The sequence below is a fragment of the Mytilus galloprovincialis genome, chromosome 8 (assembly GCF_965363235.1).
Source record: "Mytilus galloprovincialis chromosome 8, xbMytGall1.hap1.1, whole genome shotgun sequence".
NCBI lineage: Eukaryota > Metazoa > Mollusca > Bivalvia > Mytilida > Mytilidae > Mytilus > Mytilus galloprovincialis.
This window is the reverse complement of record NC_134845.1, coordinates 89,013,820-89,085,908: the sequence shown is the minus strand read 5'-3', so window position 1 is coordinate 89,085,908 and position 72,089 is coordinate 89,013,820. Positions and strand designations below refer to the sequence as shown.

General features: G+C 31.7%; 1 protein-coding gene across 3 annotated transcripts; it reads left to right on the top strand.

Moving 5' to 3' along the window:
• Positions 1 to 28,300: 28,300 nt before the first annotated feature.
• LOC143042790 (RING finger protein 150-like) lies at positions 28,301 to 69,777 on the top strand. 3 transcript variants are annotated; one of them, XR_012968130.1, is made up of 8 exons: positions 28,301 to 28,977; positions 30,755 to 30,784; positions 37,853 to 38,133; positions 51,488 to 51,559; positions 56,456 to 56,538; positions 59,065 to 59,167; positions 65,802 to 67,917; positions 68,196 to 69,777. XR_012968130.1 is itself a non-coding variant. In XM_076215248.1 (7 exons), the coding sequence occupies exons 1-7, from the start codon at positions 28,476 to 28,478 to the stop codon at positions 66,132 to 66,134; spliced, it is 1,404 nt and encodes a 467-aa protein (XP_076071363.1). In that variant the 5' UTR covers positions 28,301 to 28,475; the 3' UTR covers positions 66,135 to 69,777. The 3 variants fall into 3 exon arrangements, 2 of the variants coding, with proteins under 2 accessions (XP_076071363.1, XP_076071364.1); XM_076215248.1 differs by having other exon boundaries at positions 65,802 to 69,777; XM_076215249.1 differs by lacking the exon at positions 30,755 to 30,784 and having other exon boundaries at positions 28,303 to 28,977; positions 65,802 to 69,777.
• Positions 69,778 to 72,089: the final 2,312 nt, after the last annotated feature.

Below are 72,089 nucleotides of genomic sequence, written 5' to 3'. Positions count from 1 at the left end.
AAAAGTATCCTAATTGTTCAAATGATCAGCTTTAAAAGTCATTAGTTTAATTCATTTTAAAAGTATTCCGAACTCAATGTCTAACCAAAAAACTACTGCAGACAAAATAGTTTTCATGTGAAAAAGAAGTTGCTCTTTAGAAAGAGAAAATCTAATGTTAAAACGGAGAGCAGAGTTCGACAGAAAAAAAGAGTTCTTTTGGCGATGGGTAAAATTTGATGAAAAAGTGTTGTATCATTTGATCAGTGACCATTCTCTTTTAAAGTACCATTTTGATGTCAATTTTTAGCTTTTGCAAACCGTAAGCATAGTTCATATGTGGTTAATTACAAAGCAAACCTTTTTGTGTCTATTTAACCCACCCTTTTAATGATATTTTAATTTAAACACCAATCAATCAAACATTTATTTCTCATCTTCTAACAATGTAAATGTTGCTCAATACCTGAGCCAAGATTGTGTTTTTTTGGGTTTTTTTTTTTTTATTTATTTTTTAACTATTCATTTAGTCATTATTGTTATCCAAAAGTAAAGTTGGTGGAAGCATGAAAACACATACATGTTTTTTTTTAATACATTTTACAAAAGACCATACGCGCATGCTCAAACAGATAACGTGTCAAATGCCGAAGGGAAACCATATTGTAATAAAACAAATAGATAATTCTAAATTTCTAACAATGCAGATAGGTCAAGTGTAATCAATTTGTTATTCCGTTTCGATTTGAAACTATTAATTCAATTTGGTATAGGATATGTCTGGTCAATCGGCATTTTTTATTACTTACTATCAGACATAATTTCTGGTAAAGTGCAGATAATCACAATTATACTTTATTTGTGACGTACCGATTAGTAAACAGTATTTACGGAATAAAAGTTTAGAAGCATACAATATAATGCTGAATTGATTTTTATTAACGATGTCAAATCGTCACAAGTTTTTTTTAAAGCCAAACATAATGAGCTTTGGATGGTACACTTATCAAGAAAACTTTAAATTAATTGTTTTTTAACGTTTTGTCTAAATTCGTGACGCTTTTCCCGTCCACATATAAAAATCTGTAAATAACAACAGAAATATATGTAAAAGGTTGTAAGATTTGTTTGGTTTTCGTTCCAATCTTGAAATATCACGCATTGAACAAATCACAAAAAGTAAGCGATTGTATATTGTTACATTTCGTCTGAATGTTTCACAAGAATCCGTACTTTTGATTGGGTTGCAACAATCAAAAGGCATTCTAAAATTAGATCTTATTTCCCTATGATAAATTTTCAAAAACAATATTAAATTAATGCATCCAGAAAACAAACGGGAAGCTTGATATATTCGTTATATCATGGTAGAAGTATAAGAATTGATCATTGCTTTGTGTAAATGTTATGTGTTTGTGTGAAAGTTGACCGGTGACACTTGTTAAGTATGGCATGTATGATGTCCCTCGGTAAATCCTCTTTTTAGTTAATCCTGTCTGTTTAAGATGAAAGTTTTTTTTGTGTTGATTCTTTGTTTCTATTTTTGAATATATTTATATGTGTGTGACTAGTATTCGTCTATAATACTTAAGCATCTCTAACATCGTCCTTATTCTTATATACATAGAGATAAAAAGATGTGGTATGAGTGTCAATGAGACAACTCTCCATCCAAGTGACAATTTATAAAATTTATATGCATTTGTAATCGATACGAAACAGTAGCCACGATAAACGTAGTCTTTCTTTGTTTCTATAATTCCTTTTTTTTTAATATTTTTCGACTATGTTCCTTGGTCACATATTTCGTTGTTAAAACGTTCAAAATCAGGACAAAATGTATAAAAAAAACGTTAATTGCAGCAAATATTTCAATTAAGAAACATTCAATGTCGTAAAGTACACATCATTTACATTATAAAGACTTGTCAAATATATCAGGGTCTCGTAAAATACCGCAGCAGCTGTAAAGACGCTATGTCCTAGATATCATTCTATGTTGAACGATGGCTAAATATCTAGGCTATCCATTTAAGGTAGCACAATAGATTTTTTAACTTCAATCTCCAACCTTTAAAAATGCTGTTACTTTGTTAAAACTGCATATAAATTAATAAAAGAGGTATACATAGATAGATAAAAATAATCTTTTAAATGTATACAATATTTTTTTATATGCAATCATTATGTAATCAATTACTATGCAATTAATGGCAAAATCGTGGTCACTTCACTTGAATGAATTAAGATCTTTCATTTCTTAAACTATATAGGAAATTTTAACAAAATCTTAATCAATACAGCAGGAGCTGCAAAAGAGTGTCTCAAATTATCGCTATTGTATTCAATTCTCTCATTAACCTGTAATTAGTGTAAAAATCCTTATCACATAAAAGTAGATAATGTTTGATAAGGGTTAATTTGAAAGAGTAATATGTTAGCTATCCATAAATACTTTTTTTGTAAATTTTCAAGCATAATAAAGAAAGTTACAGCATTTAAAAACTGGGGAATTGGGATAAAAAAAATCTGTGTATTTGCTACCTTAATAACCATTAATTATAACCTTTTTTTATTCTCTATATCATTAATATGTTAGGCTATCCAGATATTTTAAGCGGATATGCTATCATTACGTTAAGTGGTCGAAATCTCTGTAGCCTTACATAGAAGATATGGCATTGAACGTATTGGATCATCTTTAAATCATATCAAATCTATCATGAACCTTTATTATATATAGTGGGTTATTTAAATGTGTTTTTATTCAATCAATTCTTATATATTTGATGACACAGCGACTTCCAATTCAAAGGTGTAGTGACCTATTAAATTTTTTTTTAAATTGGCATTTTGCATATCGTCAATTGTCGTTTGTAAATAGACGTATTTTTTATTATGGTAATAAACAAAAGAGCTCTATGATCAAAAGAAACAATAAAATAAAAACTACCTTAATCTTTGATTAATTGGCCCAATTAGTTGTGTGCATCATAGTTACTTAATCATTTCTAAGTAAAATACTATATAGGTCACAAAATGAGGTTGAAAGAGTGGTGGTTAAGGTAATAACCACTCGTTCAACCTAATTGTGTGACCTATTTACCTTAATGTACATGGGTAAATATATAGTGCATGTTCAGGTTCGAGTTGAGAATTTTATCTACAAGAAAAAGTTGGATCGATATTTAAAGAGAATGGTACATTGCCAAATAAAGCATGAATTGTTCCTTATCAGTATAAGTTTTACAATGACCTTTTTCGTAAGGTTGCTTATCTGTCATTTCTTTTATTTTCGTGAATTCCAATTTTCAAGGATTGAAGATGACATGCATTTCTTTGGACATTTTTTCTTATCATATTGTAATTTAATGGTTGACGTTTGTTGCTGTCTATGTTACAGGCATTTTCTAAATTTAGGCATTTTCTAAAATGCCTACAAGTTTCAGTCATTTTACATAATAACTAAATTTTCTTGGCATTTTACAAAATGTCTGGAAAAATTGAAAGGTATTTTACAAAAAGCCTGAAATCATTTTATAGAATGCAATGATAAAGAAAACAAGTGATAGCTCTGAACATCGGAGCAGTTTTATTTATGATAATTACTGAATTAAAAAAAATTTAAAATAATCAAAAAATAATTTTTACTGAATTATTCAAAATTCACACAATCACAGGACTCAATTATTTTTTTATTATTTCTTAAAATGTTTGAATGGCAGAACTGCTACACACAATTTTTCCTGATTTTTTGCAAATACATTGTTTTGCGAAAAGTCAGGTTTTAGCACTTCGACCACATTTGGACTGAAAAACCTGGATCCTCATCAGCTCTTTCATTACCATTTCAGGTAAAACAATTAACGTTTGACCACTTTTGGTTGCTCTATAAGCACAAACGTCACATATGAATAACTTCTTTTTCAATTGTTACTAAATTTTCTGTCCCTATCAAAATACCTTCATTTGAATTACAAACTGCAGTCGAAATTCCTGTCCTTTAACCAGGTCAATTCACTGCAGACATAGCCCATATGAATTACAAATAGTTCACGTCTTAAAAATGCATGACATATTGGCGACTAAAAGGAAACAAATATCAAATAATTAATTGCAAACAAACTTCTTTTTTCTCTGCTTCATATGTTTTTCTTCACTGTTTTGAATGAAAAATTTCTAAAAAGTCGTTTGTAAATTTTGTTCTATTGACAGAACAATTTGCCCGTATGATATTTTGACAAAAAATCACATGTTTACTTCTAGTATCTGAAATACAGATTAAGAAGCAAGCTTAACGTAATTTCACTTAAAAGAACATATTATTTGAAATACAAACCTTGCTGGTTTGATTTAGAAGAAAACATTAATTCTACTGAATCATTAGTTATTTTCTTTGAAAGATATTGTGTTTTTGTCCACTGTTGTCATATGAATCTCAATGATAGCCTTCTTCTACAGATTGCCTGAAACTGAATAGGCAATTTGTTGAATTTGGTTTCAAAATTTCAGGCATTTTACAAAATGACTAGGTATTTTTAGTCATTTTGTATAATACCTGTCACGGTTAGGCATTTTATAAATTGCCTGAAAATGCCTGTAAGATATATAAACAAAAGGAAAATCACAAATTTCTGAACTACAAGAAAAACTCAAAAAGGATTTTATTCAATGAATTTATACAATTAGTTTTCTCGTTGGAAATTTTTATTGTTGTCATTTCGGGACCTTTTATAGCTGACTTTGTTTAAGGTTGTATAGAGGATTATGTTTTGATAAAATTAAGAAAAACTGCTAATGTGGATGAAGATATACATTATCAATGAGAGAAGCACCGCAGGTTTGGTATTCTTTATCATATTTAAACTTTCATTTTTTTAAATTTATTTAGAAAAGATCAACATTTTGGAAAGGTTGCAAATATTCTAGTAGGTGAACCGCTACCTTGATATAATTTTAGAGCCGGTATATAAATAGTGGCTCCATGGGGCGGTAGAGAATCCAAATTAGCAACACCTTCAAGAGCTATGACAGAATCCCTAAATATTCTTCTGTGTACTGGCAGTGTTTTGCCAGTGAAAAAATCAACGGATGGAGTATCAACCCCTATGGCTATTACTCGTCTATTCGTTAAAAGCCAATCAGCAGCCTGGAATGTCCAGCTCGGAACTCGATACGTATTTATATCCGATATGTTACGTGTATTAAAGACTGCATACGGATGAGGATATCGTCGATCCCACCCAGAGTTCATTATTACAGCTGCACCATTCGGTATTCTCCCAAATTGGCGCTCCCAATCAAATAAATCTTTTATGGAAACGCCATATTCTTGGACCATCGCTACTTTTCTTTTTACGTCTAAGACAACTACAGGCCCTATCAGCTTTTCTAATGGTATTTCGTGTATGTGTTCCTTTCCCATCGACATGTGTGCAGGTGCATCAATATGAGTAAGTGTGTGTTCTGACATTCCAAACCAATTCCCCTCTATCCTACAATTAAGAAATTATTGTTTTGACATCAACTAGTTATGATACAAAAGTGGCAAAATGTCAGGAACATGACAGTTGTTATCCATTCGTATCATTTGTTTGGGCTTTTGATTTTGCCACTGAAAAAAGGACTTTTAATTTTCACTGGAGAGTTTAGCTACCTATAAAACCAGGTTTAATCCATCATTGTGTCCATAAGAATCTGACTTTACCAATTCAGAAATATGACAATTGTTATCTTTGTTTGGTGTGTTTGAGATTTTGATTTTGCCATTTGATTAGGGACTTTCCCTTTTGAATTTTTCTCGCAGTACAGTACTTTTGTGATTTAACTTTCTATATTTTGTGTGAAGTTTCTTGTTAATAATTGAGAAAACACATGGGTAAACTGACATGTATACGAAATTAACCTTTTGGTTTTGCTCATTATTGAAGAATAGTTTTGAACAGCGGTATACTACTGTTGCCTTTATTTAAAACTTAGAATAATCTGCTGAATCGTAAAACGTTCAACGTGATGCATGTGAACATATCAGTACTCGTATTAAGATGACGACAGAACATTCTGATATTTAAAACAAATAATTTCTTGCAAAACTTATAAAGAAATTATTCTTTAATGTCAATGGTTATGCTTATTCTAAATCAGGTAGGTCATTGATTTTTTTTCATACAGAGCGCTAATGAGGATTAAACAATTTATACATATTGTGACATATCATAATTATTTCGACTTATATAGGGAAATAAAGAAGTTGTTTCTACTAATCAAACCTTTGGTCCGGTAGAGCTAATAAACATAGGGTATACAGCAATTATACAGCAATCCAACATAAAAACAAAAACATCACTTAGTACATCGATTTCTTACGTGGCACTTAACAAAATGAAAATAAAAACACTCTGCAAATCATATGTGTCCGAAGCACTTTCCAAGATTAACCTTATTTAGGAAGGTCCATGCCATTTTTTTTAAAAGCAAATGATGATTGAACAACTTTCAGTTCTAAAGGAAAAATAGTGACCAAACAAAATTGGCTAAATTTATCTAACTTAATTTTGATCAAGGTTGTTGGAACCTTTGTATTGGTTTTACAAGTAAAAGTACATATCATAAATGTAACAAAATGCGTAAATCAATTAGTTATTAAACTTACCATATTTTATATCTTTCATTAAAATTTCTCTCGAGAACAGTGAAGTTAAAAGCCGGATTGATCGGTAGAGATATAGTTGTTGGTCCAATTGTGTGACTCAAGTCGATAACTTCAAAATCCAATTGTAAAGAACAAACAAACAAACAAACAAATAACAAAACTAGATACACCATCCTCACAAAGTTGTCAAAATAGATTTGTAGCCAAATAATTTCAGAGTTATCAGATTAACATTTGTACGTTAGAACAAGGTATGTTAAAGTCAATGTAATACATGTTTGATTTCAGATGTATGTATACATCGATCAAAACAAAAAACACGGATATAAATAGATGACTAAGGAGAGTTGAATTCCTTTAGAGGACTTGTAACAAAATAAACAATTTTCTTACAAAAGACAATTTAAACATGTAGCTTTGTTTGTTTATGGGCAATAAACAAGAAACTATCTAAGCGTAATGGATTCTTTATTTCGACCCTGAAATTTAGACTTCGTATAGTTTAATGATGCAATAATATAATAACAAAGGTAGATTAAAATATAGATATACTCAAACTTATATACAGCATATAATATAGAAAAAATACCACTTTACCACAGGACTACTTCCAAATAAATTACGTTGACTGTCCTGTATATTGTAATTGTGTACCCTTAATTTTTCTTTTTGTATATTTTGTCTGTTTCTCAGAAAGATCTGACGGAACACTTAACATCGTAACGTCCGGTACCTCGTGTTCACTTTTTTCTATGGGGCGAGAAACTCGGAAATGAAATTTTTTGGGGGATAATATAGAATATAATTATATTGACGTAAAACTTTTATTACAACTTTATTATTAAATATTCGAAAGAAACCAACAGAAGAGATATACTTTACTTAGATTGAGTCCCCCCTAAAATTGCAACAGCAAGAAGAAGCTCAAATATAAAAAATAAAGAGGCACATTTATACTCTGTATGATTTATTAATTTTTCCCTGCTATATAATTATAACAGTATGAATAAGTTTGATGGTGAAGTTGAAATCATCCCTTCGTAAATTTTACGGACGCCATCACGAGTTGGTTGACCGTTATGGAATGACTGTTTCACAAATGATATCGAATATGTTCCTTACGTCGTAACTACAATCCCCTTCCCTTTCATGAATGTGACCTACCGAATTAGACTATTTACCGGATTTGTTTTCACATAAGCAACACGACGGGTGCCACATGTGGAGCAGGATCTGCTTACCCTTCTGGAGTACCTGAGATCACCCCTAGTTTTTTGGTAGGGCTCGTGTTGTTTATTCTTTAGTTTTCTACGTTGTGTCATGTGTGCTGTTGTTTGTTTGTCTTTTTCATTTTTAGCTATGGCGTTGTCAGTTTGTTATAGATTTATGAGTTTGGTATCTTTCGTCCCTCTTTTGAATTATTAGGGTAAGCGTTTATAAAACATTATGGAATAAGGAGTAGGCGATTTCAGTCAATTAATGTTTTAGTATGACATGTCTTGTTGTTCATTTTTCTGTTGAATATTCTTGTCTTACTATTCGAGTTTTAAAGATCAAAGGCAACCACGCTTAAAAGTTGTCGTCTTCCCGTTTAGATGTCACACACAATATGCTGATCTTATTATTCGAACATTTTTTCTTTTTCATACTTTTTTCTATTTTTGAAATTATAGTTCAAATTTGCATTTGACCACTTTTTTATCGTCATACATGTCGACCTGCGGGGTCATTGGACAAATCTCAAAACTTGATCTCCATTTGTGATTATGGTCAAGTATGGTTAAATTTGGTCGAATAGTTTCAGAGAAGATAATATTTGAAAATTTCAAGGGACGACAGAAGACAAGAGACAACTCCAAATGAACTGATATGTAATTTTGTTGTTCAACATATATGAAAGGACATGTCTTTTTGTTAAACATATATATGAAAGGACATGTGTTTTTTTTTATTAAATATATTTCATTTCAAATAGGTGGGTCCTAACCCTACCACAAATAATCGAATTGACAACCTCTAGACTCCATCTTAAATTGTCTATACTAAAAGGGCATTCGATCTGTTTACCTTTAAAGGGGGGCTAGCTACGAGATATATAAATAATCAAAAGTATATTTTTTTTTAATTCATTAATGAAATGGAAATATTGAAATTATAATTTGCTTTTATTAGCTAAAACGGTTCAATTTTGTCAAATTAAGCTAATAAACATTGAAAATGAATTATTCGGTTGCAAGTGAATAATTCGACCTCCTTAAATCCTTATTCATGTGAACTCTGATTTAACTCCGTAGAAAGAGTTAGAATAACACATGCATTTTCTGTGTACGGGTATTTAAAGGAAAAGAATGTCAACATTGAAAATGAAACAAAGGTAAATAATTTGATTAACTAATTCGATCCACAAAAACTATTCTTTTTAAAGGTAAAAACGACTATAAACATAAATTTTTTAATCAATATTATAAAATTTAATAGACCTATAAAATCCAATTCCACGAGTTGCGTAATCATTTATATCTATGTTTATGTTTACATCGCTTATATGGTCATAGAAGGTTAACTCGATAGTTAATCAGATGGCGTCGTAGCCAGAATTCAAACAAAACGAACCTACATCTTATTGAGACCATGTCCTGTAAATTGATTATTTTATACTTTTGATAGTTTGGATAAATGTTTTACATTGTTATAAATAAAATATGAGAATTTGAGTCAAATCGGTGAATATGAATTTGGCAGTTAGTGCCCTTTTAACGGTCTTAAACTATTACAATTGCTGATTATACCAAGCTTCCAATATTTGTAGCCTGGTATGTGTTTTCTCTCAATTGATTCATGACTTTGGTGTACTACTGTTGCCTTTATTTAGATGGTTTACAGTTGACACATTAAAATAAGTTGTCACTTTTTCATTCGATGTCAATACATCATATTGCCTATTTATTTAATACTATAATCCCTTTGTCCGACTAGACCTACAATTACCTTAGTTCAAAGGTTATTAGAATGTTTAGTTCTATTTTTATCAAGCATGCCTTAAGTGATGCATCTTGATAATCGTTAAATGCATTCGTGCACTCGTAAAGCGTTAAAAGAAAACAAATGTAAGGAGACATGCATTTGCATAGCGTCCCTTTAACATTTGTCATAATGACAATACTCACTTTGTTGTTGTACTGTTGGTTGAGCTGAAGAAAAAAGTTAAGTGAAACAATTCACTTTTCAAACTAAATGTATTTTTTTAAATTGTTTCAAAATACCGGTTTTCTAGTTATTTGTTTAATATAAACAAAAGTCAGTTCAACATCCAAATTCTCCCTTTTCATTGATTTTTTTTTACTAAAATGTACATGCATATGCAGGTGCACAAATTGTTATATGTTAGTTATAAGCCAACCTTTTCATAAAAAATGTTGGTTTTTGCATCACTTGGCGTGCTTTGTCGTCTGTCGTCGTCGTCCGTTTGGTGTAAACTATTTCAAACACCATCTCCTCTAAACCTGCTGAATCAATTCCATCAAAACTGAAGCTCAATGATCCTTAGGGTATTTAAAATTAACTAATTTATTATCTGTTTTGTGAATAAAAAACATAGCCGGCCATGGCTAAAAAAAACTTAGGAATAAAATGCATTTTTTTGGGGTTTATACATAACTTGTGCGACTAAATGTGAAACCCTGATCAAGTCTTGGCAAAACATGTTTACTTGTGTAACAATCAGAATTAAATGTAAAACGCATGAATTGTGAACTCTTATGTTTGTTTGATCTTGTGGAATGTCTTGTTTGTGGAACATATAGTTACGTAACCAACCTATAACCACAATTTGAGCAAAGATGATCCGTTCAAAATGGTAGATTCATAAAAATTATATAATTATTTGAACAGGTTATATACAAGCTTAAGTTACGTTAAAATACAACCGACAAACCAACATATCTTGTTTATTTTTTTTCATTTGAAGCAAAAGGAAATGTTGAAGGGTCTTTACATACAGACGTTTACTTTAAAACATAGAATAAGAAGACGAAAAAAGTCGAGGAAATATAACGCGATGTATACAAAGCGTCATCAAATAAAAAATCATGAAATTGAGTTACTTTCTTCTTAACTTGTATTTTTTCAAACATTCTCCATTTCCATTCTCAATTCTCTCTCTCTCTCTCTCTCTCTCTCTCTCTCTCTCTCTCTCTCTCTCTCTCTCTCTCTCTCTCTTGTTTTGTGTGTCTTGTCCTCGTTTTCCAGTTTCGTCATGTCGTTTTCCAGTTTCGTCATGACCTTAGCTCACCTCACTTACCCTCTTTGAGTCAGTCGGCAACTAAAGCCCTGATACTTTCTCCATTTGATATGGTCTTCAGTTGCTGTTCTTGCTATAGCCTAGCTGTTCCGAGTGATGTTCGTTCAGTCCGTTCCATTGAACATATACTGTTGGTATCCATTCTTAGTATATGGCCAATCCATCTTCAACGCCATTGTATTATGTCACCACTTAACTTCTGTGGTGTGACATTCTCTAATTATTAGTTTGAATACTACTTTATTGTCATCCTTGGCCTCTCTTGTATATACATAGATACTGAATTTTAATATCAACGTCAGCTGTAAGAAATTTCTTAATAAATCTGACAATTCAAGTATGAATAGCTATATTACATATGGTTAAGCATTATATTGTTTTCATTGGATATGACGATCACGTGTTTCAAATGTAGTTTTATTTATCTGACGCCATGTTTCTACGTTTACGTATATTGACGCTATGTTTCTATTTATACGTATACTGGTGGTCAATATGAAAATGTTACTAACTTTAGATTCATGACGTCATAACTATAATATAACAATGGCCGAATTGAATGCTTCTTTTTGTAAATTCATTGGGGTGTAAACTCGTTGACTGTAGTGCATTTTGTTTAACATATTCAAAGTACGGAAGCGCTTCATTCTAAAAGTGTACGCACAGTCAACGCTTTTACATCCCTATGAAATCACTATACTTAGAATAACATTTGTTTTTGCTATGATCATGAGAACACCATTGTCAACGTATATTTGTTCCACCTAACAGAAGTTCCACTGGAAACTTTGTTATAAACAATGTCATAATACCTATTCCTGTTGGAACAAATATTCTATACCATTTATTCCGTTAGGAACATTTACTGTAATATTTATTCCTGTGGAAATAATGTTCCAGAATATTTCTTCCTTTTGGAACTTTTATTATGAAGGAACTTCTATTCCGTGACACCATTATAATCACGGTTTTCTTTTATTTATCTGTGTACTTAAGTGTGGAAACGTGTGTCATTAATTTATGAATGTTACTATTCATTTTGAAATCAATATTAATTTCAGAATGACAACAGAGTTTGGAATAAACAGCACAACTAATTATCCTACATATTCTTTAACACCATTTACAAAGGATGAAATTTTACAAAATCACAAATGTGTTCTTTCTTTTGGTCATTTTGTCCGAACAATGTGGCCATTGTTCAAAGGTCCATTTAAATAATCTGCACAACTAACTGAATGATTATTTGAAATGTTTTTCAGAATTTGAAACACTGTCGTCATACTTCGAGCCATTAAGAAAAGTTTTCACATTTGTAGATCATCTCGAATTCTGATAAACATTGCCTTTTTAATGTGGATCAGCGGTATATATTTCCTCAGACCAAATTTTCTTGTACTTTGCCATAATAAAGATTTACCATGATTTAATCAAAAATATGATTACAAGTATGAGATTACCGTGCTATTTGTTCAAGCTTGAATTCTTGCAAAATTGATATTTGCAAGGATTGTAACAGAAATCTATGAAATAGAATTTTGACATAAATTACGAGAATATAGGTTTTGTAATATGCTTTAAGAAAAGAAAACAAATAAAGGGTGTCACCGAATTTGTTTTCTTGTTACAAGTATAAAAATTTAACTATAACAGTTGTCTCTCCTTTAAAAATGGCTTAGTTGAATAAATAAATCTTAAAACACAAACATTTGTCATTTGTTTAAATATGCAAAGTATCACTTATTTTTCTTTATAAAAATAAACATTCTTACACATAAATTGCAAATCTGTCTAAGAAATTGCAGATTTAGGCAACGAACTAGTCCGATTATGTATTGCTATTGTACAATCCAAGATGACGGTTCATAGTGAATCTAGGAGTATTTTTTTCGTCTGGAATTTTTACTTTTATATCATCTGAATCAATTATCATACAGATATATATCATCTTGTTTAGTGCATATCACTACGTTTACTATTTGTCTTTTCATCAACTGTCCTATTTTTTCCCACCTTTTGTTACCCCTTCTTTTTTTTTTTGGCAAAAGAGTTTTATGTTCCGCCCCTGCAGGTAGAAAATGCCTGGTTTAAAGTCGAGAATAATCTGCGCAGAATTTCAAAGCCAAAAAAAAAACATGGTCATTTGACTCTTATTGTCTCAGAGTATAAATTGATCATGATAGTCCAATAAAACTAAGTTTGAACCTAAAATTAATTTCAACAGAAAATATTTTAGTTCTAATCTACAGCATTAAGCCCCAAATATACACAGAAAAAATTCTCATAAAATCTAACTAATTTTGCATTTTTAATTTCTTATGGAAATTAACATTGGAAAGGGAGATAACTTCACAAAAATGAGTCCTTTTTTGTCAATTTTTGGTTGATTTTCTTAAAATTTAGGTAAATTATGATACTTTGATTTCGTTATAAGTTCGTATTTGACTACATTATGTAATTTTCTGCTCATGAAATGTACAAAACTGAAGTTTTATGGGTGTTATTTTTTTGTGCACATTTTTCATTAAAGAAATTTCAAAATGGCTTTGTGACCATTTTGAAAAAATAATGTGAATATTTGGTATTGTTTATATCTGTAAATTATATTTGTTCAGCATCTACCTTGTTTAAAAAAAAACTTTAAACCACAAAAAAAAAAGAATATATGCTTAATTAGTATTATTCATTTTGAGATTATTTACCTTGACATGCTAAAAAATCTAATAAATGGTCAACTAATGAATTATGAAATCTAGGTTTTAGCTTTACAAAAAGATATGAAAAAAAACTTTAGAGTTGTTTTTATACTCTAAAGACGGCTAAAATATCAAGAATCAATACAATCTGCTAAAAAGAAGCGATAAAGTTATAACATGTATAATTTTGTATGATCAATTTATATTGATGTTTCTGACATTTTGCAGAGTTATCTCCCATATCAATGCAATCTCCATAGGAATTTTAAAACCATTATTTTTTAGTTTTCCTCAAGTTAGATTTTATGGGACTTTTTTCTGTGTATATTTGGGGTATAATGCTAAAGATTAAAACTCAAATATCTTCTGCTGCAATTACTTCAAGGTTAGGGTCAAATTTATGCTAGATTGACTGGACTATGAGGATTTCGTGTGCATTCTAAAAAATATAATTAATAAAACATTGAACTGAACAATTTCACGTTTGATTTATTTATTCAGCCAAAAAGAATTAATGTAAGGTAATTCCTGAACTTAATTTGCTTTATGAATAACAAAATAATATAGTAAAGTCCGATATTGCTTCTACGTCTAGACGTTATAGCAAAAACCGCAAAACGGACATCGGACCCACATACCGTGTAGTCGGCTATACCTATTAAAGGTCCCGAAATGACAAATGTAAAACAATTCAATCGATAAAACTATGTACAAAATAACAAAAGAAAAACAAATATGGTACTGGAATACAGGAATAATCACTGAATTACAGGCTTCTAACATGGGACAGGCACAAACAGAATGTGGCGGGGTTAAACTATTTTGAAGGCAACAACTCTCCCCCTAACCTGGCACAGTGGTGTAAAGTACAACATAAACAAAACCTATAAAAATCAGCTGAAAAGAGCTTAACTAATCCCATGTATACAAAGCAGAAAATTTTCTAACAATAACAAAGAGTGGATGTGGCAGGGTACTTATACATCCAAACAAAAAAAAACATTTGGCACTGATCTGTGAGTACAACTAATAAGGAAAATCATGCTTCAAAGACTATCAGAAATTCGCTGCAGACAAAGTACGACCATCAACACGTAGCCTTGGTTAACAGCAAATATAAAGCTATAAAGGGTCCCACAATGACCAGTGTAAAACAGTTCAAACAGAAAAAAACAACGCTCTTATCTTAATAAAAGCGAGAAACGAAAAACAGGTATGAACTACCTGAAACGACAACCAATGAACAACAGGCAGGCTGTATATTGAAGAAGCCTGCGCCAGAGAGGGTATATGACATCAATTAAAGTATATGTTTTCAATAAAGCTGAATCATCCCGACGTATTAATTAGGGTCGTGACCCATACAACTATCGTCAACAGGTGCAGATCTCAGATTTTGAAAATGCATGGGAGATCGCAAGCCAACGCTTGAAGTGATAATTGGAAGATGTCTTTTCTTTAAAAAAAATTGAAACTGCGGAAACTCTTTTAGGCCTCAATGATTGGTTGGCATAGATTTTTATATTGAAACAACAAGAATGGAATATATTGCATGATATTATTGGGTGTGTTTTGAAGAATAGAGAATAATGGACTAAAACATAAAGAATAGGGAAAAACAGGCTGAAAAATAAAAGTAAAGAACAATGGGTTTCTACAGAGACATTTATAATACAGAAGTATATGTCTCTGGTTTCTACAGAGACATTTATAATACAGAAGTATATGTCTCTGGTTTCTACAGAGACATTTATAATACAGAAGTATATGTCTCTGGTTTCTGCAGAGATATTATAATACAGAAGTATATGTCTCTGGTTTCTACAGAGACATTTATAATACAGAAGTATATGTCTCTGGTTTCTGCAGAGATATTATAATACAGAAGTAAATGTCTCTGGTTTCTGAAGAGATATTATAATACAGAAGTATATGTCTCTGGTTTCTGCAGAGATATTATAATACAGAAGTATATGTCTCTGGTTTCTGCAGAGACATTAATAATACAGAAGTAAATGTCTCTGCAGAGACATTTCTAATTTTTATTATTGACGGACCGAGTTGAATTTATAGACGGTCCCATTTGACCTTTTTATACGGTCCGAATTGACTTATAAGACGGTCCGAGTTGACGATCCGAATTGACTTATTAGACGGCCCGATTCAATTCGATGAGAGCTGTCTCGCAATTGATAAGTACCAACAAGAAGACATGACAGAAAAAGATGTGGTATTATTGGCAATGAGATTACAGAGCTTGTTCAAATGGTGTTCTTATATTTTCCGACAATGTACATATATTGTATATTCATATACCAAAACAACATACAGTGGCGGATCCAGGGGGTTCCGGGGGTTAGAACCCCCTTTTTATGGCCGATCAATGCATTTGAATGGGGACATATAGTTGGAACACCCCCCTTTTATCCTGGGTTGGGAACCCCCCTTTTTAAAATGGCTGGGCCCGCCACTGGACATACTTTACTACCTGTCATGGACCCACAAGTGGTAACAAGGGTATATATTACGGACGAACTTTTCGGCCTCTAGGAATACTTACCAAAGAAATTCTATACCCTCACATTGAAGAACCATGCAATAGCTACAAGTAAGGGAAGCATTTATAATCCCTAGCTATTAAGAACTATCGAGACAATTGGTAAAAAAAAATGCGTATTCCCAATGCGTATACTATTGAATTTGTCTTGATTTCCATGTTTCAGAATTCATTTTTGGCCTATAAGAATACTGAGCCCAAAATTTATTTACCTTCCCGCTATAGCACTTTCCAATAGCTATCTAGTGAAGCAGTGTCTGTAATACATAGTAATAAAGAACAATCTAGACAATGGGTCGGAAAGTGGGTGTCCCAAATGCGTATTATGTTTAATTTGGCTTGATTTCCAGGTTTCGGATGACATTTTTGGCCTTTTAGAATACTTTCCTTTTAAGATCTTTCCCCTCCCCCCCCCCCCCCCCCCCCCCCCAATGTTGTTCTTATGAATAGCCATGCATTACAGCAGTGTCTATAATCCCTTACCAAACAGAACTGACAAGGCAATTGGCTGAAAGTTAATGCCCCCAATGCGTGTTATATCGAGTTTGGTTTAATTGATTTCCATTTTTCGGACGACATTTTCGGCCTTTAAGAATGCTTACCCCAGAAATTATTCACCCTCACATTGCAGTAATATGCAACTTTTATTAGTAAGGGCAGTGTCTATAATCTCTAGTCATAAAGAACTACCGAAACAATAGGTCGGAAAGTGGGTGTCCCAAATGCGTATTTTATTGAATTTTGCTTCATTTCCATGTTTCGGACGACGTTTTCGGCCTTTAAGAATACTTACCCCAAAAATTTTTTACCCTCACATTGTAGTTCTCTCCAATAGCTATTTTAAGAGTAGTGTATATAATCCATAGCCATACAGAACTGCCGGAAGCAATAGGTCGGAAAGTGGGTGACCTAGGATCAAGTAAAAGTTATATCATCGGAATTGTAATCATTATTATCATGCATTACAAAACCGTTAATATAAGTATGGTGTAGCATTCTACTGTTTTCAATGGATATGACGATCGCGTGTTTCAAAGTTTATTTTACCGTATCTGACGCCTTCTTTCTATTTTTACGTATATTGACGCTATGTTGTTACTTATATACATGTAAATTAGAGCGGTCAATATATATATATAAAAAAGATTTATGAGGTCATAACGTCACACATGATAACCACAGAAGAAGCGCCGTATCAGAAAAGAAAATGAATTTGCAAGTTTATTAAGAGATTTTAAGAATATAGTGTTGAATGCAGACGATAAGAATACAAGAGTGCTAATACAAAAAGCTAAAGTTTAAAAGAAAGGATATACACATTAACATGTTATTAGAGTTCTTGCAAAATACAATTAAAAATACATTGAAAGAACACTGGACGTCGTTATCCTAATATATTATTTACATATGTAATATAGATAAATATATTAAACATATGGACATGTTCTCATTATATTGACTCTCGGACTTCGTCCTCGGTCGATATAATCTGAACATGTTACATATTGACCTCGTCAAAAGTCCATAATTGATACATCACGTATGGTCGTCACTCGGCTAACCGAGAGATTGGTCGGTTAATCTATATTGAGTATGCGGCTATACGGGCTGTTGATCTGTTAATCGGGTTGGCTAATGTCTGTATATCAGGCGTTATCAAGAAAGGTCAGTATCTTTTATTGTATAACTTTTTAAAAATCTTTCTATCCTAAAAATTATTCATGTTTGGCAAATTAATTCATTGTACTAAATGCAGCAGTGTAATTATTTTTTTTTCTTTTAAAGGAACGATAAGCTATCTGAAAAAGCGGGTTACACCTTAATAGATTTATACACACTGTACTGACGCACTAAAAATATACACAAAATTACAAGTTGGTTCATTGAATTTACTTGCATGCAATATTTTGAACATAAAAAAGACATGAATTATGTTTGTAAAACCATATTAAATATCATTATGTAAAAAATCTGCACGAAAATCTGTATTTTGGTGACATGAATCATTTTGGTCTGTTACAATGTAATGGGTCTGATGTGTATAAAACCCGGTCTGTTAAGAGTTATGAATGGCGATAAAAGTGTGATATGAATGCTATATCATGGGGTGCTATAGGAACAAATGGATATTAGGCTCAATCATGATCGCACCACGCTCACCGCCATCTAAATTAAATTCAAATCGTGGTGAGGTCGCGGTATAAAACTGTTAATTTTCGTTTCTCTAATTTTTGTGCTATTTTCACATTTCCTGACCGGTGTGAGAAAAATATTTCTCCTCACTAGTGAAAAATCTGTTCTCGGCAAACTTGACTACGTCTTCATTACGCTTCTTCAACGATCCCACAACGATAATACCACGTTATCACCACGCTTATTCTGCGACCTCACTACGATTATCACGATCTTTCTATGCTCATCACGTCCTCACAACGACCATACTACGATTTATCCGATTGCAACACGATCTTACCACTCGTCTACTGCGCTTATAGCACGTTCTTACCACGAACATAATACAATCATACCACGTTCATATCTCGATCTCACTACGCTCGCAGCAATAAAGTCAGCATCATGTTCCATGTAAATACTATTTCAATCATTCTATTTCTGGTTAATACGTAGATTTCTTGGAAACAATACAGTCATGCCACCAAAATCTACTAGAACACGTGGGCGTAGTGGTAGGGGAAGATGTAGAAGCTGAAGTAACGAATCCTGATCCAGCAGACATGTCGGACCGAATAATCCAACCTGAATCACAACCTTATGTTGGTCCATCAAACTTAAAACAACGATGTTAAGTGAACGATAGCAGGGATGACACAGATGTGTCAAACATGGTTAGACAGTTAGAGAAAAAGAATAAGAAGTTCAAACTACATACAGACAAACAAAACCTGGTTAGCTTTTATACATTTCATGTGAAAATGACGATGAGCATAATGGTCGTAGTATGAGCGTGACGTGAAGAGCACGACATGGACGGGCTAGGGTCGTACTATGGTTTTGAACAGCGCGGTGTAAACGTGGTATAGTCGCAGTGGAAGCGTAGTTGGGTCGCGGTGAGAACGTGATGGTCGTAGTAAGGTCGTTATAACGTCGCTGTAAAATCGTAGCGAAGTCTCTACGAATGGAATTACGCTTTCGGTACGCTCTCGCTCCGTTGGTACAGCGACCTTTTCGATTTTACCACGACCTTACTGCGCTCTCACTACGACTTGATTTCGCCACGACCGCACCACGATTGGTTTGAACATGTTCAAAGTTGGCCACGCTCATCACGATCATGAAGACCTCATAACGACCGTACGACCACCTTACTGCAATATGCACGATCGCAGTACGATCTCAGTACGATCGTTAAAATTTTCATTTTTTTCACAGATTGTAGTGCGATCGTGGCCTAGTAGGACTGCAGTCTGGAAGCTAGGTTCACACTGCCGATCAGATCAACTCGATGATCCCGATTGTCCAAATTTCCACGACCAAGCGTGACCAAATTCTTGATCGGGCCTGTTTACGACTTCTGCTCTATGCTTTCCGACAGATTATTTAAGCCTCCTATTGGATAAAAAGAGGCCACATGACATTCATTATTCTTTAGTAATACATTCAATCGGTCATTTAACAGAACAAAACGGACCAGAAAACCGGTCGTTAACGAACTTTTGACATGATAATGACCGTTGGGGCGTGGTTTCCCTGTTGAATGACCGGTGGGGCGTGGCGTCTCTGTTTAGTGAGATGTCCCTCTTATAAAACATTTTCCTGTTTTCAATATTATATTTAAGTTGTTGAATTGTTTACTATATATTTTCGTTAATTATAAAATTATAGAGAACTTGATTAAGTATTTATATTGGAAGTACTTGATAAATTGCATGCTTATATTGGTGATTTTGAATCTGTTCAAAGTTTTGATTTTTCTACCCTATATACCACATTGCCTCACATTCTCATTAAGAAGAAATTCACACACCTAATTAAATGGGCATTTAAAAAGTCAGAATGTGAATATATATGTTCAAACTCTTTTAGGTCATTTTTTAGTAGCAATAAACAAAAAAACTATGTCAATTGGACATGCTTTGATACTATATATGCCCTTGAATTTTTACTAGATAACATTTTTGTTCGCTTTGGTAATTCCGTATATCGTCAGATTATCGGAATTCCAATGGGGACTAACTGTGCACCACTTTTTGCGGACCTGTTTTTGTATTGCTATGAGTTACAATTTATGACAAAAATAAGCAAAGACCCATCGAAACAACATCTGATAAACAAATTTAATAATACTTTTAGATATTTGAATGATATTTTGGCTCTCAATAATGACGACTTCAGTATGTATATTAAAGAAATTTATCCTGCTGAACTTACTTTAAATAAAGCTGATACTAACAATGACCACTGTCCTTTCCTCGATCTTGATATATCACTAACAGGAAGCTGAAAACTAAAATTTATGATAAAAGAGATGATTTTTCATTTCCTATCGTTAATTATCCATTTTTAGATGATGACGTTCCCTTGTCACCATCTTACGGTGTTTATATATCTCAACTTGTACGATTCGCTCGTGTATGTTACAATGTTTTAGATTTTAACGAGAGAAATTTATGTATTACTGAAAAATTATTACACCAGGGTTTTCGATATCACAAACTAGTCAATTCAAAACATTTACTAAATTTTATCATCGGTATAAGGACATCATTCGTAAATATTAAATATTAAATATTAAACCATTCGTAAATATAGCTCACCATGCAGACTTCTTATACGTTCAGGTATTTCACATCCAATTTTTTATGGAAACATTCTTTATAAAGCACAAAGGTGTCAGTATTCACCTCAAAAACTAACAAAACCTTTGAATAGACTTATAAAGAAGGGATATAGTTACGATACTGTTGCCAGGTCATTAAAGATTGCATATTTTGGCGTTAATATTGATTCACTTATAGGGTATTTGCATCGGAACTAAACACATTTATTAAAAAAACAGTTGTTGGCATGACACGGATTATGTTCTTCTCATATATGTTATGATGGTATGATACTAAACCCCTAACAGGACGGATTGTGCCTGATGTTAATATGATGAAATCCTAATTTTTCAGTCAGTTTAATTGAAGTCTGGAGCTGGCATGTCAGTTAACTGCTAGTGTTCTGTTGTTATTTATGTATTATTGTCATTTTGTTTATTTTCTTTGGTTACATCTTCTGACATTCTTTGGACTGAATTTTAATGTGCGTATTGTTATGCGTTTACTATTCTACATTGGCTAGAGGTATAGGGGGAGGGTTGAGATCTCACAAACATGTTTAACCCCGCCGCATTTTTGCGCCTGTCCCAAGTCAGGAGCTTCTGGCCTTTGTTAGTCTTGTATTATTTTAATTTTAGTTTCTTGTGTACAATTTGGAAATTAGTATGACGTTCATTATACACTGAACTGGTATATATTAAATTAGGGGCCAGCTGAAGGACGCCTCCGGGTGCGGGAATTTCTCGCTACATTGAAGACCTGTTGGTGACTTTCTGCTGTTGTTTTTTTTCTTTCTATGGTCGGGTTGTTGTCTCTTTGGCACATTCCCCATTTCCATTCTCAATTTTATTTCATTTCTATTTCTATAATTTTCCAATTATTATTATATTTTTGTACCCGAGTTTTTTCTAATCTTCAGTTTAGTTTGCCTTTTTTATTATTTATTCTTGGTCACGGCTTTTCAGTGACATATATACGTCTTTGTTTTTTCTCCTTTATTCTGAACAATTTTTCTTGTTATTTTCTTTTCTGTTTAACAGGACCCCGAAATCCTCTTTTAGGACCATCAACCTGCTTAATAAATAATTGTGTTAATGTAGTAATTATACAGTGAACTTCTCAGTAATATTTCAAGATATTTCATATATCTAGTACCTCACCGTGACGGGGTAACTTTGATACAAAAAAAATGGTACGGGTGTGCCATTTTCTCCTTAAAAAAGTAGCCATTTAGTGGCGGATTTAGAAATGTTCATAACGAGGTCCAACTCTAACTAAGGGGACGACCATTTGATATTCTGGGGGAGGGCCAGGAGGATTTGTTTTTGATCGGTTATTTATTTTTGTAAACTAAGAGGACAGGTTATTTATTTTCTGCACTATTGAAGCAAGATTTTTCATTTTCATTAAAGCAAGGGACTGATTATTTATTTTCACAACTATATTTTTGATATTCGAAAACATACAATTTTTAAATGATTTGTTTATTATACAGATAATACATATAGTATAGTCAAGTCATTATGTACCATTTAATTAAATGAACCATCACCCTCCGCATATACATGTATTGCATACATACAGAGTATTAAAGTTGTGTTATAACTAGGTACTTTTAAATGTATTGGCAAACATAATACGCCGAGCGAAGCAAGGAAATTTTTTTTTAGAGGGTTTTGGAGCCACTGAAGGCCCAAGAAGCTACACTATAGATCAAATGATGCAAAATCATGTTTTCGTGGTGTTCCGAAGACCCTTTCGATAATCTGAAAATGAAGTTTTGTTATAATAATTTTTTGACAATATTTATTTTGGTCTCAAAGCAAAATGTATAAATTCAGTTTAAGACTGAAGTTTCTAGAGACATCAAAAGACCAATGTGAATGATAAAGCAAAAATTAATTCACATAGTTAAGTCTGTACATGGCTGCTGTTTTTTTTTAAACTCATGATCAAGTTCATAACAAAATTACTAGATTACAAAAGGAATGCAACACTAACAGAATACAGAAGGGCAATCAATGAACAAAAGACAAATAAATAAGAAACATTGATCCCGAAAAATCAGGACTATAAGTCTGAGGGAAAACAGAACTTTCTTCTTGCAGGGCCGTGAACACAATTTGATATGGAGACGTTTTGAAATTTCCTACATGTAGTTACGGCCCTGTTAACATGGTTAAAATAAAAGTGAGGTAAGGTTTCCTGAGAAAATATACCTCAAGTTAAATGAAACCAATTTTCAGACATTTCAAGTGTATTTAAATAATATTTATTATACTTTTGTTATTAAAAAATTTGGGAAGTGTTTCACGATTTTTTTTGGGTAAAAAGATGAATATTTTATGAAGAATCTGGTGCCATTTCATACTTTAGATTAGACCTGCTGAGTTATTTATTTTCAATACATTGCAAGTCAGGTAATCTATTTTCAAACTACCACAGAACAAACCATTTATTTTTGTGATTATCAAGGCTGAGTTATTTATTTTCAAAATCCTCCTGCCCCCCCCCCCCCACCACAGAATATCAAATGGTCGTCCCCTAATAGGTTTAATTGAAGGTCTCATGCATACGGATTTAATACATCATTCACGTCTCAGTCCTTACAGCTGAACGGACGTGCTGGGCCAGCTCTCCTTTACCCGCTATCTTCGATGAGGGTTTACAGTTAGATGATCAACGACTTATAGGCGAGTGACTTTAATATTAAAAATAAATTTTTAATGCACCTACCTAACACACGGCTAAATTATATATCATTTGAAAGCTACACATCTGTACTATCTGTTTTGCCCGGTCGTAAAGAAATCGTACGGTGCAATTTCCGTCAAATCAAGATCAAAGGCCAAGGACGAATAAGTGCATATTTTCTAAGATTTCAGCCTGATTGCATAATATATAATTTTATATAGTAAATGCACATATGCAAACAATTTAAACTTTTAGCAGAGAGATTAACAATCATTATTCAAATGCATTTTTTAATATTTTAAGCGTGTTTTTGACAGATACCACATGTTTCCTGAAATTCGAGTAAAAGTTAACAAAATGTGTGAAAACCCAAATTTTTCTTTCTGATGCAAACGCTAATCAATTAAAACTAAGTAAAACCCTGTAATGACTATCAAAGAAGTTTTTGACATCATAAAATTTCCTAAAATTATGCTTACTTCTAATCAAACAGCAAATCATAACAACTCATTAAGTTGCCCAAAATACCGCCATCTGCGAAAAAAACAGCTTTTAAGCATTTCTTCCTATTTAAACATTGTACGTGGTCAATAGAAGATTTTATAAACAAATTCTCAAGAATCTGAAAAATTTAGAGTAGAAAAAATATGTGCGCGAATCATCTTATTGCTTGAAATAAAGGGGGTGAAACTAAGAGATTGCAATCTGCATTGTAACTACCAGACTGAAATAAACATATTTCGACTTTTCTAATTGTTTGATTTGTAGCTTCATTATAAATATTGATGTAGTGAAAAGACCTTTTATTTATTTAATTTGAATAGAAAATTTAGACCAAAATAAATAGAAAATAAATTGATGAAAATTGAAATTTCAAAGAATTTCAAAAACTAGTAAACACATTATAAAACTTGATTGCTTAAATTGCGTTGTTCATTGTTTACATGCATTGATTCGTCAAATAAGAATAATTTTGAAGAAAAAATATCCATTAATACGCCATCATTCTAGTTACAACTAGACTTCCTGAATAGCTTGAATGACTAGTTCATTTTTCATACGAGGATGACGACTGATCAGTTCCATCGACGTAACCAAATTGCCGTCATTTCTGCCGTGAATGTCACCAACCGAATAAGGCTTGGTACCGAGTTAGGAAATACATGAGCCACAAGACGGGTAAAAGAGAGTCGTGGTGTAGTGGTTAGTGCATCGGTTTACTAACACAAAGGTTCCTGGTTCGTTTCCGTTCCGTGATGAAAATTTCAGGGACTGAATTTTCGGCTCTTCCTTGACACCATTTGTGAGTATGGTCTTCAGGAAACGATGAAAGTCCGTCGGAAGGGGACGATAAATGGCTGACCCGTGTTAAGAGAGAGCCATATCTCTTGCACGTTAAACACACCTTTGTAGATTACGAAAAAGAGCAGGCTAATACTGCTACAAGGCAGCACTCGCACCCGCAAAGTGGAAAGCGATTAATTTAAGTTGCAAAACTTGTTTCCCAATCCACTATAAATAAATATGTTTAAACTAAGACGGGTGTCACTTGTGGAACATGATCTGCCTACCCTTCGGGAGCCCTTGAGTTCACTCAAAAAATGTTTTGGGGGTTTGTGTTACTCAATCTGTAGTTTTATATGTTGTGTTTTGTATACTGTTGCTTGTCTTGTTCGTTTTTTGCCTGGCTTTGTCAGTTCGTTTTTAATTATGAGTTTGATGTCCCTTTGATATATTTCGTCACTATTCAAGTAGTAAAAGGTTTAAAAATTGTAGATCAGTGTAGCTAAATGTATCATGATAACGATTTGGTTCTATATATATATCATCGTGAGCAAATTAAGTTATTTTCGCAGATATTTGTCTTATTGCGTTAATCTTCTTCACTTTACTTTGAGGTGATTTTTTGGCTGATTTTCATTACTGCAAGTTAATGTGTTTAAAGTAAAATAATACCAAAGGGACAATCAACATCTCAAACCATGAATCAAGTAAAGTTAATTAAAACCCTGAACAAAATAAAATTAAAGTCCAAGAGATGAACAACAGTCCAAAAAAACACAGCATACCATGAAAACGAACACTCCTAAAACAGCGAATGATCTTATGAGGTCAGGAAGGGTATTTAACTTTTTCATTTTGTTATTTCACAACTGCTTATAGTGTTTTACATACACAATGACATGCATTTGTATTTTTAAAGCTTATGTAGAAAATACTCAAAGCATATTTTATTCAAATAATTAAAGCGATTAAACTTCTAAACACATTTAATATGACTTACTATAACACGATTTTAACCTAAATAAGAAGCAGCCGCATTTTAATTAGTTCGTTTACATCCCGCTTTAGACAACCAAGTGTTTCTAAACAAGGTTACTTATTTCAATGTTGCCTACGATTTAGTCGCAAAGTAATGTTTGCATTTAAACAAGATTACAAAAAGTAAAACAGTTTGACTTCGCAAAAAACATATTTTAACCTCAATTACCTCGCATATATTCTTTTCTTACTTTAAATACCCCTTCTTTTATTATGGAAAATCATTCTCCTCCCTGATATTCACAATTAGCGATGTGCTATTTTAACATAGATTAACAAAATGATCGCTATTTGCAGATGGCAGATTTTTGGGCAACTGCAAACACTTCAATAGAAGGCTGTTCCATGAACAATAATTAATAATTGCATCTTAAAATTACAAAACAAATATTCCTTGACCTAAAACATATTTATTTATCTATTTTTTTAGCATTCAAATATCGATTCCCCAAGATATATTTTGCTTTTTAAATAATTTTTCATTTTTTTTTTAGGATTTGTGATAAATTTCAATTTTCGGGAAATTTTGCGCATCGAATCTCTTATCTTTTGTTTGATTTGGAAATAATGTATCATGTTCCATAAAGTTCATATGATCTTCTGGAAAATTTTATGGTACAAGAATTAGAAAATGGCGTTTTATTTAGTAATCGCAAAAATTGGAATTTTTTTTCATGACCTTTGACCTTGATTTAACAAAAATTGCACCATACGATTTTTTTACGACCGGGCAAAACAGAAAATACAGATTAACAGCTTTCGAATGATATATAATACAGCCGTGTGTTAGGTGGGTGCATTAAAGTCGTTAACTAAGCGTCTTTTTGAAATAAGTCACTCGCCTATTACTACTTTTATGACAGCATAGGCGGATCCAGCCCCCCCCCCCCTTTCGTGGCAAAAATTTGGTTGATTATATAGGGAATCACTGAAGCATGACCGGAGCGGGCCCCCTAGCTCTTAGGTCAGTCGGTGCCCCCCCCCCCCTTTTACGAAAAGTTCTGGATCCGACACTGGACAGAAACCAATCCAACGCTGTACAGTAGACGTAATGGTTGTCGTGTGCCCGCGTTAACGTGCACTCCAAAACCCATTGTATCATGGGGTAGTGTTATGCCAATTTACGTCCGAGGGCTGTATCCTAGGGGTTGGGTGAAACTAATTGCCCTTCATTTAACCGCCTCGCGGCTTTGGTCCTGATAACGCCGAGCCGACCGTGCGAGGGCTGAAAAGCCAGTCAAGGTCGTAAACACTTCCATATATATATACGGATTTAATAGGGTTGAATTAACTTGCAAGTGAATGATTTATCATCGATGTTTCTTTGCTTATTCTGCCAAAATTGAACCATCAGTGACTGGCCGCTAAAAGTGACTAGTATGTCACTATTTCACTTTCATTAATGATTGTTGAACAAAAAAATCATATTCTTATTTTTTTTAACATATATATATCCATATATAATAAACAAATATATGTCTCTGATATATCGGAGCTAGTACCCCTATATTTTTTATAAACTAATTGACACTGATTAGGCTTTCTTTGGGATTATTGTGGAACTTTAAAGGTGCATTTTCAAATGAATAAATCAAGAATTAATTTTGTATATCTAAATATTTATTTACATGGGACTAACGTTATTATTGTTGTTCCCAATTACGTTAATCAATTATATCTGTAATTTGGGAAATAAAAAAATGCTATTCTATCAGTCTATTCTATAATAAGACTAAAATACAAATACTGATCAATACCGTCTGAGTTATACTTGAGTCAATAAATTTATTTATTTAATTCAATATAATAATTGATAATGTAAGAATCTCAACAGCATATCTATCTATGATATATGCAGATTAATTGTTCATAATATCCCAAATCACGACAGTTACGTAAATGCATGATTTCATTAAAAAGGAGCCCCTCCCCCTTTTTTGTGCGTTACTGGCCTCGTCCATTTTGTATATTTAGGTAAAACGCACAAAAAACAAAACATGCAAAATAACACAAACAGTTTCACATAAATGGAAGTTTTTTTCATGCATATCACATGTATCAAGGTCAAAACCTCTGAAGAACACAATGTTATATGTGTAAATCGGACGTCGTAGAAGACACCACAGTACTCTGTGAAGTTTGCCAGTAAATACATTGTGATTGCGCAGAGGGCATCGAATTTGGTTACAAATCTAATATAACATTGTCGAAATGACCCAGTTTTTCAGAATTGGTTTTGGACTGATGACCTTTATTTGACATGTCATTCATAAATCCGTTTTGTTTACAGGTGTCGCCACTTGCAAAAATGTGATCACATGCCCATTTACGTCACAGAGAAAAACATTGCTAATGTTATTCAGGGACAAATAATGTTGGAATTTGGATATGTTTTATCGAAAATACGACCATTGGTTGTTTATTCTGAAAATATACATTGTGAATTGTGATTGACAAATAATATAGTTTTGAAATATCATTATTTAATTGTGAAATCATGTCGTCAACTTGGATTAATTCGCGACAAATTTATTCATATCATTTTATTTCCAAACCAAAATGGAGGCCATGTTGTTTGTGTATTGTAACAGTGTTGTTTAGTCTGGCTTTTAGTACAGCCTCTGCCACGAGTTCATCAGATTCAACAGTAAATGAATATTTTACAGCTAAAGTAAACATGACATATTTCAGTCAAAAAGAAGAAAAATTTGTTTCTGAGTCGAAGCAGATGGGCCATTACGTCAAATATGGAAAATTAGGACCAGAAACGGCAAAAGTTATCCACGTTATGACGAAGAAAAATAAATCTGATGGCTGCACAGACCTGGTCAATGCACCTGTCAATGAAAAATGGATAGCTTTAATCGAAAGGGGAGATTGTAAATTTAGTGAAAAGTTAAAAATAGCACAGAAATTCAATGCATGTGCAGTTGTCTTCTACAACAATGAAACAACAAAAAATACGAAAACACTTTATCCGAATATTCAGAGGTCTATAGGTAAGAAAATAATATTTGGGAATTTTTAACATTATTTATTAATCACCTTGTATCATATAAATATCATTAAAAAATATAGGGCTTATAGGATATTAGTACATTTAGTTGTTTTTCTCACAATCCTATGTTAAAAACATCTAGGGTAGAACATGTACAGGTCATTTATTTGTGGAATTGTTTTCAAATATATACAAATAAAAAAGGTATGATTAGACCCTTGGATGTTCATTAAAACAAAGACATTTATTTAAAAGCTGAAGGCAGTTGTCCAATAATTCTCAAGTTGTTTACATGGCTGCTTACTGAGCCGTGACATTTATCAATTACCTGTGCATGAGCCCCAGACAGATAACCTGTATGTTGGCAGAAATTCACTTGTTGTCACTGAATTGTGAAAAGTATCATGTTTCATGGAAAGTTGTTACATTTTTGATTTTTAGTGAAATTTATGTTGTATTAACAAATTTATGTGATTTCCTCCATTGTACATGTTGTATCTGAAGTTTGACATTTAATAATACAATAATTAATTAATATTACTCTATAAAACAAAAAACTCAGCCTGGAAAAGATAAATAAGATTTGCCAGGGAAATGGATTAAGTTCATTGAATTCAATATACAATATGTACTTTAAAACTGAGAATGCAAATAGGGAATGTGTCAAGTGACAACAATACGATCAAAGAGCAAAAGTGTCTGAATGTAAACATGTACAATGTATATATTTTAATGTATCTAGCATTTGCAATTGTCTAAACCAGGAATATGTACAAAATGTGTGCTTGCACATACATGTACATGTATATTATACATGATATATAAGTCGAGATAGACAAAAAAAACATTTAATTGAGAATTTTTTTTAGTTTCAGGGATATTCAGAATAATTCCAAACATGTCAAAATAGATAAATAATTTTTTACTAGAATATGAGATTTTTTTTCTACTGTGTATTTCTACACTCCCTCCTACTATTAAGTCACGAAGCAGTACTTATGTTTCAAGGTTACAGACTGGCACTGTAAATTTCCAGGAGCTGAGATTTTCTGGGATTTAGGTATATACATTAGTATATATTCAAACTTGATGGGAATTCACAATTTTACACTCATCTTAAACATGTTAAAATGGAAAGTGAAAAGAATTCTCAAAGATACATGAATTTTAAAGCCAAGTCATGCAAGTCTTGTCTTGCATATGTCTTGAATGATCAAGAGCATCACAAAATTGATCTCAAATGAAAATTTAATGATTCAACAAAAAAATAATTTGAATTTTAGATTTGAATCATTATGTACAAACATCTCACAAACATGTTTAACCCTGCCGCATTTTGCGCCTGTCCCAAGTCAGGAGCCTCTGGCCTTTGTTAGTCTTGTATTATTTTAATTTTAGTTTCTTGTGTACAATTTGGAAATTAGTATGGCGTTCATTATCACTGGACTAGTATATATTTGTTTAGGGGCCAGCTGAAGGACGCCTCCGGGTGCGGGAATTTCTCGCTACATTGAAGACCTGTTGGTGACCCTCTGCTGTTATTTTTTATTTGGTCGGGTTGTTGTCTCTTTGACACATTCCCCATTTCCATTCTCAATTTTATAGTATACATGTACATGTACATGTTATGCATATGCTTAAACCTTGCTTCAATATTAGAGAAAGATAAATACATTGATCTTATTATCTGATCGGTCAATCATTAACTGTCATCATGGTCATTCACTGTGAAATGATGCAAGGAAAACAAATTGTATTATACTCAATTGAATTTTCAGAGATCATTCAGCTGTCGACAGAACCTTCAGGTATTACATGTACATATCTAACATAATAATGGCTGGACTACTGTGTAGTGTTGTGCAAGTCTCATGGTTACATCCATCATGTCCATTCTTACACCATGTTTAAAAATACCATTGAATGTTTCAAATTTATTATCTGATAATCATTTCAGTTCAAGGCATGTGGCTTTACTTTTCAATGCTCTGTAATTATCTCCCCAAACACTAGTACTGGCATTATCTACAGGCAAAACAAAAAATAGTTGTTTTCTGTAGCTAGCATATGCATGCCCCTTAAATATATTAAAAATAAATATATGGTCTGGATTTTGTCGAGCCTTTGACTTTAGTCGAAAAAAGCGAGACTAAGCGATCTTACATTCCGTCGGTGTCATCGTCGGCGGCGGCGGCGGGCACAAATATTCACTCTGTGGTTTTTGAAGTTTTAATAACTTTCTTAAACCATACTGGATTTCTACCAAACTTGGACAGAAGTTTGTTTATAATCGTAAGCATGATAAGATAGTATCCAGAAGTAAATTTTGTGAAAATAAAATTCCATTTTTCCCGTATTTTACTTATAAATGGACTTAGTTTTTCTGCGGAAAAACATTACATACACTCTATGGTTAAAGTTTTTTAAATTTAAATAACTTTTTTTAAACTATCCTGGATTTCTACCAAACTTGGACAGAAGCTTATTTATGATCATAAGATAGTATTCAGAAGTAAATTTTGAGAAAATAAAATGCCATTTTTTCCGTATTTTACTTATAAATGCACTTAGTTTTTCTGCGGGATAACATATTATCACTCTGTGGTTGTAGTTTTTAAAATTTTAATAACTTTCTTAAACTATCCTTGGTTTGTACCAAACTTGGACAGAAGCTTGTTAATGATCATAAGATACATGTAGTATCCAGAAGTAAATTTTGTAAAATGACAAATCCATTTTTTCCATATTTTACTTTAAATGGACTTTTCATCTGCCAGGAAACAACACATTCACTCTGTGGTTAAATTTTTAAAAATTTTGATAACTTTCTTATACTATTTTTTATTTGTACCAAACTAAGACAGAAGCTTGTTTATGATCAAAAGCTAGTATCTAGAAGGAAATTTTGTTAATATTATGTACCTGTGTATCTGTATTTTACTTATAAATGGACTTAGTTTTTCTTCCAGTTAACATTACATCCAGTCTGCAGTTAAAGTTTTTAAAACATTTATTAGATTCATAAACTATCCAGGATTTTTTACCAAACTTGGACAGAAGCTTCCTACAATCCAAACATGGTACCAAGCAGAATATTTTTATTGATTTTTTCCCTCATTTTTGTTGATCCTGCAATTTACAGCAAAAGTAGGCGAGACACTGGGTTCCGCGGAACCCTTACAAATTTTATTTCCAACAGTCTCATGAAATGAAGACAAGTCATTTGAGGACTATAAAAGCTCATTTCATCTATTCATGAATATGAGTACTCTTACATGTGGTACATGTAGCTAGAGAATTTTAAGACATTGTAAGAAGACTTTACACATTGTTAGTCTTTAATCAGATAATTAAATTTCAATGATATTTCAAAACTTGGTCATTTGGTAAACATTATATTCATCAATCATGTCAATCAGTTCATAGAAAAATTGAAATACTAAAATCCAATGATCATTTTTAGAATTTTAGCGAATTTTAGAAATTGGTTCTGCCGATCAAATGGCAGCTTAAAAGGCTTGATGGAGAAAGCTAAAAAAATTGCAGTGGATTCCAGTATTTTCATGATGATCATTATTTTTGTTGCTTTTCACACACTTTTGATTTTTTTAGGGTTTCTCTTCTCCAAGGTACATTGTTCAAAATGTACCTGCTGCATGAATTTTTGGAATTGCTTATAAAACAGATATATATGTTTAGTACATATATACATTTGTACATTCACAACATTCGCAGTCGCACAATTTATATAAATCAGTGTAATTGTACATTTGTACTTGTACCTTTGTTTGCTTCATATACAGTAACATATATGTTGTATATACAATGTATATATATACATGTTAGCTATACAGTGCTTTTATAAGGTCTCTTAAAGATGAGACAGTTTGGCTTTAGTTCTCGAGGTGTTTCATACACGTCTGTTTCAAATAGTCTTTAGCTGTTAATTTCTGTGTCATTATTTATAATTAAATTTTAATAGTCTCTTGTGGAGAGATGTCTTATTGAACATGTTGAAAGAAATAAGATAAACTACATGTATATACACAAAGCAACAAAATGTATGTTTTCTCTTGCTACATGTAAATGGATGTTGTTTAATTTTTTTTATTTCCCTGTGGTAGCAGATCTAGAGAAGGCATTCAGTTTAGCACTTGCCCGTCTTTATATCTGTCCTTACGTCCCAACGTTGGTTATTTTCTCTACTTAAGTTTGCCTCAATGAAAAGGTATGAAACTAATACACATTGAATGTATATATGATATATTACCTTGAAACAAAGATTATGTTTGAATTTTGGTTCTAGAGCAGTTGTTCTAGAGTTTACACTCCTTAATTACATGTGTACATGTACATGTATGGAAAAAATGCTGAATTTTTTGTTTTCCTTCTTTCACTTAAGTTTGCCTCACCCAAATATTATGAAACTGAGACATGCGAGACATACATTATGTAATGCTTATTACCACAAAAAACAAATAAAGTTCGAATTTTGGTTGGGTGACTTTTACTGTTCTATATGAGTTGTGCCCCTTTACAAATGGAAAATCTTTCACTTCAGTCATGTCAGTTTGCCTCAACTAAATGTTATTAAACTAATGTGTACACAAAGTTAATTACCACAAAACACAGATAAAGTTAGAATTTTGGTGGCATCACTTTTAGCGTCTTGAGTTATGCTCCTTTTCAAAGGAAAAATTATCTTGATTTTTGTTGCCGTTCTCTTACCTAACATGCTTAAGTTGGCCATAACCTACAAATGTAATGTTATGAAACATTAAACACAATGCTTAAATTATTACCAAAAAACTCAGATTAAGTACAAATTTGGGTAGCATCCCTTTTACAGTTCTTGTTTTTTGTCCTTTTTTAATATTATATGCAAGCGGGGCATCACCAGTTTTCCCATGGACACATGTACATTCCCCATTTATTTAAGTCTGCTTCATATGACATCACTGCAGCACACATTGACACACATACCTTATAATGTACAATGTAAAAAGGTATGCATGCATTTTCCTACATATCATTTTCCCCATCATAATGGGTTATTTTATACAACATGTACAATGATGAGCACTCACTGCTTATAAAGAAATTAAGTCACTCTTGTACATTTTGTACATGAACATGTACACAACATTCACAATGTTGCAAGTGTTAATCAGTAGTATTTGTACATTTACATGTACAGTACTTGAAGATGTACATTGTACATTGTGGATGTACAATGTACATGTACATACAAATGTACATGTAGGTGTTAGCTGCTATGTTGTTTGGTCTCTTGTGGAGAGTTGTCTCATTGGCAATCAAACCACATCCTCTTATTATCACATGTACATGTACATTGTACATGTATAGTTAATTTACATGTTCAGTAGCATGGTTCACCATGAGACATATATATGTATGTGACTATGTGTAGAGTCCCAAGTGTACATGTACCTGAAGGTTACATATACATGTATGTATGATTTGCCACAGTATATTTAAACTTGTATATATATACATGTAGGTACATGTACTTATACTGTGTTCATTAAATCTGTTGAATTTCAGTAATCTTATATTAACATGAGTCCTGGCCATGGACTCTATGTAAATCAGCAAGACTATTACTCTTAGGAAAATTTTATGAACTTGGGAGTCCAAAGATTATGAAGATGCATCGAAACTGTTATCAGTAGATTTCAGTTGTCAACAATTAATTGAAAAGATTAAAAATAATAATAATTTGGAAAGTGAAATTTTGTCATGAATTGCCATGCATCATCTATTGTTGGATAAGTTTTTATCTAAGATTTCTTATCAATTTTTCCAGAGTTCAAAATAATTTACTTGTTATTTAAAAGCAAAAGCACATACAGTATTAAAAAAATAAGAACCAAGTTGTAGTTCTGGATTGCTTTTGACTGCTGTTTGAGGATAATGCTGTCAGGCTGTGATCCACAGCTGTCTTACTTCAGAGCAATCTTGGACTAATCATTGCTAATTAAAATATAGTCATGATAGTTTGTCTGTGTTTGCTGAATTGTTACTACATTGTATGTGAAAAAAAATGATGTACACTACAGCTCGGGTGGATTTTGCTTTGTCCACCGGCCCACCATGGGAGTGGGCACCGGGTGGACAAAAATGTCTACCTTGTCCACTCTGCCCACCCATAGGAGTGGGCATGCAATTTCTTTTGTTTAATCTAAAGACTTGAAAGTACAATCACTTGAAAAAAGCAGATAAGCATTTGTAATCAATATTTTTACAAAAAAATAGATTATAGCTAGAGTGGGCACAGGTTGGCTGCCCACGGTGGGCATGTGGAAAAAGCAAAATCTACTCGGGCTGTTGTGTAGCTTATTTAATTGTTTTGTGTGATCATGCTTGCTGTAACGGATGGTGCTTTCTAAGTGTGTGGATTTTTTTGCTGCATGATATTAGTTGTGACATGTGTGTGTGATTTTATGATTAAAACAAGATTTTTCCTTTTTTTTTCCTTTTTTTTCCTTTTTTTTTCTTTTTTTTTCGTTTTCTTGACTTGTTATGTTAGTAATTGTGTACAGATTTATACACTTGAACAATTGGACCATTGCTCATTTTATCATGTTTATCATGTTTAATGTACATTTTATACATGTAAAAAGTCAACAAATGTATTCTAAGATACATATTCTATAAATATGTTTGTACTTTAGAGTGCTCAGTCATACACATATTTGGCAATGTGCCAAATGAATTGATACGCTTTGTAAACACAGGCTTATGCTAATATTTTCAATATGAATTGATAAAAATGATAAAATGTTTACAATAATTGACTTGTTTACAAATAGTAAGATACTGTCCTACATGTCCTACCCATCTATTTAAATTCTTTCTTTAAATCCAAGGTAAAATACTTTTTTTAGACCTTGTTTATTAGTTTATCAACATCTACACTAGTAAGGGGCCTGGGTCTAGATAGTTACTACTATAATCACTAGCCAGTGGTTTTCTCTGGGCACTCTGGCTTCCTCCACCATTAAAAACTGGCAACCACAGAATAGCCTAAATGCAGTGATTAAAAGTGGCATTAAAACACCAAAAATGAAATCAAATCTACACTTGTAAGTAATTTATATTGTAACCATTGGATGGATCAGGATTTCCACAGTCTTGTAAATCTGAGCATTTTCACTCCCACATCACCAGTAATCACCCTGATTTGCTATATAGTGCACAGGAAATTACAAAAAAATGAGAATTGCTTTTACGTTCATAGTGTAAGCGGGATACGGGAATCTTACAAAACAGTAAGCAGGATCCTGGGTCAGACCCCCCCCCCCCCAATGAGGCCCCCATTATAGCTATGAATCATTCCACACCTGCAAGTAATATTTGACTGCATTATATTATTATTCATATTGATCATTAGGTCTACCTTACTTGGGTGAGTCCCGATTCCATATTTAGAAATTTTAGTATGTTCCCAGATCTAGAGTGGACAAATGGTGAGTCTGACCTCATCATGGTGCCTAATTGAAAACCATAACTGCACTATGACAATATTTATGGATCTTTCATTAATTTGTGCTTGTGTCTAAATTGGCCCTCAATGACTCATGATCAGCAAATAGACTAAACTTCTAGAAAAAAAAACATTTCTTGGTGGAAGCAAATCACACGTCAATATTATGACCCTTAAAAATATTTTATACATGTCATGATGCATATGTGTAAATATAAATATAAGCATGCAAAATTGATCATAACCTTTTCCATACATGTTTAACACAGAACACCTGCAGTTTAGTATTGAATTAAACATATTTTCCTCATATACATGTATTGAATTTATTGATCTATTAAAGTTGCATTAGTGCATGCATGACATATGGTTTATAATTGAAAATATATTATATTTACATGTATTTGTACATGTATATGTACAAATTAAATGTACATGTAATTGTTGTATGTTAATTTGACATGTATTTATGTTGTTTTTTCACCTAAAGTCCTATTATTGTAAATATTTATTTTATTATTTGGTCATTCTATAAGCTTGTCTTTCACAAGTTGATCGATTTTTTGATTTATTTATTTTATTTTATTTTAAATAATAGACCGATTATTCTCACACCTACATTTATTTTGATTTGTTTGCAAGTGGTTGTTGTTTGTTAATTATGCAGTGGTAAATATTGTGTGATGTTTTTTTTTTGAAAGAGAACTAATTATCATGAATATATATTATTCAATATTGTACATACATTATGTACATGTAACACTCATTTAATCCAGTACATTAAATTTATATTGTACATGTACATGTAAACTTGTGGCTACTGCACAGCAGAGGTCCTTAATTATATGCCTGACCATAGTTTAAGGCAAATTTTTGGTTCTGTCAGATAAGCCAATTGTCTGAATAATTGTGTCAGACATATTTTTTCAAAGGGGTACCTAACACTACAGGGAGATAACTCTGTAAAATCATTTAAACGTTTTAATCGCATTGTATTGATAAGAAAATATTAAGCTTCTCAATGATAAAAATAAGTGTCTGTCTAACTGCTATATATACATATATATATACAATGAAATTTTTCCAAGAAAGAGATTGGTTCAAATTTTTGAAAATTTTTACTTTTTTCCGAAATGTCAAAGTTTTATAAAAATTAAACGATCCAAATTAATTTTAGTCAAGGTGTTGGGTACCACCTTAAATTCATCTTTGTGATATATGAATACAAAATGTATTTATCTCTAAAGCGTATCACAAATTATATATGTTTATATAACCTAATTCCCAGTTAAGTAAGTAAAGGTTTATTTAATTAACTGGATATGTAGTCTGAACATTTTTAGTTTAAATTATCTGTTATATCTTTCAGAAAAGGATAATGTTGTCACAATATTCATCAGTCAGACAGACGGAAAAAATATTGTCTCTAAAATAGAAGCAGGTCATGATGTGAAACTAGCTATTACTGTAGGACCGAGGACCCACGATTCCACCAACAAGCATTCGATAGAGTCTACGAATAATATCAGCAGAACTTCTGTGTTATTTGTGTCCATCTCGTTCATTGTGCTAATGATTATCTCCCTTGCGTGGCTTGTTTTCTACTACATCCAGAGATTTAGATATGCCCATGCCAAGGAAAGATTAACGGTATGTATATCTATATATATTAATATTCTACTCGTCTAAACATCAACCCAATAATGTTAGGTCTGTAAATTTGCTTTCGCAAATTTTTTGTTCTTCCCTGGCCGGGATTCGAATCCATGCTAGTACTGAGATATTGTGACACCGTCACACCAAATCGCCTGCACTGTATCCGGTGCGCTAGACCACAAGACCACCTGATAATAATATTCTGATATTGTAAAGAAAATAAATGTACAACTTAAACTTAAGGGGAGGTTATGGTTTAATTGTTTCCTAAAAATATTTTGATCCTTAATTTGGTGAAAAAAAATATTGCAGTCATGCAGTTGAAAAAAATAATGTCCGACTTGGACAAAAAAACATAACCCCCTGTTTGAAGTTAAATGGTAGCTCTCTCAAATCAATGTGATGTACATGTACATGTCATTTTGAAGTGTTCTCATATACTGGATGTGCTGGTACAGGTCCTGACTCAAAAAACCATAAGGTCCAATAATTTTGAGTGTAAATGTACAGTACTGTTTGTACTAGTGGTCCTGATGTTTATATTGGTTGATTTTGTTATATTCTTTTTTTATTCTTTTTCATATTTACATGAAGGTTAATCTGATGATGTATCTTTAAAATTTCAATGTACATTGTACATGTATATACATTATGTATCAATTTATACAATTCAATTCAATTCAATTCAAATATTTAATTTATTACCATGTAAACTTTAAACATTAAGTTTGTGACATACAAAATAATAAACAATATAACTATATTTCACATACATATATATACACAATCATTCATTTACAGTAAATATTCCAGTGTCCCCTGTCCTCAGTTCTAATGACACTTTTGATGTAGGACCCCAATTTATTTACTTGTGATGGTGTTGATGGATTGAGTATAAAAATCAACTTTTCTTCATCAGATAAATCTTTAACAGAAAAATTAAAATCCAAATTGTTAAAAAAGTTATTTCTTAGTTCCATACTTAATTTACAATCTAATATAAAATGTTTTTCGTAACAATGTACATGTAAATTTTTATTTGTTTTTGTTGTTTACAAATTCAATAACATTAAATTTGAAGGTCACCAACCAATTGTTAACTAACTCAACCAACAAAATAGAATCTCATATTTCTGTGAAAACTGAAATTCAAGTGACAGAGACCTGATCATGTTTAATTCATTGTTACAATATACACCAGTATTATTTATGTTAATGGTTTGAGGTCAGTGATCATCAGCTAAAAAATGAATTAAGATATCTGTTTGAATCACTTCTATGGGTTAACAATAAGTACAGTGAACCTACAGTGAAACCTAACTGAAACCAAATCCTGCATAATATTAAAACCTACATACAAACCAAACATGTTAATAAGCACCGTCATATCAAATTGTATATATATGCATTGTTAGTTAACCTTATAAAACAGAACATCGGCCATAACCGAACAAAATCTTAATTCTAGAAGAAGTTCAGTTTAAACAGGTTTCACTATACATGATATTTGATTGGACAGTAACCTCTTAAACATGTTCAGTGCACCTAATTGTACCAGGTCATTGATGTTGTTGCCCTCTGTCAGTTTATCTTGATTACATCGTGTGTGATGATTGACCAGGGAAGTACAAATGTACTAGTAGCTTATGATTTTGCCTTCAATCCAGAGCTTTGCTCAAGAAATTGGAAGAGGGGCACTTTAGTTTGTGATTGAAATTAGAAAAGAGGCACTCATTGGTGATACAAAATCTGAAAAGATAAGAAATAAATTGATTCCTCATCATGTTTATATAAATGTTGTCAACTAATATTGCCATATTATAATGATTATTGTGGTATATTCTGTATGCCAAATATTATACTACATGTAGATTGTTTGTAGCTGTTTTATTTTCCTCTTATGTATTATCTAATGATCATTACTGAAGTAGAATTGTGTATTTTGACATTTAGTTGATTATATACAGGGAATCACTAAAGCATGACTGGAGCGCCCGACCCCCCTTTTAGTTCAGTCAGCGGGCCCCCCTTATGAAAAGTAATGGATCCGCCACTGATAGATTTTGGACTCCTAACTATATATATATATATATATAAGTACGTCTGAGTCAGTGACAACCCTACAACAGATGTATCCATCGGATCGCCATCAATGATGGTGATACATGGCTGTGTACATAATGTATATACAACTCGTCTAAACATCAACCCAACAATGTTAGATCTGTAAATTTGCTTTCGCAAATTTTTGGTTCTTCCCTCGCCGGGATTCGAACCCATGCTACTGTGATATCGTGACACCAAATCGCCTGCACTGCAGCCGTCCCGCTAGACCTATATATAACTGACGTGGAAAGGTAACACATGCCCACCGAAAGCTCTTTTTTTGAGAGCCCAGGTGGTCGTGTGGTCTAGCGGGACGGCTGCAGTGCAGGCGATTTGGTGTCACGATATCACAGTAGCATGGGTTCGAATCCCGGCGAGGGAAGAACCAAAAATTTGCGAAAGCAAATTTACAGATCTAACATTGTTGGGTTGATGTTTAGACGAGTTATATATATATATATATACACGTTTATTTACAAATCTGAAAAGAAAAATCTAGAAGGTTACTTTATTATAGAGCTATATTGAACTTGTAGACCCTTAGCAGTGGACCAGTTGTTAGGATGTTTCTAATGACCTTTTACAATGTTTAAGGACTGCATTTACTAGTAAGAGAGGAATTTGAAAGTCCCATTGTTTTATGAGTTTTGATGCTAATATAACTTGGGGTCATATACCACCTGGAACTACTAAAGTTTTGTGGTTTTCATAAGGATGCATTTAATTGTTAAGTGTTTCATTGCAATGTCACATGCAGGTACATGTATGATTCAGATTATGTAGTGCACTTTTTACAGGTTAACCATTGACTCAGTGCTTTATGTAAGGACTTATTGGTTTAAACTTAAAATCCATTCCATGAGAGTCTATGACATGTATGAAACATATATGTGTAGTACATGTATATATAATAAAAAAGATGTGGATAATGATTGCCAATGAGGGACCAAAATGACACAGAAATTAACAACTATAGGTCACCGTATTGCCTTCAACAATGAGCAAAGCCCATACCTCATAGTCTCCTATAAAAGGCCCTGAAATGACAATGTAAAAAATTCAAACAAGAAATCTAACAACCTTATTTATATAAAAAAATGAATGTATGTCTAGTTAGTAACTAAGACATTTCAAATTTGTTCTCATTCATTATAACTTTCTGCTCGATAATTCAGTTCAAAATATCTCCTGATATAGACCTTTCTTAGATACTTTGAGCTTGGGGAGGGATAAAGGGTTAATTAAATACAACAGAAATCTCCCCCTCTACAATATAAAATGTATATTTTACATGTATGTTATACCAGGTCGTAAATTTTATCGCCAGCAATCAATCCCCTGTTTTGTCGACTTGGAGTTACATTTGAACTGTGACCTTAAGCATGCATTTTGATTGGTGTTTATAAATTGTTTGTATATATCCAAATTTATATCTCTTATCTGTGATTACATAACATAAAAACCAAAGTACACTGTGTAAATTGTGGAATTAGGTGACCTAAATCTTGAATTGATGTTTTTAAAGTGGTTCAGAGTTGATTATTGGTGTACAAATTTATGTTAAAAGCAAATCTATTTTGTAATTTAAAAAAAAGAAAAGTGATCTAAGACACATAAATTCGAAAGAGTAGACTTAATAAAATCAATGTATACGTAATATAAAGTTATAAACTAGATAAAAAACACACCAATGTTAAAAAAACATCAATATAATATTATGCTGACGTACAGTATTTTGTCAATATCATATATTTTGCTTTGTGAAAAGAAGTGGGTGGTGTAGGTGGGTTGTGTACGTGTGCACAAACAGTAACTATCAGAAATGACAAGGGATTTTATACTTATACTTATAATTATAATAAACTAAAAAATTTACTAACAGTAGAAATCATCATGAACAGTGATTTTAGTACAAAGAATTCTCTGTAACATTAAAATAGTGTAGTGAGTCCAAAACAATATTTTACATAAGTTTGTTAACAAAGTAACATTTCTTTTGTCAGGGGAGGATGAGGGTGGCCGGGATTAACACCCTATACAGTCCACTGTCGAGTCTATAGGGGCAAGATGATGACTTCTTGACCATTGATCAGTTTCACCCCTTCACCACCCCCACCACACCGGTACCACAGACTGACACAAGCTAGTTGTGTTATAAATGTCTTAAAATATACTGTTCTACTGTGCTACTTGCAATAGTTTGGATTAGCTAATGATATAAGTATCTTCAATCATCAAAAGATATATATATATATATATCTTATTGATACATTATATATATATATATATATATATACATGTACATGATGGTAATTGACATCCTAAATCACTTGTAATACATGTATGCTGCATTAGGAGACTCCCACGCTCCTAGCACTTACGAACTCTCTTAGCACTAACAAACTTACCATTGTCATTCATTAGTCGTTGGCTCAATGGGGGTCAATCAAATGCAAAGGTTTCAATCACATAGAAAGTATATATATACCATATGTATACTGGACATGCTGGATGGATTCACACTTGTTTATGTAATGTCAAATCCAGTATTATAAAATTGATAATGGAAATGGGAAATGTGTCAAAGAGACAACAACCCAACCACAGATCAGACAACAGCCGAAGGTCACCAACAGGTCTTCAATGTAGGGAGAAATTCTTGCACCCGGAGTCGTCCTTAAGCTGGCTCCTAAAATATAGATACATATATACTAGTTCAGTGATAATGAATGCCATACTAAACTTCAAATTGTACACAAGAAACTAAAATTAAAAATAATACAAGACTAACAAAGGCCAGAGGCTCCTGACTTGGCACAAACATGTGGCGCGGTTAAACATGTTTATGAGGTCTCAATCCTCCCCCTATACCTCTAACCAATGTAGAAAAGTAAACGATTAGTTTCTGAATTGGAGTGCTGTAAAATTTGTATGACTGCTAGGCCTGGATGTGGTTTACATACCTAATTAATATTTTATCTGAATTACATAAAAAATTCATTGAAATAAACATATAAATAGTCATAATCTAACACCCTGCAGTCTAATAACATATTAAGGTGCAGGTGCAAGCAATAAAAATTCCAAAAATATATATATTAAAACATGCTGTTATGAATATATTAAAGCATCAATATATTGAAATTAAAAAAAATATATAAAATCTGAATTGTCATAATACAAAATGTAATATTGATGCAACAAATTGATTGATATTAGGAAGACAATTTTATCCACATTACAGTTATTTTGATAATTTTTATTTAAAGTTTAGGAGATAACTTCTGTATTAAATTGTGGAGCTCTGCTTCCACAATTTTATCTTAGATTCTAAATATATACAGTACATTTGGCCTTTGACCTTGAATGGGGTTACACAGCCTTATACATCTGTTGTACATGCAATATAGGCCTTTGACCTTGAATGGGGTTGTACAACTTTTAAATACACAAAATACATCTTTTCTACATGTAACTTGGCCTTTGACCTTGAATGACTGCTTGAAATTGAATCGGTTAAGGTTATAATTAGTACACCAAATATATACTGTACAGCCTTATCATGCTTATTACATGTTTTTTTATGCACCTTGTCTGACCTTGAATGACTGCTTGAATCAGTTAACGTTAGTACACTTAAATTATATACTGTACAGCCTTATTACATGTTTTGTTATGCACTTTGACCTTTGACATTAAATGGAGTTACTCGTATCAAACTTCTTTTTTCTGTATACATGGTCTATATAAACATGTTAAAGGCATCATACAGTAGTAATACATGTACATGTATTACAGTAAGTAAGAACCTTGGACATAACCAAAATTATTGTGAAGAACACATATTTCCTTAGGTACAAATGTACCTAAGGAAAACTTGTAGCCTTGAATGTGTCATAACATTTATATATATGCTGCCATTATTAAAACCTTAATTGAAAGCAATAATCAGGAGATGCAAAGCTGCAGAAATAGTGAAACATGATACATGGTACTTCATCAACATTCTAGCATGAAATGTTCTTAAAATAGATTCAGGCGATGTTATAAATACTTGACTTAAATATTGTGTCATAATTATGTTAATAGTTCTTTAATATTGCTTCTAATAATGTACATTGAGTGATATACAATGTATGAAAGGGTGTGACCTTTCTTTATAATGAAGCAGTGTTTTCGTGTTATTAACCTACACGTTCAATCTTCTTAAATATGCAGTAAACCTGTATAGAAAATAGTCATGAATTTCAATAAATTTCACAGTTATTTAGTAAAATTTTGTAAGCCTATTGAAATTAATGCAGATTTGTTTGGCTCCAAAGGATCATTCAGTTTTCTAGCTTGAAATTAAAAGTGCAGAGGGCCGGACCGCATCATTGCAAGGAATATTTCTGCCCTTATAATTTTCCTGATTTTTACATATGAAGATACATTGTTTATGTTATAGCAACTCCTGTCTGTTTACTCAAATGCCATACAAAACTTCCTAATCATGCTTATAACAGAGTTATTATTGGAGGATTCATATATTCTTTTAATACAGTAAAAAGGTTTCTATTTGGAGTGTCTGTTTATGCACATCAAAGGCTTTTGAAGTGTGTAATTCAATATTCATCTTGATATGTATGTATGTCAAGTGCATCCAAAACCATGTTATGTATAAATACAACATATATTTGGTTTGAAAAGCAGTAATTCAAATTGAGAGCTTTAAGCATGTTTAGGAACCACAGTATAATATTTAGTTTAACCCATTCAAATCATGTCTTAGGCCAAACAAAAATATATGTGTGGTTCCAGTGACCCTACCTTTCCTACTTTTTCGTCTTGAAATTAGCCTACCCTAATGATTTTATTGTCATTTTTCATTAAGCACTGTTAAAGTAAGAATGAAGCTCCCATAGACATGATAGACTCAGTGTAAAAAAAAAACATAAAATAAAATAAAATGCCTACCTACCGACCCTAACTTTTTTTCAGATGTAACTGGAACCACACATACTATTTTATTTGGCCTTAACACTATGATTTGGTTGATTGCTAGGTGTTCTACACCATTTTCAACACTGTTTTGCTATTTAATGGCTGTCAGTTGTATTGGTGGAGGAATCCAGAGTGCCTGTAGAGAACCACAGACCCTTGGTAGGAACACTTACAATCCTAGTCAATTAGGATGAGTCAAGTGCTACTGTCTTAGTGAAGGATTCACACTGACAATCCTAATCAATTAGGATGAGTCAAGTTCTACTGTCTTAGTGAAGGATTCACACTTACTAGCTCAGTGTTGACTAGCAATACACAATGAGCTAGTGATAGTCATGACAGTAGATAGACTGACTTAGACCACTGGGCCATTGAGGCCCCTAAACACTGTTGAAAAAAGCAAATATAGAATTTATATACACTACATTAATCACTACAAAATTTGAATAAAAATCATGACTGCCAGTCCATGGCCACCGCAAAATTTTCTGGATTTTTTGTTGAAAGAAAATTTATATGAGTCATTTGTGAAAAGTCATGTTAGCAGTATACATTTGTGGTATAGCTTAGCAGTATACATTTGTGGTATAGCTTAGCAGTATACATTTGTGGTATAGCACCTGTGGTAACATGATTTGTGTTTTACAAGATTGAAGAATTGTTGATTAAATACTCTTTGATGAAACTCTAATTTTGTCGAGAATTTGAATAAGAATAAAATGTCATCTAATTGACCTATAATCATGCATAATTTTTGTACCCCAAGCAGATCACATAAACTGCAAGTCCATCTAAAAAGTTCTTATTGACCCATACATGTACATGTATGTACTGCAAGCAAATGACATAAACAGACAGTCCATTTTCAAACCCATCCTCCTCAATATTGCCATCAAAAAAGCAATCTCAACAAAAATATCTTCCGTTCATCCTTGTGAAGCCCTACAATATAGAATTATGAATTATTGTGTGAGATATATTGGACTTTCACCCTGACAGGATGTATATGATCATCGTATTGTCATGGGAAAAAAGGAAGTTTCACTTAATTAATTCACAGAATAAGATAGTTAAGCGAATTCGTAATGTGAAAATGAGGTCAGACAAAGTGTAAAGATGTTATCGTTAGATATTGATGTATTAGTCGTCTTTTAGGTTTCATCTTTGCTATCACAGTAAATGATAGATAAATAAATTTGTGTTTGAGTTAAAATAAAATCATGAATTCTACCCTAGGTCTAAAAAAATACATTGTACCTTATACAGTCAAACCTGTAAATAAAGGTGACCTTTGAATTAAAATTTCTACAGTATTTCTACAGTGGGACCTCCCCTGTCAGTGTGCAGTTTGAACGATGGTTAGAACCATGGTTAACCATGGTCAACCATGGTTGTATGACCATGGTTGACCATGGTTTGACAAAATTGTTAATTGGCCGACCATGGTTAACCATGGTTTTAATGACCATGGTCAACCGTGGTCAACCGTGGTCCCAACAATGGTCAACCGTGGTTCCAACCATGGTTATTTATGAGTCAACCATGGTCAACCATCTCCATTAGACCATGGTTGGCCATTTTACATTCTTGTCAATCAATCTTCAATTATCTTGAAACAGTTAGTCTACTTGTTATGGAGCCTGTATACTTCTCTTCCTTTTTGTGTCAGGACTACCAACAAATGCTAAATTGCATGAAACTCTTTAAAGCTACCCTTGCAGAAATGTTCATCCATAAAATGCAAAGCAGTTTCCACCTGCAAGAACATAAAATTTTCCACAAAGAATCAATTGTTCTTGATAATTTGTATACAATAACAGATTTTAAGAATCAAAAATGTTTTATCTTCTTTTGCAAATTTTCAATAATAAAAACACCCAACAAAATAAACATTATGAACATGTTTTTGTTTAAACAAATAATTGTAACCCCCCCCCCTTTTTTTTTTTGGTTTACCTTTCAAACAAAAGAATGATTGTGTAAATTATTTTACCATTGACAAAATTTTCATATTGTACAGTTTTATCAGTTACACCTGGAATTAAAAACAATTAAATATAAAATTTATGTTGATATGGATAACTGACACTGACAAAAAAATTTAAAGACCCATTTCAGGTGGCATGTGTTCAATTAATGAAAGCCAAATCAAATACTGTAACAATTTTTACATCTTTTAAACAAAATATCAAACAGATTTCCTGTGAATGTACTTATCTGATAACAAATCTTCTTTACGTGACAACACTGGACATCAAATCCTTCACTTGATTTTTAAAGCGCGAAATAACTTTACTGAGATCACGTGACGTTTGTTCCAAGTCATTTAAATGTTTCGCACTGAGTGAATCATTGTTAACGGTTGGTGATAATAATTGATCATGACGTCGCATGTGTTTCCGGTTGGGGAATAAACATAAACAATAAAGACTAAAGATATCACTCTGAAATGTTTTCAAGTTCTTAAAATATGCCGTATAATGATAAAGAAAGGCAGATTTATGAACTTGGAGAGAAAGTCAGAAATTACGTCTTTGGAAGAAAGAAATACATCGTTAAATGACAGCGTACAACTGTTAAAAAACAAGGAATACTGATCGAAAGTAAGTTCCAACTTCCAGTTTGTAAAAGTTTGTAAGTCCCAAATTTGACCCGACTGTAACTAGCATTCTCTGCCACTATAGCTTTACTGCTCAGTTTATGTGTGTTTTAAAATGTATAGAGAATATATTGTTATTGAAATAATCATGAAAGGTCACAATTTACCTCTTGGGAAGAAAGAAATTAAAAATTGTCAATAACATTGTACCACTGAAAAAACGAGCACGATTTTTTAATATTGAAAGTCTCAAAGTAATTTACAATTTGTTATAAATTCCCATGGGTATAATCCAGATCAATATTTATTCACCATGGTCCAGGTTGTCAAGTTGACCATGGTCAGGTGCAAGACCATGGTTGTCAAATTGACCATGGTTGATTAGACCATGGTCAACCATGGTCAGATGTTTACCATGGTCACAAACGTGGAAAACCATGGTTAACCATGGTTAAATAGAGCATGGTCAACCATGGTCAGATGTTGACCATGGTCACAATCATGGTTAACCATGGTTAACCATGGTTTTCAGCACAGTCAACAACAAATGGAAGTTTTTAACGACCTTGACTGGCTATACAGCCCTTGCACGGTCGGCTTTAATTGTTTGACCATGGTTATCAATGGTTAGCGATGGTAACCATGGTCAACCATGGTTGCATTTTGACAAAAACAGATTTCCCACTCAATAGAGATGACTTTATTAGCAGCTTATATTTGACTAGTTCTTCATCCTGTACGTCACATTGAAGTCAGCAACTAAATTTTCCAGCTGCCTACCCAAACTTGTTTTATTGTTTAAAGTCTTGACCTTTTTTCATTTTTAAGAACCTTTAGAGTTTAAAAAAAAATTATTGATGTGATAGACACTAAAAAATAAAATTATTTCCAGCTGCCTACCCAAACTTGCTTTATTGTTTAAAGTCTTGACCTTTTTCATTTTTAAGAACCTTTAGAGTTTAAAAAAAAATTATTGATGTGATAGACACTAAAAAATAAAATTATTTCCAGCTGCCTACCCAAACTTGCTTTATTGTTTAAAGTCTTGACCTTTTTCATTTTTAAGAACCTTTAGAGTTTAAAAAAAAATTATTGATGTGATAGACACTAAAAAATAAAATTATTTCCAGCTGCCTACCCAAACTTGCTTTATTGTTTAAAGTCTTGACCTTTTTCATTTAAAAGAACCTTTAGAGTTAAAAAAACAAATTATTGATGTGATAGACACTAAAGAATAAAATTATTTTTATAAACCTATTTTCCCACTCTTATTTTTTTTTCCAGTAAACAAGTATAGTTTTTGCCTTAAATGGACATGATAGATTTATTTATATATACATGTACATGTGTACATGAGTATCATATAATGTGTACATGAGTATCATATACATGTACATGTATTATGATAAAGGAAATAAAAAAAAGAATATGAAACTGCTGAGATAAATAGGAAACTGTTGCAAAAATGCCCTAAGCTAGCCATTATGAACCTGATAGCAATTTCATAGAGATTACATCTAGCCTTTTGTGTGTTGAAAGACCTAATTCATAGCTAAGATTTGCAAGGAATTTCTAAGCTTCTGTTTATTAAACAAGGGTTGCACAGGTCCAACTTTGCAAACGCAATCAATATGTTCACGGTGACGGTGTCAGTTCATCTCAAGTTTTTAATTGATTTGAATTATTTTTTCTTGCTTCACACTTGTGGAAGGTAGCCATTTTGTCATTGAAGGTACATGTGTATTAAGTGAGTAGCACATGTACCTTATGCTTTTCATCTGTAACTCCCAACTTCTTTCTTCAATATTTTCATAGCAGCATTGTGCAAGCTTGGTACAGACACAACATCTAAGTTTCTTGGGTTTCTCATTTTTGTCCTTGAATATACTAAGAGAGGGTTACACATGTACCTAGGTTGTTTTACATTTCATCTGTGAAAACAACACATGTGACACAGGTCCACTTAGACTCAGTATATGACATGTTCAGTCCTACTTTTGAAAGTGAGGCTGATGTGAACATTTATGGTTCTGTTCTGTAACATTCTGCACAGGTGCAATGCATATGTTGATAAATGTCAGTCAGTCGACTATGTAACAGCTATGTAATGGTAGGTTAATAAGTATGATGTGACTAACAGTTTGTCAATAGTAATGTTAGTAGACAAAACAGGTGTTGTCTGGTCTGGTACCCCTGACTAAGAAACAATTTTAATTACCTCCCTTGTTTAGCAATTTAAGGTGAATAGACACTGAACTATTTAAATTGTACTTTTTTCTTCAAACTTCCCTATGAGAATTTAATCAGAATAAAATATTCCCTTTTGTATTAGTTTTTTAGGAAATACATGTTTGATATATATATATTCTAAATTAATCATTTTGTATTGTACTGTTATATTATTTAAATATGAATTATAATTCAAGGAAATTGTGCTGAATAAAATGAAAAACATATTTGATAACAGATTGGGAATTTTATAGGGAGAAAGAGGTCTTTTTCACAGTTATTCCCCTTCCTCACCATCCTGTCCATTCAATGCATTTGTATACATAAGATAATGACAGGTTTGTCAATAAGAAAGGGGACACTCAATTACAATATCAGGAGTTGACCCTATGTTTGTCTTCAGCAACCATGGCAACAGAGTTTAACAAAATACCCTGTAACTGTTTGTGCTATATATATTTCTATTTGTTACAAGCTAAACTTAACCATTAGATTCAATACATTGAATGGTTGATTTCAATTGGTATTTGCATTCTTTGCAGGTGCAGATCCACTCGCTGCCATTCAAATGCATCGATCACGTGCCCTCTTCATTAAATTCTAATTAAAAGAAGATTTAAGTTAAAACTTTGCCAGTGTAACACACACTTCCTGGTTGTGGGTAGTTTGACCTATGACCTCATCGTTTGTGGCCCACCTACATGATTTTAATGACAGTCATTTGAAAACATTTAAAGCACTCATTTTAATTAATTGGCTTGACCGATTGACTTATTGATGTTGTCCATACATGGAGACATGTAGATCTGTATCTAATACAAATTTATATATAATGAGACCAATAAGGAAGTGGGCAAAATGTCAGCTGTGGTTCTTGACCATTGGTCAGTTTTAAATTGTGGGAATATTTTTTTTTTATTTTAATGTCTGTGAGAGTAATACATGTACAATGCATATTATATATGCTCTAAGATTTATGATTATTATCATATTAATACTTTGATGTCGTTATGAGAGTAATAACATGGCTATTATGTAAATAGTTATGATTATTATCATATTTTAAAAACATAGATTTGTTTCAAATGATGGAAGTTTTTAAGGACCTTGACTGGCTACACAACCTTGGCATTGTAGGAAAGGAGCTTTAGATAAAAATAAATACTGTACTGTACATACATATGAACAATGATGAATTCTAAAACATAAACATATATATATATATATATATATAACTCGTCTAAACATCAACCCAACAATGTTAGATCTGTAAATATATATATATATATATATATATATATATACAAAATGTCAGAATGCAGTCATGTAGGTTAAGTTGAATCCAGGTCATATTATTAATAAAAGAACCTTACTTTCTTGTTTTTTTTTTTTTAAGAATATCCTATTTAAAACTTTTGTATTTTTTTACAGAGAAGATTAGCCAGTGCAGCTAAGAAGGCCATTGCAAAGATTCCACAGAGAACTGTCAAGATTGGAGACAAGGTATGGTTTAGAGACAGTGTATCAATTTACATATTTTAATAATTTAATTTTGGATGTAACAGGTCTTCTGATTGGCTGATGTTATTATGTTATCAGCCCATAGACATAATTTAGTCATGTGACCGTGACATCATCAATGTTATTTCATGATTTTCTACGGTTTAAAATGAAATTTAGAATTAAATTATAAGAAATGACTGTAATATTTTTTTTGTCTATTCGAAATACGCGCATTATTGATATTCAGTGTGCACCAATTTTTTATGTTATTTCTTCATAGACAAAAAAAAAGTATTAGGCCAAAAAAAAATAAATGTCTGTTTCCTGCTTCCAAGGCAAATAAATCAGGGTCGGTAGGTCGGGATTTTTTTTTTATTTTTACACTCCCTGTCAGATTTGCAGTCGGTTACATGTCATGTTTGGTTAGGGTCCTGTACCCCAAAATGATTTAATCCCTTTAAGAAGCTTTAATTGAATAATCCCCCCAGTGCTGACATTTTTTAAACCTTAATTGTAGCACATTTGTGCTGGGAGCAGCCATTTTGATTGTTTGGGCATAGTAAAATACGGATCTGGATCGGACCGGAAATGAATTTTTCCGGACCGGAAACGATTTTTTTCCGGATTTGAATAAAAAGATCTAGGGTCGGGGGGTTTGAGTCAGGGTCGGTCGGGAAACAGGAGACAGACATATATTTTTTTTTGGCCTTACAGTCATTCCTTAAATGTTTTATTATATCTACTCAATGCAAACAGCCTGTCTTGTCATGCTTGTCTTTGAACTGTGTACATGCATTTAACTAAATGTATGTCATTGTTGTGACTGAAAAAGATTCCAGGGGATGCAATCCAGAAATTTTGTTACATTAACTTTGATGCCCCCGCTGTAGCAAAGGGGCAATAAGTTTTATCTTTGTCTGTCCTTAATTATTATTAAAATTATCCTTAAAATTATTTTGCATTCTCTAACTTAAGTTTGCCTCAACCAAATGTTATGAAACTAATACATATAAATAATGCTTATTACCACAGAACACAGATCAAGTTGGAATTTTGGTAGCTTCACTTTTAAAGTTCTACAGTTATGCCCCTTTACAAATGGAAAAGTTTCAGGAATTGATACACAATTCTTATATTTCCACACAACTTGTCATGATAAAAAATGCTTATTTCAAGTGGACTTGCTTGTAGATACTCCTAATAAATTATTCATTAGCAGGTCAATAAATATGATAAGATTAGAAACATTAAGCAAGACTTTAATAGGATGGTAAGTAAAATGTCATTGATATCATGGGCAGTTCTTAAATGTGAGATTATTTTATTATTATTAATAATAATACTTAAGGTCATTGAATGATTAAAAAAAGGATAGTCCAAATGGACTTTAAAGCTTGCAAAAACTGATATTCATTTGCAAGTCTATATAAAGATATTTATTGAGAGAGATAGAAATGGTGAGTCCTACTGGAAAGTAAATAAAATGTCTTTTGCTGTGTTGTTCAATTTTTTGACATTATGGTCAATTCTAAAATTTGAGATTATTAAATTATTATTAATACTAAAGGTCAATAAATGATTAAGAAAGGATAGTCCAAGTGGAGATAGTCCAAGTGGAGATAGTCCAAGTGGAGGTAGTCCAAGTGGAGATAGTCCAAGTGGAGATAGTCCAAGTGGAGATAGTCCAAGTGGAGATAGTCCAAGTGGAGATAGTCCAAGTGGATGTAGTCCAAGTGGAGATAGTCCAAGTGGAGGTAGTCCAAGTGGAGATAGTCCAAGTGGAGATAGTCCAAGTGGAGGTAGTCCAAGTGGAGATAGTTAGTCCAAGTGGAGATAGTTAGTCCAAGTGGAGATAGTCCAAGTGGACATGCAAAAACCATTCTTAAAATATATATTTATCTGACAAATATTCATTTTCAAGTCCATATTCTACCTGACAAGTCCATATTCTACCTGACATGTCCATATTCTACCTGACAAGTCCATATTCTACCTGACAAGTCCATATTCTACCTGACAAGTCCATATTCTACCTGACAAGTCCATATTCTACCTGACAAGTCCATATTCTACCTGACATGCCTGACAGTAAATAAGATGTCTTTTGTGGTGTTGTTCTACTTGTTGTCATCATGGTCAGTTCTAAAATGTGAGATTATTAAATGTTGGTTATAATACTCAAGGTCAAATAAATGATTAAAAAAGGATAGTCCAAGTGGACTTACAAAAACAATCTTTATATATCTCTGATTGATATTCATTTTCAAGTCCTTATAAAGATGTACATGTTAGAGAGATATTGTGAGTTCTACTGAAAAGTAAATAAAATGTCTATTGTGGCGTTGTTGACATTATGGTCAGTTCTTAAATAAATGTGTTTATTTAATTATTGTTAATACTAAAGATCAATTGTTGATAAAAAAAAAAAGTACAGTCCAAGTGGACCGGCAAAAACAATATTTAAATATATATATTTCTCTGACTGATATTCATTTTCAAGTCCATATATAGTTCTAACCGGAAAAAAAATATGATGTCTTTTGTGGTGTTGTTCTACTTGTTGACATCATGGTCAGTTCTAAAATGTGAGATTATTAAATGTTGGTTTAAATAATACTCAAGGTCAAATGAATGATTTAAAAAGGATAGTCCACGTGGACTTGAAAATACAATCTTTAGATATATTTCTCTGACTGATATTCATTTTCAAGTCCTTATAAAGATATATGAAGAGAGAGATATTGGGTGTTCTACTTGAAAGTAAATAAAATGTCTTTTGTGGTTTTGTTGAGACATCATGGTCCATCCTAAAGTGTCAGATTGATAAAAAGGTCAATTAAATGATTAAAATGGTATGGACCTACTTTTGTACGCAAATTTCACTGACCAATATGCATTTGCTGAAGTCCATATATAGATATTTAGTCACCCAAGAAAAGAAAATTTCTCTTGTGGATTGGTTAGGTGTCTAAGCTGTGAGATATCATTTAATACTAATTAGCTAGGTCGATGACATTTTGAATAAAAATGCAACTTTTGAGTTTGTTTTTCCTTATTCCCAGTAATAAAGCCAGTTGTAAATAGATTCTTTACTTTTCAAGGATAAAATGTTAACATTACATCTATATATTGTAGTAGTATTTGCTTTTAACTGTTGGTGTTTCACTGTTTTACTGGAACAATATTTTAAAGACTGTGGGTTGATGAAATTAAAAAAATAAATAAGTTAATATCAAATTCTTTTAAGGAATTAACAAAACAAAAATTTCAATCTTTTTATTAATTATCAAATATCTATTGTCATGTAAACTAGCCTAAACAATACTTAGTTTGTAACAAATAATATAAACATACATAAAATACATTTCACAAACAAAACCAAAGGGAAGCATCAGTCATCATGGTCATAAAAACATAAAAAGTAAAAAAGGCAAAACTATCTATCTTTATAATATACAACTTTATCTGTAATTCATATATTTTCCCTTTGATCTTACTGCCTAATATTTTCGAGTATCAACGTACTGGCTGTATCACTGAAAATATTAGGCAATACATTGTGTGACGTCATAATTACCGATAAACAGAATAATAGGCAGTTAAGTTTTTGATACTGACTATATCATGTGGAATATCTTAATGGGCTCGTCCAGATATTCCACATGATATAGTCAGTATCAAAAACTGAACTACCTATTATTCTATATATATTTATATATTTATATATCTATTGTACATTTTCAGTTTTTCGGTCATCATTGGTTTTGATGCCACACATGATTATGTTCAGCTTGTCATAATTCCAGTTAACAAATCAATGAAAAAAAGGGTTAAAGACTGTGTTTCTCTTTATGTAACATTTAGCTTGAACTAAGTACATTGTCTATGTACTGGTTCTTGAAAAATTTGTCCTGGTCTTGGAGGAAATCAGTAAAATTACATTTTCTCCTCAAACCACAAAACAATTGGTACCCGTGATAATAAATGTATCCACAGTAATCCTCATCAGTAGTAGTGTATCATATGTACGGAACTTTTCATAAAAAATAAATGAAAATATATTTTCGAACGATATTTCTCTCTGATTTTCATTTTGGTACTGATGTGTTTATGTAAATCTTTATATTTCAGGAGTTAGAATCCGAATTTGATAAGTGTTTTGTTTGTATAGAAGGTTATAAAGCATGATGTGTACATATAAATCTTTATATTTCAGGAGTTAGAATCTGAATTTGATCAGTGTGCAGTTTGTATAGAGGGTTATAAAGCATGATGTGTATATGTAAATCTTTATATTTCAGGAGTTAGAATCTGACTTTGATCAGTGTTCTGTTTGTATAGAGGGTTATAAAGCATGATGTGTATATGTAAATCTTTATATTTCAGGAGTTAGAATCCAAATTTGATCAGTGTGCAGTTTGTATAGAGGGTTATAAAGCATGATGTGTATATGTAAATTTTTATATTTCAGGAGTTAGAATCTGAATTTGATAAGTGTTCTGTTTGTATAGAGGGTTATAAAGCATGATGTGTATATGTAAATCTTTATATTTCAGGAGTTAGAATTTGAATTTGATCAGTGTGCTGTTTGTATAGAGGGTTATAAAGCATGATGTGTATATGTAAATCTTTATATTTCAGGAGTTAGAATCTGAATTTGATCAGTGTGCTGTTTGTATAGAGGGTTATAAAGCATGATGTGTATATGTAAATCTTTATATTTCAGGAGTTAGAATCTGAATTTGATCAGTGTGCTGTTTGTATAGAAGGTTATAAAGCATGATGTGTATATGTAAATCTTTATATTTCAGGAGTTAGAATTTGAATTTGATCAGTGTGCTGTTTGTATAGAAGGTTATAAAGCATGATGTGTATATGTAAATCTTTATATTTCAGGAGTTAGAATCTGAATTTGATCAGTGTGCTGTTTGTATAGAGGGTTATAAAGCATCAGATGTTATCAGAATACTACCGTGCAAGTAAGTCAACATTTAGTTTTTTTAATAGATTTGTTCATGATTCTTGTCTCCAGTGGCGGATCCAGGGGGGGGGGGGGGTATTCCGGGGGTTAGAACCCCCTTTTTTTGTCATTTTAGAATTGAGATTTTAATTATTACGAATTTTTGAAAAATCATGTTTAATTCATACAAAATGTTTCAAAATGTAAGTTTAAATTATTGCGTTTACAACTTTGTCGCATTTTTCGCAATAATAAAAACCTCTCAATGATTTCTGAATTGACAGTTATGAAAATGACAATGTTCAGACTTTAGCACCTTTCCTGTAGCCGTCTGTTAGAGAATAATTACTATGACGGGAGCAACATCTAATCGATAATATGGCTGATAAATTCTCACGTTCAGTGGACAAAATCCTTTCTATCTTTTAACATTGCAGACATATTGATTTTATATCTTCTCCATAAAAGTAATTTACGATCAGCGTACCGAAATTACCTCAAGATACTGAATTCCCTTGGAAATTTGGCAAATGTATAGATAGTTTAACATTTAAGGATGTGTTATTCGGTACTTCTACAAAATATCATTTATATTTGAACTTGAAAGTGTCCTTTAAAATTGTTTATAAAATTTTTTGTACATGTTTCCCATTCTGTAACATTGTATTTATTTTAACAATGCAGCTTGCAGTTTTGCAGATCTCTTTTGTATTGTGGCGTTTGGTTTCATATTAATATGGAAACTGAAGGAAGAATTATCGATTTTATAAGCTTGTAATTATGAGATGACAGCTTTCTCTGTCTTAATCATTTGTGATGCGTGTTAAGACAGATTTCTTAGTTTTGATTCATTGGCCGGTGGAATTCTTAAATCTCTTTTGCTATAATGAATTTTATAAAAAAAAAAATTGTTTCATGTCTTCATTTAAGCACTGTTAAAGTTTGAAATAGAAAAAAAAACCTGGAAACAATTTCATTCTTTTATCCATTTATTATCTTGAAATTCAGCTCTAAGATACTTGTGCATAAGTAATATTTACATCTCTAGATTAGAGGCTGATTTAGGGGGGGGGGCATCCTTTTTCACCTGATGTAGCTGCATATATGGATATTGCATAGCCTTTTTACATGTCCCACATGCACTCCAAAGTTCCATAAACTATGGTGGAAATTAGATACTTTGTATGGAGTTAATGTCCTCTTGGGTATACATGTATCATACACACTGACACATAATGAAAAAAACTAAAACTTTAAAACTTTCTCATATTCTTTTCCTTCAAAACATGATATCTATGATAATTTTCATCAATTATTCATATTTTGTGGAGACTTGATTTATTACATTAAGATTCTATTAAGATTAAAAAATGTATTCATATGATAGGATATGACATATATAATTGATCATCACTTTTTTAGTCTCAAGGACAAACTGAAAATAATACATTAAAAAACTAGTTTGACATGCTGTATCATTGTTTTTACCATCCTTGTATTCAAAAGTTCATCCTAAAGTGGGTTACACTAGATGTTACAGTACAAACAAATGTAGGTTGTGTTCAGTTGTACATAGTAATATCTACATTTCATACTTATCATTAGTTTGTAATAGATTGGATCATTATAATTAAGTTAATAAAAGTAATATGGTATGCCCCAAATAAAGTGTAACATCTATCACTGACAGTGCACTCTATGACAATGATTGTAGCTTAATAAAATAATTTTAATTTAAGATTTTAAGATTTTTTTGGGGATTTTGATAGGGTTGTAAAAAAATTTCACATTTGTTGTATGACATGCTTGCATGGTATGGGCTTTGCTTATTGTTGAAGGCCATACTGTGACCTATAGTGGTTAACTTTTACATCATTTAGTCTCTGGTCATTGCTGGTTGAGAGTTGTCTCATTGTCAGTCATACCACATCTTATCTTCATACACAAATTACCATGTGATATGTTTTCAGTGATGTTAACATACATTTGTACATATCCTAATAGGAAATTTGTATTTCCTTGCTCATTTCAAATCTTAGGTCACCTAAACCTCAGAAATTCATGATAAAAGTACTCCAGAAATTATTACACAGTATATAAAACTTACAATATTTTAATTATTTATTGTCTAATTCCCTCACTGTATTATGAATATAAATTCTATCACACCATTCCCTTGAATAATATTTATCCATTGGCTATAATTACATGTACATGTACATTCTTACTACTTTTATCAGCTGAGTATGCTCAAATTTTGCTGTAGTAGAAAATTTGTTTGATCTTATTCAAACTATCAACGTTATTTTTGACCTGGTTCATAATTCATCCTTATTTGACCTTCTGGTTCATAATTCAACCGTCATCCAACCTTTTCAGGTTCATGATTTAGCCCTTATTAATATTTGTACTTTCTAGTTCACAATTCACTTTTATTCAGACCTTTTCAGGTTTAAAATTTACCTACATTGAAATGATATGGTTCATAATGATCCCTTATTATTTGGACCTGCTGGTTTATAATGCATACGTTATTTTATTTCAGACACATATTTCACAAGTCATGTGTTGACCCCTGGTTATTGGATCAGAGAAGCTGCCCTATGTGTAAGCTAGACATCCTTAGAGAATATGGCATGCAGGTTCATGTAAGTATAGCAGACGACACATGTTTAGAATGAAGGATTATGGGTAATCTCATTGTTTGTACACCAAAATGTAAATATTGTTATGTCATTGGCTGAATTTCTAATGTTTAGTACTGTTTAATACAATCATAAAGTTTTGGTGTATATGCTTTATAAAAATATTACCCAGAATGCATTAGATTCTGAAAATGGGAATTATCCAATCAGATTAAAATATATATCCTGTGTCAAAGCTTTGTGTGGAATGATTATTTATTACAAATGAAATGCAAAATGTCCAACTTACTGTCATTGTCCGCTGCCGTCACATATAAACCCAATCTTCAACAGAAAAGAATTAATTATGATATTACTGGTAGCCTATGAAAGTTTAGCCTTCAAATTGTTGAAGATGTTTATCATTATGATAGAACCAGTAGGTCACAAAAGGACTTATAGCATGTATAGACAGAGAGTAGAACTAAGTGTTGTCAGATCAATGTCTGACAGTGATTTGTGAACAAAAATACTCTGTATTTAATTCAAAAAGGAAATTGTCAACGGAAAAAGCTGAAAAATGCAAATTACAGAGTTTTATATTTCGTAGAATGGTGGGAAACATTCCATTCGAAGAAAAAATGAAATAAAAAATTCTCATCATACAAAAAACAAAAAAAAAACAAGACAACATCCCTTAAAAAAGTCAAAAAAATCCTCTGCAAATTATCATTATACGCATTCATTAACATTTCAATGCAGACCATGTAACAGAATTTTTGTTAAATAAAAAACACAAAATAAAAAGATAGAGAGAGCTGAGAGACACTAGATAATTCAAAATTAAAAAGGAAAACAAATCTATCACTGAAAAACTTGACAGTACAACAAATTGCATTAACTGCATGCACCCAATTTTTGAAGAGAGAAACACTATTGCAAATTTTCCTGTACAAAGATGGCAGTTCTCCTTACACTATGGCTTTCTCCATCTATTAAAACTAGCTGCAACAAAATAGCCTAAAGTGCTTTTAGTGACATTAAACACCAATAGTAAATCAATCAATCCACAACTATATATATACATTGGGATTCGAAAACAAAAGTTTAAAGATATTTATTTCATAATACTGTACATGTAACAGTATGATATATTATATGAAATCTAGGTTCAATATTTAGGGTGTCCTCGAGTGAGTTTGGGACATGTCAATGAACATTCCACAGTCTAGTTTTACAGATAGAACCAGTTTAGTTTTTGGTTTAAAGTTATTTATTTCATAATACTGTACATGTCACAGTATGATAAATTATGATGAAATCTAGGTTCAATATTTAGGGTGTCCTCGTGAGTTTGGGGCATGCAGATCAAGGAAAAATGAAAAATATATTTTCTTACTGATGTTTCTTATGAAAGAATTTTAACATTTAAAACCACAATTAAATGATTTAAGTACCTTCTATCCCCTCACACAATCTTATTCAGAACAACCCTAAAATTTACTTTGAATTTTTACAAAGGCTGAAGTATTTAAATATTGTTTGTTCCGATTGTTTGGACAGAGTGACTGCCAATGACATTGACATTGAAATAAACATTGTATGTACAGTCTATGAAAAATATTTGTATTTTGATAACATTAAAGTGCTCATATCAACCTCAATTACTTTTGTCCTTGAGAGATTGAGTGAAATCAGGAAATTACACGAAGTAGATACTGCAATAAGTTGTTTGATAGTTTTAGATAATAGTTAAATAAGGACAAATAAAAATAAATGTGTGGTTCCAGTTACCCTACCTAAATAGCATACCTAAAGGATTTTTTTTGTCATTTTTCATCAAGCAATGTTAAAATCAGAATGTTGCTCCAATAGACTCAATTTAAAGAAAAGCATACTGTAGAATAAAAAAAAAATGGCTACCTACAACAACTTTTTTTTTTTAGATGTAACTGGAACCACACATACTATTTTATTTGACCTAATATTTGCATGCATCAGTTTTTGACCAGACATAACCACAAGTATTTGAATGTATATCCTGGATGTTGACCTCAGGGATTACTTAAGAATTTGTCAAAACAATAGGGTGTTATGATTAAACTGCCATATGAATAAAAGATAGATTTTGAATTATTTATTTGGGGGAAGAGGATGACAAGCAGAGGGAGTCTTAAAAAGTATTCTTTAAATAAGTAGGCTCACAAAATTTCCACCATCAGTATTCTACATCCTGGCTTTTGACCTCAGTCTACTAATCAGGCATTTAACTGTGAATTGAATAAATGAGGGAATAATTAGAGAAAGGCAGTCTAAGAATGATGTCTGTAAATTTCATAATGAACAGAAAATCCACCCTCAATCTCATCCTATCTTTTGACCTCACTACTGAAGAAAAAAAATCGGGCATTAAAATGTAATTAATTGTATAAAAAATGGGGGAGGAGGAGTAGTACATTCCTATGGAATTTTAGGTTATTTTTTAAACTGAAGGTTTTAAAAAAAATCCATCTTCAGTCTCCTTATGTTTCAAGGCATTTTTGAAATAGCAAGAAAGTCGAAATTCTTTCCCACAGGTCTTACTTAACAAATGTATTAGAAATCTTTTGTTATTACATGTATTACATAATATAATATTTTAAATTTAAACTTTTCCCTGTATGATAATCTTGGTCAAATAACTTATTACTTATATTATGACCTACATGTAAGCATACTAGCATATGACGAGAGGAAAAACTGGTACCAAACTATTTAAGTTTATTGTTCACTGATATATAATGAGTTTGTTTTTTTCTGGTTGACTGATCATATTGAAAACTGAAGACACAAACAACTTAAAAACTAAAAATAGTCTAATAGTCTTGAGTATAAACAAAGTTTATTAGTTAAAACTTATTTATTTATTAATGAAATGCACATTTATACCCCTAGGGGTTGAAGGCATATACAAACAATACAATACAATATACACAATGGAAAAATAACATATATAGTAAACAGGGATGGGCACGATTACTGACAAATGTAATCGATTAATAATCGATTACACGAAGGATTTTTGTGCAATCGATTAATAATCGATTACACAAATTTTAGTATGTAATCGATTACAATCGATTACTTTATCAAAAGTAATTACATTACTTTTCGATTACTGTCAATTACATACTTCCAACATTTCAACAAAAATAACAGGAGTTAAACACAATTATATTGCTCAACATTTGTATAGTGGAAATTAAGATCTTTACCAAATGCATCATTCAAAGCATTGTTTCTAAATTATAAGTTAATAGCTGTTGTTTTTTTAGATCAAATCTCTTGATGAAGATTAGAAATATTTAAAAAAATCTTGAAATTTTGATTTTCAACATAAATGAAAGATGCATTGCAATACTCACTTATTCATAACTAATTATTTTTCAAAATTTTAGCTTTCTTACTGACTTAGGTTAGCTTTTTTGTTTTTACCCTTTAAAATAAAATATTTTAGCATAGTTAATAATAATGTTTAAGGAAATATATAAAAAAAGTAGAATAATCAATTAGTTCAGCTAATTTTTAAGATCAAAATTTAGTTTTATAATGACATGCATGATTTAAACCTTTTGTTTGGATAACCACCCTAATTACAGATTATTTAACTGCCACTGGAGTACAATTTATAACCTGGGGCTAAATATTGTAAATTTCCTTCTTAATTAGACATACTAAGATAATTGAAATAAAAACAAAGTATGATTGTTATTGACTAGAAGACTTTGATCATCTCATTAGTAAAGATAAATATATATTTTATTTGAGTGTCACACATCGATTGATACAGTACATATATACAAGTAAATTAAGTAACATCTTAAAAAATTCAATCAATGCCCAGCCAAACATTTGACTTATGAGACACTTTAAAAGCATACATGTACATATTTACAATAAACTGCATGTTAAATTTGTATAAAATATTTCTAGAGTTAAAAATCTAATAAATTACTTTTTCAAAATCGCTTTCAAAAAAAAAAAAACTATTTGTAAAAATATAAAATGAGAGTACTAATTATATGAAAAACACTATAAGAGTTCTTATTAAAAAATTATCAATTGTCTTCTAAAATAGAAATAAATATAATAGAAATATTAATCTCAATAAATAAAAATACCTTATTTTAAAGATTTGAGAAAAACAAATATGCTTAATGTTTAAAACTTAGACAAAAACTAGGCTATCAAAATAAAAATGTACTTCTTCAATCAAATGTAAATAATTTCCTTCTCATAAAACATTTCTGCAAAATTTTACATAGACATTTCTGAATTTGCTCGGATCTCATTATAAATATAAACTTATCGTCCATATGCATTGTTTCAAAATTCTCAATTAAATAATTACATTCACAAAATAAATCATATCGTATATCTGCATATAAAGGGCACACCATCAGAAAATGTTTCTCAGTCTCTACATGTCCGAGATCGCAATATATACAAAGTCTATCTTCAATTGGAAAAAGGCAAGAATGTTGTTAAGATTTGTTAACTTCTTCAATCAAATTATATACAAAATATATTTATAGTGTCAAAGGGATACATCTATTTCTAAAAGGAATTGCTATGCATTGCCATTGGTTCATTGTTAAAAGGATTTTGTGCTTTTTTTTAATTTAATTTATATACATATATATCATAACATTTAAGAAATCAACTGTTTATCTATTCTAAGCTTTAATTTCAACTCTGATTAAAAATGATGTTTTCAGGAAATTTAATACAAATAAGCTTACTACTTTTAAAAAATGTAGTACAGAACTTAACGAAAGCCAGACACATTTCTTATTTAAGATCTATTTTATTATTTCAAATCTATTTTCTTGTTTTAATATTAAAGTTCTTGAATTATTGACAAGCACATACATCCATTTGTTTCAAAAGCTAGATATAAAGTAAATTTAGATAGGGATCTGGTTGCTCATAATGCAGCTTCAGACAATAGATAGAAATAAGGCAGTTGCTTAGCTCTCAAGTATTGTTGATGCATAATATTTTATCTGTACTACAAAGTGATAACATACATATTTTCCTCTGAAATAGGTTATTTTTCATCAAACTATTTTACTAGAGTAATCGAAATGTAATCGAAAAGTAATCGATGATTACATCCAAATATTTACTGTAATTGATTAAATTACGATTACATGTAATCGAAAATGTCTTCGATTACAGATTACTGTCGATTACTTGAAAAATTGTAATCAATTACAATCGATTACGATTACAGATTACGATTACCCCATCCCTGATAGTAAACATCATATAAAGTGGTAAAACAGTAATATTTATGCAGGCGTTCACTGTATCCACCCCCCCCCCCCCCTCAGTTATTATATAAATCTATGTATGTTTATAGTATAATAGAAAAAAGAAGATCTGGTATGATTGCCAATGAGACAACTATCCACAAAAGACCAAAATGACACAGACATTAACAACTATAGGTCACCGTACGGTCTTCAACAATGAGCAAAGCCCATACCGCATAGTGAGCTATAAAAGGCCCCAATAAGACAATGTAAAACAATTCAAACGAGAAAACTTAAACGGCCTTAATTATGTAAAAAAATTAACGAAAAACAAATATGTAACACATAAACAAACGACAACAACTGAATTACAGGCTCCTGACTTGGGACAGGCACATACATAAATAATGTGGCGGGGTTAAACATGCTAGCGGGATTTCCAACCCTCCCCTAATCTGGGACAGTGGTATAACAGTACAACATAAGAACGAACTATAAAAATCAATTGAAAAAGGCTTAACTCATCAGATGGACAAAAATACAAGTGGACGTGGCCTGGTACTTATGCATCCCGACACAAAAAGAAACAAAGAACAGATCTGAGAGTATACTCGCAGTTATCTGACAGCTAGTTCAAAGCCACTAACAACTAATAAAATAATCATGCAACTAAGACTAAACTAGTTTGTTTTTCTTTCTGTATGAATAATTGTTTTTGAAAATTTGACATAAAACAATTTTAATAATAATCTGGATTATGAACTAAGTGTACTTTGTAAATTTTGTTTGACCTTTTTTATAACAACAGAATTAAACCTTTATTTGAATTTCAGGCTTGTTACAATTTCGCTTGACCTGAATATATCTTTCCTGTTTACATTGTGTTTACATTGTTTGTCAAGTGTGGAAAGTGACACAACAAATGATCGTTATTTTAAGTTGGTCAGATTACTCGGAAGAATTTATACAATTATACTAAATCTGCTTTGTGATCATTAACCTACATGTGTAGCTACCTAATAATTAGTCACTACTTGTATTTATTCTACAAAGAAAAAGAAAAAATTAACAAATATATTTAGGTCAATTTTTATCTTTAAGAAAAAGAAAAAAAATTCTTACTGAATTAACCTTGGGTTTAAACCATAGAGAACTGATCGAAAAATGAGAAAAATAATAAAGAAGAGAAAATAATGCGATGCTGTAAAATAAAGAAAAGAGTATAATTATAAAAAAAAGAAGGTATCCTATGATTGACAATGAGACAATTCTTAAAACAAGTGACCAAATGACACAGTAATTAACAACTTTGTGTCACTGTATGTATATGATAATTATATTTAAATGCTTATCTTTTGCAGTTAAATAGCAGTCAAGAGACTGTGCATGCCGAAGCTGAGAGTGGCGCTACAGCCTCTGCCATCGGGGACGACACAGAACATTTATCGTCCCCAGAGGAACACAGTCGGGCAGAGGCTATTGTTCTAATTAGACATCAGCCTAGTTTCCAATACCATGGCTCAGACACATTCTGTGCAGAGACTTCACCGCATACCACGAATATTATGGCTCATATAGAGCTAGAGGATGAAGACAATAACTTAAGTGATAACGAATGCAACGAATTACACTCATTAATGACAGGTTTGCCCCGAAAAGACAGTGGTGCCTCCACTGACAAAGGAGATGTCTAGTGTTGGCTCAAAGAAGCTGTTTTTATTTGTGCATTTTCAGATGGAGATTAAACTTTTTCTTTGAGGACTTGAGGTCCTTTCTTGAAAAGAAATTTTTCACAAATTTATTGTGGAAATTTGAATTATTTTCATTCAGTTGTAGAAACGAAATCTGCAGACACTTGATGAAACTGTGTTGTTATTACTTTGAACAAAAGTCCAATAATTTTACTTAGTTACCTCCTAAATGAGTCCTTTTCCAGGTTCAATATGACTTGCATTTACATGACAAGAATTCATGCAGATGTCATCTTATTTACATCTATACATGAGAAAGTTATTCAACACGTAAGCTCCATTTGTTGTATCTTGTCACCATTCACAGACACTGATTTGAAAAAAGTGAAATTCCAGTTCAAAGAATATTTGAAAGGGGAGATAACTCATATCCCAAAGAGGAGACAACCCAATTAACTGTTGCATATTTCATAAATTCTCATTACTCCTAGTCTTATTTGTTATTGAAGTTGTTAAATTGTTGTTTATATGTAATGAAAGATATTGTAAATGTAAGTAAAGTGCTTCATGGTATTATATTGTGTAAAAATGTATCCCATTATTTATATTGTTTCTTGCATTTGTAAAATAGTGTTTGTCAATTTTCAAATCTGCATTTAGCAGTCTTTTTTTTGTGATTTTCATTCCATTGATAAGTAGCATGACTTTTGATGTCATCTTGTTCTTTTGTCACATGATCTGAACAATCAGAGTCATTTAAGTCACATGACCTCACTTCAAGTCTATTATTAGAATTCTGTCACATGTCTCCTTAACATCCAATCATATGATATGCTACATTTGTAGCACCTTATGTACAATTCACTGTGTTGATTAATGTAAATATTTATTTTGTGTCTTTAGACATTTATAGGACACTTTGTATCAAAGTTGGAAAAATATACAGTTATTCAATCATAAAAAGAATTGAAAATGAAAATTTATAAAGGAAATAATTTTATTATTTTGTTTTCTGTGCAATTTTTTTTGTTGTAGATATTACAAATATAATCAGGCACTGGGAGAATGAGGATGAATGTTTATTCTATTTGAGACTCCTTTTTTAAAGCCATATACCAAAAGGCATTTTTAAGTTATATTAGTGGCCGAATCAGAAATATTCATAAGGCTGGGGCCCATTAACTGCCAAAGAGGGGGACTACTCCATTCATGCTTCAGTGATTCCATATGAAATTAACAAAAAAATTCCAACAAAAGGAATTTTCTGCCTCTGCATAACATTTAATTAAAGACAATGTATCGTAGAAGCACTGTTATGACTGTGACAGTAGAGAAAACAACTGGCAGAATTCCTGGTCTTTCTCAATTTTTATTTTTTTAAATATTTGTATAAGGTATTTGAATGAGAGATTCTTACACTGTCAAATTTTTCTCATTTATGAAAAAACTTCCAACTATTTCTTTATTTACAGTATTCAAATCATGGAATGGGTTACAAAAGGATGACTTTTAATCTAAACCTGCTTCATCTATTTATAGACCTGTTGGTGACCTTCTGCTGTTGTTTTTTTCTATGGTCGGGTTGTTGTCTCTTTGGCACATTCCCCATTTCCATTCTCAATTTTATTTTGGATATATAACATTTATAACAGAGATAATTAAAAAAAATCATGGTTTATTTAATAATCCAGCAAACTTAAATTTGATAGACAAAGAACACACCAAAGTAGTTTAGCTGTAGGCAAACATGAATTTTATGAACTAAGCATACACAAAAGTAGTTAAGGTGGTACCCAACACTTTCACTAAAATTAATTTGGCTCGTTTAATTTTCACAAAATTTTGACAAAGTATTTACTTTGACCCTTTAACCAAAATATATAAATTTTAAAATTTTTGAACCAACCGTTTTGCCAGAAAAATTACACTGGTTATATAGCAATTTGACAAACACCAATTTTGATCATTGAGAAGCTTAATATTCCTTTTACAACACAACGTAATTAAAATGTTTAGCTGACTTTACAGAGTTATCTCCCTGTAGTGTTAGGTACCACCTTAAAGGTAATATATTTCATAAACTAAGAACATACTAAAGTATTCTAGCAGTAAATGGAAAAAGCACAGTCATCAGATTTTTTATTGCAATGTTAATTATAACAAGTTGTTTTAATAAAAGCCAAATAATAAGTATATGTTTCTAAGCAACTTATTAACTTCTTTGTCTCATTTCTTTCACCCATAATCAGTATTCATCTCTGTACATAATACCTTTGGCCATTTTATTGAGAAGAACGAACAAATAACGTGAATAACAACACGTAATGTCTACCTGATGTTAATGACAATGTTATTGAATTTCTGTCAAATTGTTTCTCAGTTTGTAGCACATAATTATACCACACAGAACTGACAGCCTTGAATCTATAAAAGGAGCCAAGCCTTTTTAATTAAATTCTTGTTAGCACAGTTGAAGGACGCCTCCGGGTGCAGGAATTTCTCGCTACATTGAAGACCTGTTGGTGACCTTCTGCTGTTGTTTTTTTCTATGGTCGGGTTGTTGTCTCTTTGGCACATTCCCCATTTCCATTCTCAATTTTATAATAGATATATATTGATTTTTTTATACATGACTTTGGAAAATATATGAAAGGTGTTGCTTTTAAAAGGCATTGTGGGAAAATAGATCCAAATTTATTAATGTTGAGGCTCTTTTTGAATCTATATTTAATCTAGAATTCTCTTCCAAAAATGATGATGAAAGTTTTTTTCTTAATTTTATTTACTGTTTTGATGTTCAACATTTGACAATAATTCTTTTAACTCTGCATAATTTTTTATTGAAGCAAGCTACAAGCCTGCTCTGAGGATCCTTTTCTTTTTTAGAGTATGTCAAAGCATGCTTGCAGCTTGCTCTTGGAAAGATCTAGGACCCAGTACACTATTTCCTTAGTAATGAAAGATCATGTGTATTGCAATGCTTTAAAACCCGACTTAAATAAAGCAATTTAGGACCCTGTTCAATTTAGACAGGTGTTTGTTTTACACAGGTTGCGTATAAGACAGATTTCTCTGCATAGTAATGGCCAAATACATGACAGGAGTTGAAAAAAAATAATATTTTTTTCGTGTATTTGTTGTACATTTTCTAAATTTGTTGAGATTTGAAGAAAAAAATAATGTATGGATAATTTGCTGTGAAGTTAGAGAGTTTTATGAGTGATTGAATTGTGTGAGAAATTTAATTGTGTGACTTTTGTGATATGGTTGACTGCGTGTGTTGATGGTGTTCAATGTATCCCAGTGTTATATGGTTAAATGTAGAGAGACTGTTGTTTATTGATTATTATTTATTTCATTGTTGACATTGTCACCGAGTACGTCATTGTTTATATTTGTTGCATAAGTATTGTGTAAAAATTCAGAATATACATCGTTATTTAATATTTTCGTGACGACACTGTAAAAACATTTTCACATAGCAGTTGATTGTAGAAGCTTTATACAATTTGCAAAGAGTGGCTTTTTTTCCCAATTTCTTTCGCAGATTTTCACATTTGCCCCCTCGTAACTCTGTGCAAGCCATTTCATAGTAAGTCAGGCTTTGAACAATAATAATGGCACTCTAAAATAATGTTAAAAAATTTAAGAAATAGCAGCTCTTTAGCATGCTTCAAGTATCCTTGCTATGAAATCTCTTGATTTTTACATTTAGGGCTTTTAAATTGAGGATGCTTTGTTTATGATTCTTTTATTAAAGATTTGCTTTCCAAAACAAATATATTTATATACTTATCATAAGAGTTAAGCTTTTCCATAAAAGAAATTCATTATTTTAGCTAGTATTTAATTTTGTTACACATGCTTTTTGCTATAGGACTTTTATATAAATTCAGCTCAAAATAAACCAAAGAAATGAAGAATTGTTTTCACAAGTTTATAAGATATATGACTTTATCTTGATTTATAAAAGTTTATAAAATATATGACTTTATCTTGATTTATAAAATGATATTAAGCTAAATAAGCTTGGAAGTAGTTAGCATAAACATGTTAAGCATTCAATTGAACATTTAATTTATTATTCAATTTCTTCAAAGAAGGGTTATATTATTTTTTTAAACTGTTCCAAAGGGGATTTTACTTGAGGAAGCAGGGTAAAACTATACAGATCAAGCATCAGTTTTCGGTCTGGTTTGATGAAGTTTTGTCCCATGTTTGATGTATTTGTTAGAGTGCAATTGCACATTGTTTTGAATGATTTGACCATTATAACAGGTTATATCAAACTTTCTTTTTTTATGTCCCACCTACGATAGAAGAGGGGCATTATTTTTTCTGGTCTGTGCGTCCGTCTGTCCCGCTTCAGGTTAAAGTTTTTGGTCAAGGTAGTTTTTGATGAAGTTGAAGTCCAATCGACTTGAAACTTAGTATACATGTCCCTTATGATATGGTCTTTCTACTTTTACTGTCAAATTAGAGCTTTTACCCCAATTTTACGGTCCAGTAAACGTAGAAAATGATAGTGCGAGTGGGGCATCTGTATACTATTAACACATTCTTGTTCTCTACTGTTATTGTAATTTTGACTCTTATAACATTTAATGTTATTTGTAGTACCCGTATTTTGAGCTTACGTTATTAAATTGAAAGAATCATATTGTTATTTTGATTAGATCTAGGAAAAAGCACATAACTCTATAGAGTCACTTGTACATTTGTTTTTACCCTTTTCTACATTATATTCTAAGCTTCTTGATAATGTAGTTCAATTTCATTCTGTGTCATATGGATGCTTTACAAGCATTGCTGAAACTGACCTTTATTCAAACACATTATTTAATTTTTTAAAGAGAATAGTCATTTCCCTTTTCCTTGTTTTTACCTTAACTTACAAGCCCTAAAGTGTGATAAAATGGTCTGTAAAACATTGAGAAGTAGGGGGCGCTGTGCTCTGAAACTCACCATATCATTTATTAACTTGTGTATTTAGTCATTGATGAGGCAGCTTGATATTATATTGTGTTCTTGAATAATTTGTGTGGTGTATCACAAGGGTCAAGGTCAAAGGGGTTTGCACAATAAATATCTGACATTATTGGACATATTCATTTCTTTATTTTGGGAAAGAAATTGTGGAGTGATTATAGAAAAATGCAATAAACGGAAAAAATTTAATTTAAAAAAATACCACGTTAAAATAGTTTTAATTTGATTTTAGCTAAATATTGAATTGCAGGTATTTCTTTGTCCATTTCAATGTGAAGGAACTTTTTTTATAGATATCTTTTAAATTTATCATCTTTATAACAGCAGCTACATGTAATTAGTTTGCATTCATGTGTAAATTTTTCGAATTTTGTTTTGATAAAGTTAATTATAACATAAATAAACATTTAGAAAAAAATCATCTCAATTCACTGCCAATAAACCTTTGGACTCCTATTCTTTGTAATTGCATATTGCTTAAAAAGTTGTAGTTATACCTACAATTTAAGGGTTATATCAATTTTGGTAAGACAATATAAGAGTGTAATTTTGCCATGACCTTGAGCAGGACATACATATTTTCTACACAATTGAAGTGATAGAGAATAGATAACAATTAAGATATGTCCGAAATAATCAAATAAACTTAAAGTATGGTTTGGACATCGTTCATGTGTATAATTTTTACTTAGAATGTTAAACAACTTAAAAAAAAAACAAAGTGAAAGTGAAATACTGATTTACCTTCGTTGTTTACTGTTTGTTCTTAATTGAAGTAGATCAAAACAGTTAGGAGTTCAAAGTAGATTCTGTTCAATGCATTTTATTAATAGTTCTGCATTTCATATCTACCGCTGACTGTTGACCCTTTGAAAGGAAACATAATACCACATAGAATATAGTGCTATTACATCATTTCGAATGTGCTTGTAAATATAAGCTTATATCTCGGCTCGCAAGAGTGTTTGC

What these genes read in the sequence shown, in the direction of transcription:
- LOC143042790 (XM_076215248.1), top strand. Translation starts at nt 28,476, where the DNA reads ATGTCGTCAACTTGGATTAATTCGCGACAAATTTATTCATATCATTTT. An exon ending in GAATATTCAGAGGTCTATAG is followed by an intron (nt 28,978 to 30,754) that starts GTAAGAAAATAA and finishes TTGAATTTTCAG; the next exon opens with AGATCATTCAGCTGTCGACA. An exon ending in AATATGGCATGCAGGTTCAT is followed by an intron (nt 59,168 to 65,801) that starts GTAAGTATAGCA and finishes TATCTTTTGCAG; the next exon opens with TTAAATAGCAGTCAAGAGAC.